At 41.3% G+C, this 72,089-nt stretch overlaps 2 protein-coding genes across 3 annotated transcripts; both read right to left on the bottom strand.

The window, feature by feature from the left end:
* Nucleotides 1-38,011: 38,011 nt before the first annotated feature.
* LOC132634504 (uncharacterized) lies at nt 38,012-51,181 on the bottom strand. Of its 2 annotated transcripts, XM_060350671.1 has the most exons (15): nt 50,976-51,170; nt 49,490-49,594; nt 49,329-49,397; nt 48,129-48,218; nt 47,859-47,942; nt 47,272-47,436; nt 46,331-46,518; nt 45,730-45,802; nt 45,296-45,349; nt 44,804-45,061; nt 39,301-39,507; nt 39,053-39,156; nt 38,695-38,839; nt 38,486-38,620; nt 38,012-38,391 (listed from the first exon to the last, which is right to left on the bottom strand). In XM_060350671.1, exons 1-15 carry the CDS (start codon nt 51,072-51,074, stop codon nt 38,224-38,226), a joined length of 1,944 nt encoding a protein of 647 aa, XP_060206654.1. In that variant the 5' UTR covers nt 51,075-51,170; the 3' UTR covers nt 38,012-38,223. The 2 variants fall into 2 exon arrangements, with proteins under 2 accessions (XP_060206654.1, XP_060206655.1); XM_060350672.1 differs by lacking the exons at nt 38,012-38,391; nt 38,486-38,620 and having other exon boundaries at nt 38,701-38,839; nt 38,953-39,156; nt 50,976-51,181.
* A 5,017-nt stretch (nt 51,182-56,198) lies between these two features.
* On the bottom strand, nt 56,199-68,726 carry LOC132611170 (adenylosuccinate synthetase, chloroplastic). Its single transcript, XM_060325576.1, is given in 8 exon segments — nt 56,199-56,871; nt 57,504-57,799; nt 58,065-58,656; nt 58,658-58,761; nt 66,460-66,535; nt 66,537-66,580; nt 68,362-68,465; nt 68,567-68,726. Coding segments are annotated over 8 exon segments (1,551 nt in total). The 3' UTR covers nt 56,199-56,696.
* Nucleotides 68,727-72,089: the final 3,363 nt, after the last annotated feature.

Below are 72,089 nucleotides of genomic sequence, written 5' to 3'. Positions count from 1 at the left end.
CTTCCGTAGCAGCGTTGATTCCAGCCCCCTTGTTGTCCTCCTTCTTTGGCGCCCTGCAGTTCTTCTTGAAGTGACCTGGTTTTCCACAGTTCCAACAATCAAATGTTCGTCCTGGTCTGGATTGACCCCTGCCATTCCTTGACTTCGATCTGCCCCTATTTCGGTTGTAGTTTCTGTCATAATTTCTGCTTCTGTTTTCAACATTAAAAGCAGAACTCGTCGACGCCTCTCCAGAATCTGTCCTGCGCACCTCCTCAGCAAGGATACGATCCCTAACATCGTTGAACTTTAGTTTGTCACTGCCGACAGAATTACTAACCGCTGCTCTCATTGGCTCCCAGCTATTTGGTAGGGATGCCAACAAAATTAGAGCTTGAACTTCATCATCGAAGTCAATTTTTACCGATGACAATTGATTTACAATGGTATTGAATTCATTTACGTGTGCAGCAACATGAGCATTTTCCATCATCGTTAGATGAAATAGTTTCTTCATGAGAAATACCTTATTATTTGCCGAAGGTTTCTCATACATGTCAGACAATACCTTCATCATATCTGCGGTGGTCTTCTCCTTTGCCACGTTGTGAGCAACGTTCTTCGACAGCGTCAGCCGAATGACTCCCAGAACTTGTCTGTCGAGGAGATTCCAATCTGCTTGCTTCATCTCCTCTGGTTTCAGACTCAGAGGTTCATGAAGCTTTCTGCCATATAAATAATCTTCAATTTGCATTCTCCAGAACGCAAAATCTGTACCATCGAATTTACCGATGCCGTGCGTCGTACCATCTTCGCCTCCCATCGTTTCTAAATCACAACACAACCTGTTGCTCTGATACCAGTTGTTAGGATTTAAATCCCAAATCCGACCTTTGTAAGCAGGTTCCCAGGAAAGATTGGAGGGTCACAGCTGGACCACTTAAATACCAACCTCCTTAGACAGAACCTACTCACGCCGTGATGTAAGCGAAGAATAAATAACACACACAGATTTATAGTGGTTCACCCTCAATGTGAGAGCTACGTCCACGTTGCTGCTGCAGATCTTATTAAAGAAGAAATATTACAAGTGTTTACAACACTCAACCTCATAACCCCAATCCCAATTACACTCAAGAATTTTACCACAGAAAAATTCTCTCAAAGACCTTCTCTTACTTAGGCCTTTCACTAAGAGTATTTCTCTTAGATTTTTCTCTCTCTTTGGGATGTGTTTAGCAAATGATCTTGATGATATCTTACAAATGAACCATAAGCTACCTATTTATAGGAATGAATTTCCTATGATGAGGTAAGCGCTTACATCACGACTATCATGAGGTAAGCGCTTACATCACGACTAAGATGAGGTAAGCGCTTACATCACGACTAAGATGAGGTAAGCGCTTACATCACGACTATGTGAGACCCAACAATTCATTCACCGTGGATTTTAACACCCGATAATGATCTTGTGCTACTTCTTGAATTTATAAACACGTACAAAGTTTTGTATTCCATACTTTGATTAAAGTAGCACCACTTCTTGTGTTTATATAGGCGAAGTCTTAAACCTAGTTCTTAATATGGACTTGGTTTTGAATCTGAATCCTGTTTCTTCATTAAGAGTGTTTGTATATTCACCCTCCTTTGCTAAGTACTATAATTTCCAGTATCCGATTACCATCACAACTATAACTTATTGTTACCTTTTGAACTTTTAGTATTACTAGCAATAAGAAAGGTAACATTTCTGTTACTAGTGACAAGTTTTAAAAATTTACCTTAGACCCATAGCACTAATAGTGCTTATTATGGGAAATCTTAGTAGCTCAGTTGGTTGACTACCTGAATTTTCACCTTGTTGGTGATAGGTTCGATTTCCCATCATGTAAAACCTCTCCTATTTCGCCTTTTTTTTTAATTGTTTTTATTACATAGGGGGTAGGGGAAGGGAAAATGGGGAGGGGATTACAATGTGGGGATTCGAACCCTCATCAACAAGGTGAAAGTTCAGGTAGCCAACCAACTGAACTACTAGATCCTTACTATATTTCGCCTTTCCCTATGCCCATTTTAATTTATTTAAAATAAATAAATTGTAGTGCTTATTAGCATATCCCTCGTGAGTCCTTTAGTAATTTATCTTGAGAATTTGTGAATTCAGGAAGTATGCAAAAAAAAAAAAAAACAATTCACTAAGAGGGTGTTTGGATTGACTTATTTTATGTGCTTTTTGGATTTGAAGCTCTTTTCTACTTTTTGTGATGTTTGGGAAAGATAAAAAGTGTTTTTTAACACCTACTTTTGGGCCAAAAAAGTACCAAAATAAGCATTTTTTTTGCGCGGATTCCCTTCAAAGGCGCTGGTCTTTAATTTTTGCCCCTCAAATTGCTGATCTTTAATTTTCCCTTCGCCTAAAAAGGTGGCCGAAAATACCTCGAGGTTCTTGGTTCGACCCCAGCTCATTAAAAAAAAGAATCGCAAGGCAAGGTTTCGCGAAAGTTTTGCCTTATAAGGCAGAATTTAGTTATAAAAACCAAAAGTTGGATACTCCCAACTTATGGCTTTTGATTTTCGATTTATAAGCTATTTTTAAAAGGTCAATCCAAACACCCTCTAAATATAGAATTAAATTAAAGTGCTAAAATGATTCTCCTATTAAAGAAATTGTAGTCAAACAAGATTCAACAACAACAACAAGCCCAATAGAATCCCACCATGTGGGGTCTAGGGAGGGTAGAGTGTACACAGACCTAACCCCTACCTTTCAAGGTAGGCTGTTTCTGAAAGACCCTCGGCTCAAGAGAGGAAAACAAGAGGAAAGGTCAGATAGGGCCAAGCATATCAAAAACAATATGAAAACGATAAATAACAAAAGCGAGAAAGTCATGGTAGAAAGGAGCATAACTACCATAGATAAATAAGATAATCAAAGTACAAAGGCCCAACAAATATAAGCAGAAATCAAATGGCAATAAACGAATGGATAAAACTACGACTACTATGGTGAAAGGATAAGCAACCTAGCCTTCTATCCTAATATGAGTCCTCCACAACCTCCTATCTAAGGTCATGTCCTCGGTAAGCTGAAGTTGTGTCATATCCTGTCTAATCACCTCTCCCCAATACTTCTTTGGCCTCCCTTTACCTCTCCTGAAACCGACCATAGCCAACCTCTCACACCTCCGCACTGGAGCCTCTGTTCCACTCCTCTTCACATGCCCAAACCATCTCAGCCTCGCTTCCCGCATCTTGTCCTCCACCGATGCCACTCCCACCTTATCCCGGATATCTTCATTCCTAATTCTATCCTTCCTAGTGTGCCCACACATCCATCGCAGCATTCGCATTTCCGCGACTTTCATCTTCTGAACATGAAAGCTCTTGACTGGCCAACACTCCGCCTCGTACAATAAAGTCGATCTAACTACCATTTTGTAGAACTTGCCTTTAAGTTTTGGTGGCACTTTCTTGTCACACAGCACTCCGAAGGCGAGCCTCCATTTCATCCACCTTGCACCAATACGATGTGAAACATCCTCGTCGATATCCCCATCTCCCTGTACAATAGACCCAAGATACTTGAAACTTCCTTTCTTTTGAATGGCCTGGTTACCAAGCCTCTCTTCCTCGTCAGCCTCATGCGGTACGCCACTGAACCTGCACTCCAAGTCTTCTGTCTTGGTCCTACTCAATTTAAATCATTTAGACTCCAACGCCTGTCTCCAGCCCTCCAGCTTATCGTTAACTTCGCTGCGACTCTCGTCAATCAGGACTATGTCATCCGTGAACAACATACACCAAGGCACCTCACCTTGTATTTGTCGCGTCAATTCATCCATCACCAAGGCGAATAGAAACGAGCTAAGAGCTGATCCCTGATGCAACCCCATCAGAACAGGGAAGTGCTCCGAGTCTCCTCCTACCGTCCTTACCCTGGTCTTAGCTCCTTCATACATGTCCTTTATCGCTCTAAATGTACACCACAGGTACACCTTTAGCCTCCAAGCATCTCCACAGGACCTCTCTTGGCACTTTGTCGTAGGCCTTTTCTAGGTCAATGAATACCATGTACAAGTCCCTCTTCCGCTCCCTATATTGCTCCACCAATCTCCTTATAATATGAATAGCTTCTGTAGTTGAGCGCCCCAGTATGAATCCAAACTGGTTCTCTGAAATAGACACACCTCTCTTCACCTTCATTTCCACTACTCTTTCCCATACTTTCATAGTGTGACTTAGCAGCTTGATACCTCTATAGTTGTTGTAGCTTAGAATGTCGCCCTTGTTCTTGTACAAGGGAATCATTTTACTCCACCTCCGTTCTTCCGGCATCATCGCTGTCTTGAAAATGACATTAAACAAGCCAGTCAGCCACTCCAAGCTTACCCTGCCTGCACTTTTCCAAAATTCCCCAGGAATCTCGTCAGGTCTGGTCGCTCTTCCCCTGCACATCCTACGAACCGCTCCCGTAACCTCCTCAACCTTTATACTCCTACAATATCCAAATCTCCCAATATAATGTCTCCGTCCCCTCCTTCGTTCAAGTGTTTATGAAAGTATGACTGCCATCTCTGTCTAATGTGGGCTTCCTGTACCAACACTTGGCCATCCTCGTTGCACTTCACTTGATCCAAGTCGCGTGCCTTCCTCTGTCTCGCCTTGGCCAGCCTAAACAGCTTCTTATCCCCACCTCTATCCTCTAGTTCTGCATAAAGGCGTTCAAAGATTGCCGTTTTCGTCGTCGAAACTGCCAACTTCGCCTCATTTCTTGCCATCTTATACTTTTCCCTGTTCGTCCGCTTCTCTTCATCGTCCTTGCTATCTACAAACTTTACATATGCCTGCTTATTTGCTCCCGCCTTTCCTTGGACTTCTCCATTCCACCACCAATCCCCTCGGTGCCCACCACGGCGGCCTCTTGAGACCCCCAATACCTCTCTAGCTGCTTCCCTAATGCAATTGACCGTCCTATCCCACATACTCCTCGCATCCCCCCTACCCTACTATCCCACGCTCCCATAGCCATCAACTTCTCCCCCATCTCTAGGGCACTAGACAAAGTCAAACTCCCCCACCTAATCCTCGGTCGGTCATCCACGACCCTCTTCTTCTTCTTCCTCCTTATCTCCAAATCCATCACCAATAGATTATGTTGGGTCGTAAGATTCTCACTCAGAATGACGTTGCAATCCTTACAGAGGCCTTTATCATCTTTTCTAAGGAGCAAAAGGTCTATCTGCGTCGCAGCCACTGAGCTACTGAAGGTTACCAAGTACTCCTCCTTCTTCGGAAAACTCGAGTTGGCTACCACCAATCCAAAAGTCTTTGCGAAATCCAGGAGTGAGACTCCTCCACCATTCCTATCCCCGAAGCCAAATCCTCCATGCACCTCGTCATAGCCCCTCGAAACAGACCTAATGTGCCCATTAAAATCTCCTTCTATGAATAACTTCTCAGTAGGCGGTATACTTACCACCACTTAATCCAAGTCCTCCCAAAAGCGCCTTTTGTCCTCCTCATCCAAACCCCCTTGCGGCACGTAAGCACTAATAATGTTCAAGGTGAACCCTCCATTGACCAACTTAATCGCCATCATCCTGTCATTGATCCTCCTAACCTCTACCACTTGATCTCTAAGCTCACTATCTACTAAGATCCCTACCCCATTCCAATACCTCGACTTACCCGAGAACCAAAGCTTGTACCCATCCACATCCTTAGCTTTAGGTCCTACCCATTTAGTCTCTTGGACGCAAGCAATATTAATCATCCTCTTCTTAAGAATCCTAACTAACTCTACGGACTTTCCCGATAACGTCCCAATATTCCAAGACCCTACTCTCAACTTAGAAGCTTCCTCAACCCTCTTTTCCCCCCCAACCCTAGCCCCCGTCCCCAACCGAGAACATGACCCTAGTCTATCATCCCTCACCAAAGCCAGTAAAGCAAATATACGCTAGTGAAAGGTTAATCTAATACAAACAAAGGATCAATACTAAAGCACAAGTTAGCAAGAGTCTATAAGCAGTGAAATAGGTATTCAATTAGGCGGAGCAGGCAAAATTTAAAAGGCTAAAAGACAGGGAATGGGATACTGGAGGTACTGACTCCAAGTAAATAAAACCTGTTCACCACAGAAAAATCTCTGTTTGCCGTCAGAAAACTCTGTTCTCTACCGAAAGTACTGTTCACAGGCCGGAATCACTGTTCACCATCGGAAAACTTGAGTACCTGCGTAGAAATTGACTGGAAACCTACTGGTGAAGGGTTTCCGGTGGCAGGGTAGAAGAGGGAGGAAAAGAGAAAAAAACAAAAAAGGAAGAAGGAAAGAAAAGAGAGAACAGAGGAGAGAGAGAGATCTGGCTACATATACTGTACACAAAATAATAGAAGCCGATAAGGATACATCATCTAACTACTACATACAACTGTCTACAGACCTCTACTGGAATGAAAGCTGTAGAAATGACGGGACAGGGCCCCGTCATACCCATATGCATACACATCTCAAAGGGGGCATACCAAAACTGACTGTAGCTCCGGATCGAATAGAGCGTACTGACCACTGCTAGATCTAGAGGTCCTACTGAGCTAGACCACCTGTCTGTCTCCTTGTACCTGCAGGCATGAACGCAGCCCCCCGAGCAACGGGGAGTCAGTACGGAAAATGTACCGAGTATGTAAGGCATAAGAGCAACACATACATAAATATACATGAGAATCATGGATAAAATCTGAACTCATAAACTGAAATGACTGACTGCATGTACTTGTATGAACTAGTATCTGCCAAAACCTGCATAAATCTACGTAACTAATAATGCCTCTATGGGCACATAATAACGCCTATCAATGATGACCGTGCATCTATATGAGTGCGTATATAACGCCTGATGTATGTGCGTATGTAACGCCTATAAGCCTCTATGGAATCTTGTCATATCATATTGGCTCCTTTGTGGCCATAATCAATATCATCATCATAGTAGTAATGCGTATATAACGCTTGTATCTCTTCTCATACTTTGCATATGTGTAATATTCGCGTGTATAACGCCTGATATGTGTGCGTATATAACGCCTTCTAGTCACGGGTCAATATACATAATACATAATAAATGTAATGCATGAATAGACTATATGCACAGAACTGGCTACATAAGACTGGACCCATGAACCGAAGGATTTCTCATAAATGGGGTGCATGAACATCAAAGACTGAAGTACTCCTAATACTTCTAAGAGTAGAGTAGTATGTAATCTCACTTACTCGCTTGTTGGATCATATCATAGGATCATGCCAAAAGAAGGAAAGGTTAGTTTTATCATACCTTGAAGTATACGCAATCACCCAACTTCTACCTTTTGAACTTGCAAGTCTACAATTAAGATAACATAGGGCGTAATTAGGCTATTTACTTCGCTTACTAGCCATCCTCAAATACGCATAAAGCTCAACGAACTATAGACAATAATTACCTTGTAAGCTTACAACTCTCCAACTTCTCATTCGATTCCACATCACAATGACAACACACACACACACACACACACACACACACACACACACACACACACATATATATATATATATATATATATATATATATATATATATATATATATATATATATATATATATACGTAAACCCATTTCCAGTCATCTCCTAATACAACCTTATATCACTACATTGCCCTTCATCAACTTAACATTTCCACAATTACCTTCTCTTCACTTAACATCACTAAACTCTCGATAACCAACTTAAATATAAGAGTAGAAATAATTTACATACCTTGAGGGGTCAAGAATCCCAAGAATCACTTCCACTTCAACTCCCTAAACTCCACAACTTGAAGAAACCCTATAAGCAACCTTCTTCTTCACCATCTCGGGTTTACGGGGTCCGGGTCTTGTCAAGTCTTCACTAATATGATGGAAAATATTGGGATAGAATATATTAGGGTTTTTCTGATTTTTGGAAGGAGGAAAACATCAAATAGGGTCGTGGACCACCTATTTATACTTAGAAGCCAAAAGGCTACAGCGGTCCGGTTCGACGAGCGGGTCGACGGCCCGTCGACGTGTCGACTTGACCATTGACTTGCGCCTACAGATGCATGGTTGTGGGATCCCATCGACGCCGCACGTCGACGGTCCGTCGAACATGTCGACGACCCGTCGACGATGACTGGTGTCCTGCAGGTTTTTCTGGTTCAGTTCGAATAATGTCGATTCAATTCGTTCAACTTTTAGCTCTATAAATTGTCAGGAATATCTGATGGTACCCTTGTACACAGGGTAAGAAATTTTCTACCTCCAAACTCGGGCTCGGGTCTCTATTCCAAGGGCATACTCGACTAGGTAACCATAGGTTTTACCACTACGAACATGAGGGGTGTAACACTCTCCCCCCCCCCCCCCCTAGGAACATTCGTTCTCGAATGTTCGAACAATCCCGGGTTATAAAATATTCGGCAGAGTTTCCTTTGTACTTATACCACTCGACCCTGCACGCAATAACCCAAAATAATTCCACAGAGGGCCACATACCATGACAAACAATGCCATGGCCTCACACGACCAATCACAACAACTGAAATGAAATAATACCCGGGGGCGATAATGCCTTAGACTGAACCTGTCGTACTGCTGGGGACAAATGCGGGTACTTCGTCTTCATTGCCTCTTCCGCTTCCCAAGTCACTTTACTTCTCCACAAGACTTTAACCGTGGCTACATCCTTGGTCCGTAATCGACGGACCTGTCTGTCCAATATAGCCACTGGAACTTCCTAGTATGATAACTGCTCGGTCACCTGGATGTCATTCACTGGTATCACTCTTGAAGGATCTCCGATACACTTACGAAGCATTGATACATGAAACTCTGGATGTACTGATTCTAACTTAGAAGGCAATTCTAGTTCATATACCACTGTACCTACTATACGAATGATCTTATATGGCCCAATATATCGAGGGCTAAACTTACCCTTCTTACCAAACCTCATCACTCCCTTCATAGGCGAAACTTTCAGGAACACCCAGTCACCCATCTTGAACTCTAACTTACGTCGCTGATTTTCCGCATAGGATTTCTGTCGGCTCTGAGCTGTTAGCAACCTCTCTCTAATCACTTTCACCTTACCAACTGCTTGCTGAATTATGTCTGGGCCTAGTAACTGATTCTCCCCGATATTGAACCATCCTATGGGTGATCTGCATCTCCGCCCATATAAGGCCTCATAAGGAGCCATCTGAATACTGGAATGATAACTGTTGTTGTACGCAAACTCAATAAGAGGCAAATGATCATCCGAACTGCCTTGGAAGTCAAGTACACAAGCTCTAAGCATATCCTCAAGGGTTTTTATAGTACGCTCTGCTTGTCCATCTGTCTGGGGGTGGAACGCAGTACTAAGACTCCTCTGTGTCCCCAATCCTTGCTGAAAAGACTTCCAGAATTTAGCGGTGAACTGTGCTCCCCTATCCAAATAATGGCTGAAGGAACACCATGATGTCATACAATCTCCTTAAGATAAAGCCTTGCATAATCCTCAGCTGCATAAGTAGTTCTGACAGGCACAAAAAGAGTTGACTTTGTGAGCCTATCAACTATGACCCATATTGAGTTACACTTCCGCTGAGTACGGGGAAACCCGGTAATAAGGTCCATATTAATTACCTCCCACTTCCATGTCAGAATATCCATAGCCTGCAATAAACCTCCAGGCTTCTGGTGCTCTATTTTGACCTGCTGACAATTTGGACACTGAGCGACAAATTCTGCTACATCACTCTTCATGCCATCCCACCAATAAACTTCCTTGAGATCATGGTACATCTTCGCTGAGCCTAGATGAATAGAATAGCGGGATTAATGTGCCTCCCCCATAACCTGCTGACGGAGTCCTGCAACACTAGGGACACACAGTTGACCTCGATACCTGAGTACTCCATCACCTGTGATCACAAAGGGTGTCTTTTCTTTCTGAGGGGTTGTATCTCTGTAAAGGACTAGAACAAGAGCCTCATACTGACGCTCCTTTATCTCAACTACTAAGGATGATACCGCTGTGTCTTGAACAGTAACTCCTGCATCACCCGAATCTAGCAATCGAACTCCGAGGCTAGCCAATCGATAAACCTCACGGACCATTTCTCTTCTCTCTGGCGACACGTGAGACAAGCTACCTATATATTTACGACTGAGGGCATCGGCTACTACATTAGCCTTCCCAGGATGATACAGAATATCCACATTATAATCTTTTAACCTCTCCAACCATTGCCTCTGATGCAAGTTCAAATCCTTCTGCTTAAAGATGTACTGGAGACTCTTATAATCAGTGTAGATATCAACATGGACACCGTATAAGTAGTTCCTCCATATCTTCAAGGCAGCCGCTAACTCAAGATCATGGGTGGGATAATTCTTCTCGTGCTTCTTCAACTGTCTGGAAGCATAAGCGACAACCTTACTATCCTGCATCAATACACAGCCCAATCCAACACCTGAAGCATCACAATATACCACATAGCCATCTGCTCCCTCTGGAAGAGTCAGAACTGGTGCTGAAGTTAGCTTATCCTTCAACGTCTAAAAGCTCTGCTCACAAGCATCGGTCCATTAGAACTTAGCTGATTTCTGAGTCAATTTGGTCAATGGGGCTGAAAGAGAGGAAAATCCTTCTACAAACCTTCTATAATAACCTGCCAAGCCCAAGAAACTACGTATCTCCGTTGGTGCCGTGGGCCTTAGCCAATTCTTCACAGCCTCAATCTTCTGGGCATCCACTCTAACGCCTTCCTATGAAATAATATGACCCACAAAATCCATAGAGTTCAACCAGAACTCACACTTAGAAAACTTGGCATACCACTCTTTACCTCGAAGAACTCCAAGCACTGTCTGCAGATGTTCTGCATGATCGGCCTCTGACGGCGAATAAACCAGAATATTATCTATGAACATAATCACGAACAAATCTAGAAAGGGCCTGAATACATGATTCATCAAATCCATGAATACAGCTGGGGAATTAGTTAGCCCGAACGACATAACACGAAACTTACAGTGGCCATATCTAGTTCGGAATGCCGTCTTCGGAATGTCCTCTTCCTTTACCCTGACCTCGTGATATCCGGATCTCAAGTATATCTTCGAGAAATATTTAGTGCCTTGCAACTGATCGAACAAATCATCGATCCTCGGGAGCAGATATTTATTCTTTACAATCACTTTATTCAATTGCCTATAATCGATACACATTCGCAAGGAACCATCCTTCTTTCTTACAAATAACACTAGGGCTCCCCACGGCGATGTACTAGGCCTAATAAAGCCCTTCTCGGGAAAATCTATCAACTATTCCTTCAATTCCTCAACTCTACAGGTGGCATCCTATAAGGAGGAATAGATATTAGTTGAGTGTCTGGCAATAAGTCAATAGCAAAATCAATCTCCCTCTCTGGGGGAATGCCTGGAAGCTCATCTGGAAACACTTCTGGAAACTCATTAACCACAGGAATAGACTTTAGAGTCGGCGACTCTGCTTGCACATCTTGAACTCGAACTAGATGAAAAATATATCCTTTTCTGATCATTTTCTCTGCCTTAAGGTAGGAAATAAACCTACCCCTAGGCGAAGCAGCATTGCCCTCCCACTCTAAGACGGGTTCGCCTAGGAACTGAAATCGAATCATCTTTGCTCTACAGTCAACATTAGCATAACAAGAAGACAATTAGTCCATGCCCATAATAACATCAAAATCAATCATATATAACTCAATCAAATCTGCTACGGTGTGGCGGTCGTAAACTATAACAACACAGTCCCGGTATATTCGCCTAGCTATAACCGGATCACCGACTGGCGTAGACACCTCGAAAGGTCTAATCAACTCGGGCTCTACCCTAAATTTTCTGGCAACAAAGGGCGTAACATATGATAAGGTGGAGCCTGGATCAATCCGTGCATAAACATCATGGGAGGAAACTGATAATATACCTGTAACAACATCAGGAGACGTCTCGCGGTCCTGTCTACCAGCCAATGCATACACGCAGTGCTGAGGACCGCTCAAGCTGGATGCTCCACTCCTCCCGCTACCTCTCCTTGCTGGCGTCTGAAAAACCTGCCCTGGAGGGCGCACTGCAGAAGAAGAGCCAGCCACAGACCCTGTAGGTTGAACCATACATGTACTAATCCTCATCGGGCACTCCCTCACCCTGTGGCCTAGCAGGCCACAAGCATAACAACCATCTGATCCCAGTCGACACTGACCGGCGTGTAACTTGCCACACTGGGCACATCGCGGTAAAAGGGGTCTCATCTGGCCTGACTCCGATCTGTACTGAGAGCCTCATGCTCTAGAACTCTGACCTGCTCTGGAGTAAGGAGACCGGTCAAATCTTGGATCTGGAAACTACGGAGATGCACTCCTTGCTGAATGGAAAGGATATCGAGATTGCTGCTGTCCCTGTCCTCCCCTAAACTCACCCCTAATATCAAAAGATTTGGACCTCTTACCATGGCCCCGGTCACGATCACGATCTGTCCTCCTCTAGCGCTTGCGATCCTCTAAATTCTGCGCATATGCCTGTATATGGTAGATATCCATGCCTGGCTGTAATGCGGCAGTCGTACAAGCATCAATCAAATGGCCCTAGACCAGCCATAAAACGATGAACTCTATCCTCCATCTCAGCCACCATGGCTGGAGCATATCTGGACATAGAATCAAAATACACGCAATACTCCTGGACACTCATACTGCCCTGCTCAATGCGTAGGAATCTATCTGCTCGGGCTCGCCTAACCTCAGGAGGCAAATTATGGTGGATAAAGGCATCTGAGAACTCTCGCCACACAGCTGGAGAGGCATTCTCTCCCCTAGATAACTCCCAAGTCTGATACCACTGTACTGCAATCTCACGCAACCTATACGAAGCCAACTCTACGGACTCTACCTCATCCGCATGCATAACCCTCAAAGTCCTCTGCATACCATCAATGAAATCATGGGGGTCCATATTCTGCTTTACCACGGAATACTCTGGAGGACCTAACCCAAGGAAGGTCTTAACCCTCGAACTACCAGTCCCATCGGCCTGGTCAACACCAACTCCCTGTCGCTGAGCCTGGGCGGTTACTAATCTGGACAACAACCGTACAGCATCCTGCACATCCTGGCCCTCTGCATTCGGCTGAGGAACTGGGGCTGGTGCTAAAGGCGGTGTATGCGATGTCTCAGACGGTCCCTCAGTCTGAATCTCATCCTGGGCTCTCGTGGCCTGCCGAGTGCGGCTAGTGGCCTCACCTGTGGCTTTCTTGCCCTTCTGGGCAGCTGTAGCTTTATTAGGGGGAATCGCTGAAATCATAACAATTCATCAGAAAGCGAACGCCTAACACATGGCTCTATCGCACAATCTAGGAGAGAAAGAATGACATCATCCTAACTGTCCTGTAGCCTCCTGTTTATAAGTGTGGTGTACAACACGCCCAAAAACAAGACTCTACTAGACACGGTTTGTAGACAATCCTAGGACAGAACTGCTCTGATACCAATTCTGTCACGACCCAAACTGATGAGCCGTGACGGGAGTCTGACCTCTAGCGACCAAACACCTCTAATTACTTATCTAAGACATATTGAACATCAAAGGCCTATAAATGGAACAAACTAATCTCATAAAAGGGAAACATCAGAACTCTGTACAATCTGCATATATATACACAACATACGGAAGAACAATGCAAGCCAGCTAGGCTGCTACATATACTGTACACAAAATAATAGAATCCGATAAGGCTATATCATCCGACTACTACATACAACTGTCTACTGACCTCTACTGGAATGAAAGTTGTAGAAATGACGGGACAGGGCCCCATCATACCCATATGCATACACATCTCAAAGGGGGAATACCAAACCTGACTGTAGCTTCGGATCGAATGGAGCGTACTGACCACTGCTAGATCTAGAGGTCCTACTGAGCTGGACCACCTGTCTGTCTCCTTGTACCTGCAGGCATGAACGCAGCCCCCCGAGCAACGGGGAGTCAGTACGGATAATGTACCGAGTATGTAAGGCATAAGAGCAACACATACATAAATATACATGAGAATCATGGATAAAATCTGAACTCATAAACTGAAATGACTGACTGCATGTACTTGTATGAACTAGTATCTGCCTAAACCTGCATAAATCTGCGTAACTGATAATGCCTCTATGGGCACATAATAACGCCTATCAATGATGACCATGCATCTATATGAGTGCATCTATAACGCTTGATGTATGTGCGTATGTAACGCCTATAAGCCTTTATGGCATCTCGTCATATCATATTGGCTCCTCTGTGGCCATAATCAATATCATCATCATAGTAGTAATGTGTATATAACGCTTGTACCTCTTCTCATACTTTGCATATGTCTAATATTCACGTGTATAACGCCTGATATGTGTGTGTATATAATGCCTTCTAGTCACGGGTCAATATACATAATATATAATAAATGTAATGCATGAATAGACTATATGCACAGAACTGGCTACATAAGACTGGACCCATGAACCGAAGGATTTCTCATAAATGGGGTGCATGAACATCAAAGACTGAATTACTCCTAATACTTCTAAGAGTAGAGTAGTATGTAATCTCACTTACTCGCTTGTTGGATCATATCATAGGATCATGCCAAAAGAAGGAAAGGTTAGTTTTATCATACCTTGAAGTATACGCAATCACCCAACTTCTACCTTTTGAACATGCAAGTCTACAATTAAGATAACATAGGGCGTAATTAGGCAATTTACTTCGCTTACTAGCCATCCTCAAATGCGCATAAAGCTCAACGAACTATAGACAATAATTTCCTTGTAAGCTTACAACTCTCCAACTTCTCATTCGATTCCACATCAACAATGACAACACACACACACACACACAATTACCTATATACGTAAACCCGTTTCCAGTCATCTCCTAAAACAACCCTATATCACTACATTGCCCTTCATCAACTTAACACTTCCACAATTACCTTCTCTTCACTTAACATCACTAAACTCTCGATAAACAACTTAAATATAAGAGTAGAAATCATTTACATACCTTGAGGGGTCAAGAATCCCAAGAATCACTTCCACTTTAACTCCCTAAACTCCACAACTTGAAGAAACCCTAGAAGCAACCTTCTTCTTCACCATCTCGGGTTTACAGGGTCCGGGTCTTGTCAAGTCTTCACTAATATGATGGAAAATATTGGGAGAGAATATATTAGGGTTTTTCAGATTTTTGGAAGGAGGAAAATATCAAATAGCGTTGTGGACCACCTATTTATACTTAGAAGCCAAAAGGCTACAGCGGTCCGGTTCGACGAGCGGGTCGATGGCCCGACGACGTGTCGACTTGACCGTTGACCTGCGCCTGCAGATACGTGGCTGCGGGATCCCATCGACACCGCACGTCGATGGTCCGTCGAACATGTCGACGACCCGTCGACGATGACTGGTGTCCTGCAGGTTTTTCTGGTTCAGTTCGGATGACGTCGATTTGATTCGTTCAACTTTTAACTCTATAAATTGCCAGGAATATCTGTTGGTACCCTTGTACACGGGGTAAGACATTTTCTTACCTCCAAACTCGGGCTCGGGTCTCTATTCCAAGGGCATACCCGACTAGGAAACCATAGGTTCTACCACTACCAACACGAGGGGTGTAACACTCCCTACCCCTTAGGAACATTCGTCCTCGAATGTTCGAACTATCCCGGGTTATAAAATTTTCGGCAGAGTTTCCCCTGTACTTATACCACTCCACCCTGCACGCAACAACCTAAAATAATGCCACAGAGGGCCACATACTATAACAAACAATGCCATGGCCTCACACGACCAATCATAACAACTTATCATGTCGGTTTAATCATCAAAGGAGGAATTCGAACTAGCTATTTATAGAGTTCGTGTGCTTTTTCCCCCTTTTAATCTTTATAATTTTCTTGAACACAACATGGATATCTGGTTGAGAAGTCGAAATGGCCTGGGAGACCCTTGTACTTGTTCCGTTTTGTCATCCTTGACTCGATACTCCTGACTTTGCCAACTGAACACTTAAACTTCTTAGAACTCAGCATTTTAAACCTTTTTTCATCCGGTCAGTGGTGTGTGTAATACAACTGACTATGAATCGAATTTCACGTCATTTTTGAATGCCACATAGGAATCGAAAATTAAAAAAAAAAGATTAAAATTTAAAAGAAACAAAAACCAGCGACCATTGCAGGAGCTGGCCAAGAACCACCATGGCCGACGATCACCTTTATTCTTTATTTCATTTTGTTTATTTTAGCCATTCTTAAAATTAAAATCATCAACTCACACACCAAATGTACGTGTAAATCAGGTGTTTCGTCCACTTTAGTCATATCTATATCACATAAGCTCAGTCAACGGTCAGAGGTGTTTAAAAGTCTTGAATTGATCAACCTGAGGTGTCTGAATGAAACTCCATGAAGTGCAGGTTGGGATGACAAACCAGAACAAGTACAAAGGTCTCCCAAGCCCTTCCGCCTAAAAAGAAAGAACAAAAGTTATGTCAAAGTTGAGAGGGTTGGACTATAACCCATTATTTAGTCCATCTTGACCCAACCCATCTTAGTTGAATACTCCCTCCATTTTAAAATATTTATCTGATTTTGACTTGACACACAAGTTTAAGAAAGTACAGAAAACTTTTGAATCTTATAGTCTTAAATTAAAAATGTATAGAATGTACCAAAATATTCTTTAGAGACTGTTTGGATGGGCTTAAAATAAGCAGCTTATAAGTTGGAAACAGCTTATAAACCAAAAAAAAAAATAAGTTGGGGTAGGCTAACTTATTTTTTTTGGCTTATAAACTGTTTTCAGCTTATAAGATGCTTTAGATAAGCTAAACTAAACAGGCCCAATTATTTTTTTGGTTTTATTTTATGCACAAAATGACTTTAAGCTGACCAGTCAAACACTCAAAAAGCTGAAAACAGCTTATAAGCAACTTATAAGCCAATCCAAACAGGCTGTTAATCTTGTGGTCATATCAAATGGAAAGTTGCCATCCTTAGTGTATACGGTAAAAACCGGTTACGTGTTAAACCGGTGGGACCGAAGGCCGAGGGAAGAAAGGGACAAGAGCGTGCATGAAGGCTCCCGTTCTGAACCGGGGAAACACTTGGACGGGAACAAAGGAGGGGCATCATTTGGTCCGGATTCTTTCATGACCGGTTGTTCGAGGCCGTATGTCCGTTTGGTCATGGCCGGTGGTCCGGGGGATCCGTTGCGCGGTTGCCACGCGTCGATGACGTCCTGCTATGTTCAACTGCCAATCGTACGGGTGTCAAACCGTACGGTCTACCTAATCCAACCTAACCCAACTCAGAGCTTTTTCATCATTATTTTATTATTCATGTTGTGTGAAGCCCATGGGGCACTACTATAAATAAGAGGCATTGTCCTCCTCTTAGGGGGTTGGCTTCTACATTTCCAAGAACTCTTGTAATAGCAATATATATACAAAATCTCCCTCTCATACATCAGATTCGATCCGTATTTGTTGTGCTTATTTCTTATGTTTCTCAAATCAAATAACGCTCATGTACTAGTAGATACACGAGTCTATAGCTAACTATTGAGTGCAGCCCCAAAATTAATCCCGAAGAGGTTTAATGTTACACCTCGGAAATTTTTCCGTACTTGTGTGATGAGTAGAACAATGAAGGACTTGAGTGTATGGGGTTTTACTAAGTCGAGAATGGCTAATTTTGCATTTTTGGAAATAATAAAGTTGCAGAAAAGTTTTCACTCAGTGGTCGTATATGGCACTATACGGCCCGTAAAGTGATTTACGGACCGTATAGTGCAATCGTCTTTCATTGCGTCAAAAATCTCAAGTTTCTGTTAAGTGTTGAAATGGTTAAAGACGACCCAGAATACGGCCGGTAAACTGGTTTACGGACCGTAAACCAGGTCGTAAACCACCAGGTCCCTCAGCCAAGACTTTCTGTAAATGGTGAAAATGATTAGAAACGACTTGGAGGACGGCCCGTAAACTGGTTTACGGACCGTAAACCCCAGTCGTAAAGTGCCATGTCCACCAGCCAAACTCTCTGTTTTTGGAATGCTTAAATACGACCACAGTGGACGACCCGTAAATCAAAATACGGTCCGTAAACTGCAATTTACGACCACTGTTCACCCGACGAGAATTCATTAAAGATCAAATCTTGGGATTTTTAAAAGGGGCTTGGACTACAATTCAGTCCATTATTCATCAACACAACCCAAGAAGCCTCTAGAACATTCCAAATTATTCCTCCACAAGAATTCAAGAGAATCAAAGGGAATATCAAGATCATCACCAGTAAATTCATGAAAATAAGTGTAAGAACACATCAAAGGATCTTCTAAATCAAGAAATTCTAAAGAAGGGTGGAACTAGGGTTTTGTCTAAGTGAAGCAATTCAACTTAAGGATTGTTCAACCACTATCCAAGGTAAGTTTCATGATTATTCCATGTTGTTTGAAGTATTGGGAAGCTTAGACACTTGAGATGTAGAAGAACATAGAAATAGGTCATTATTGAATGAATAGTGATATGAATGAATGATAGTGGAATTGAACTACGAATATTGGAGTGTTGTGAGTACAAATACGTTATAAATGATGTTTATATCATGAAACAAGCATTAAATGCAAGGATGAGCTAAAATCATTAAATAAGGGCAAATTGGAAGAAAATGGTGGATTTTGCTAAATGTACGTAAACGACGATTGTTGATTACGATATTGTGAATAATGTTATGAATGTTGGGAGTTAAAATACGACATGGAAGGTAGTATGAGCAAAGGAAGCGCTGTCCGACTTCTCCTAGAATTAGCGACACGTTCTTGTAGTTAGTATGCTAATGTTGATATGAATTCTTTATGAAGGTAACGACGCGATATTCAAGGAGAACGAGTGAGCGATATCTTAGCTAAACGACCAAGGTATGTGAGGCTAGTCCCTTCTTTCTGATGGCATGAATCTTGTAGCACGAAATTCCTATTCTCTTCATGAGTTCCTATAGCCCGAAAGGCTAAGAGTCTAACTCCTTAATGTCTATATAAGATGAGAAATACGATATGATGATGCTAGTATAATGATGATATTAATTATCGCTTACACTCACCTTATGTACTAGTTCCTTCAAGGTGAGGCAGAGTATCAATAGTTGTTCCATAATGGAATCGGGGGATCACGACCTTACGTCACCCCGATAGAGTAAAGTTGATCTTGAGCCTTATGCATGTAATACAATGAGATAAGTATTTTATGATGAGTATATTATTATTATGAGCATTTTATGATAAGCATGACATGAGCATTTCACACCGTGCCTAGTTGGCCGGGCAGTCACCGCCAAGGCGGGCAGCTATACGGATACACCATGACCCTTTGGCATGGGCAGACACCACTAGTGGGCGGCATGAGATGGTACCCCGGACGCGGGAGGCCTGGACGCGGGCTAATATTATTGATTATCACACCGTTCCGACATGGACGGATAGCTTGCATATGATGCATAGATGTTATGAGGATGAGTATGAGTAAGAGGCTCGTAGATACGCAGTGTGGGTTAGATGGTCTCACAAGACGTTTTCATATGCGTGTATATTATTTTGATGACCGAAAGGCAATTGTATATAAAGTATTTATGTTTGTTTAATTATGATTTTCCTACAACTGGTATGTAAATTGATAAAAGAATATTAAATGAGCAAGATAAGTAGTAGAGTGAGCGGTGCTCGGAACTAGCTCCAGGTACCCGTCGCGGCCCCTAGCTGGGTCGTGATAGAAGTGGTATCAGAGCAGTTCGTCCTAGGAAGTGTCTACGAGCCGTGTCTAGTAGAGTCTTGTTTATGGTGAGTTGCGCGCCACGCTAATAAACAAGAGGCTACGGGGCATTTAGGAAAAAGACCATCCTTCTTCTCATGAAATAGTGCGATAGAGCCATGCTTAGGATTATGTTATTCCTAAAAGTGCGTTATGGTTTCAGAAAATGCCGCCAAAAGGAAAAGCTACAGCTGCCCAAAAAGGCAAAGCTACGACAAAGAGGCAGGCGGAAAGAGAGCCTTCTGCAAATGTAGAGGAAAGCGAATCGCAAGGTGAGGCCGCGCCCAATGTAGAAGAGCAGGGAGGAGCCTCAGCTCCGATTCCTCCACCGGGTGCTTCGGGTCAACAAGTGTCCGAAGCCATCCATTTATTGACACAATTGGTTGCCGCTCAGGCACAACGACAGGATGCGGGTCCAAGGGATCGTTCAGCTAGTACGAGAGCCCGTGACTTTATGGCCTTAAATCCTCCAGAATTCTTTGGGTCAAAGCCAGATGAAGATCCACAAAATTTTATTGATGAGATGTTGAGGACTTTAGAGATTATCCATGCTTCCGAGACCGAATCTGTGGAGTTGGCTTCTTATAGACTCCGCGATGTGGCGGTGTTATGGTATAATAATTGGGTGATAACAAGAGGAGAAAATGTTCCACCTCCCGTGTGGCAAGAGTTTGTAGATGCCTTTATTCGTCACTACTTGCCACCCGAAGTTCGCCGAGCTAGAGCGGACAAGTTCCTGAATTTAAAGCAAAGGGGTATGAGTGCCCGAGAGTATAGCATGCAATTCAACTCATTGACTCGATATGCTCCGACTATGGTGGCCGACATGGGAGACAGAATCTATAGATTTGTGAGTGGTCTGGGGCCACATTTGTACAGAGATTGTTTGACGGCCTCCTTGCAAGACGGGATGGATATTTCCCGGATACAGGCCCATGCTCAGAATCTCGAGGAACGACAACGACAGCAAAGAAGTGATCGTGATGGTGACAGAAGACAAAGTAAGAGGGCTAGATCTATGGGAGAGAGCAGTGAGTATAGAGAGGGATCGAGATAGACACATCCCAGGCACTCAGGTCAGTCCGCGACTAGTGCGCCTCTCAGATTCTCAGACGGAAGGTTTGATCGCTCTTTCCAGTCAGGGCAGGGTCAGAGTTCGAGGGCCCCAAGTTCTCAGTATCAGGGAGATTTTAGTCAGAGGAGACCTCCAGTACCGCGGTGTAGCCAGTGTGGAAAATTACATTCTGGACGGTGTCGTCAGGGTTCGAATGCTTGTTATGCTTGCGGGCAAGTTGGTCACATGATGAGAGATTTCCCCTTAGCGAGGGATAGAGCTAGGACTCAGCCTACAGGTTCAGCAGCGGGTTCTTATTCAGCACGCCCGACAGCACAGACTCCTCAGACTACAGCAGGTAGAGGCAGAGGTAGAGGGGGAGCATCTACTTCAGGTGTTGTTCAGCCCCGTGTGTATGCTTTAGCTGGGCGACAGGATCTCGAGTCTTCCCCAGATGTTGTCACAGGTACCCTGACTATATTTTCCCGTGACATATATGCTCTGATTGATCCAGGTTCTACCTTCTCATATATTACTCCGTATATGGCTGATTGTGTTGGGGTGAGACCCGATCCAATTAAACCTTTCGAAGTATTCACTCCGGTTGGTGATCCTGTAATAGCGAGGCAAGTATATAAGAACTGTGTAGTCATTATACGTGATCGTCAGACAAAGGCTGATTTGATTGAACTTGAGATGATAGATTTTGACGTAATTATGGGTATGGACTGGTTGGCGTCATGCTATGCTAATGTTTGTTGCCGAACAAAGGTAGTTCGATTCAAATTTCTGGGAGAACCCATACTCGAGTGGAAGGGTAATACAGTTTCCCCAAAGGGTAGGTTTATTTCCTACCTTAAGGCGAGAAAGATGATAGCCAAGGGTTATATTTGTCATCTAGTTCGGGTTCATGACACGGAAGCGGAAGTGCCAACTTTCCAGTCTGTCCCGGTAGCGAATGAATTCCCAGATGTGTTTCCCGACGAGTTACCAGGCCTTCCTCCAGAAAGGGAAATCGACTTTGCTATTGATGTAGTACCCAACACCGAGCCTATTTCTATTCCTCCCTATCGAATGGCTCCAGCAGAGTTGAAAGAGCTAAAGGCACAGTTGAAAGACTTACTCGAGAAGGGTTTTATTAGACCCAGTTCATCACCATGGGGAGCACCGGTCTTGTTCGTGCGAAAGAAAGATGGGTCGCTACGAATGTGTATCGATTATAGACAGTTGAACAAGGTGACTGTGAAGAACAGATATCCCCTTCCCAGAATCGACGACTTGTTCGATCAATTACAAGGTGCTAAGTGGTTTTCTAAGATAGACCTAAGATCGGGTTATCATCAAGTGAGGATCAGAGAAGAAGACATTCCCAAGACAGCCTTCAGAACGAGGTACGGCCATTACGAGTTCCGAGTGATGTCGTTTGGGTTGACAAACGCCCCGGCGGTGTTCATGAATTTAATGAATAATGTGTTCAGGCCGTTCTTGGATCTTTTTGTGATAGTGTTTATCAACGATATCCTGGTATATTCTCGCACAGAGTCAGAACATGCAAATCATCTAAGAATTGTTCTTGGCGTTCTTCGAGATCGGGAATTGTATGCAAAGTTTTCGAAGTGCGAGTTTTGGCTAAAATCCGTGGCATTTCTAGGTCATGTTATTTCAGATGATGGTATCCGAGTCGACACTCAGAAAATAGAAGCTGTGAAGACTTGTCCAAGGCCTACGACACCTACAGAAGTTCGTAGTTTTCTTGGGTTAGCAGGGTATTACAAGAGATTTGTAGAGGGCTTCTCATCTATTTCAGCCCCATTGATGAAGTTAACTCAGAAGTTGGCTAAATTCCAGTGGAATGATGCCTGTGAGCGTAGTTTCCAAGAGTTGAAAAACAGGTTAACCTCAGCGCCAGTGCTAACACTTCCAGAAGGGTCCGATGGCTATGTCGTATATTGTGATGCCTTCGGTGTGGGAATAGGGTGCGTATTAATGCAGCATGGGAGAGTCATTGCATATGCCTCGAGACAGTTGCGAAGGCATGAACAGAATTATCCGACTCATGATCTCGAATTGGCCGCGGTTATCCATGCCTTAAAAATATGGAGGCACTACTTGTATGGTGTACGTGTTGACATCTATACGGATCACAAAAGCCTCCAATATATTTTCAAACAGAAGGAGTTGAACCTGCGGCAAAGGCGATGGTTAGAATTACTAAAGGATTACGATGCGAACATTCTATATCATCCAGGGAAGGCGAATGTAGTGGCAGATGCACTTAGCCGCCGATCGATGGGTAGTTTAGGTGGAGTTCCTTCGGAAAAGCAGGAAATGGTTCGTGAACTCCATCAACTAGCAAGTCTCGGCGTACGTGCGACTGATTCAGGAGATGCAAGTATTAGCATCAATGACCCCACAGTTTCATCATTGAATCTAGAAGTGACGGAACGGCAATATGAGGATTCCCAGCTAAACCATTATCGAGATCTATCTCACGAAAAAGAAAAGTCTCCATTCGAAGTTTCCATAGAAGGGGTCCTTAGATATCGGGGCAGGTTATGTGTACCGGATGTGGCAAACTTACGCCAACGGATTTTAGAGGAAGCACATTATTCCCGGTATTCTATTCATCCAGGTGCAACCAAGATGTACCACGACCTTAAGTTGCTATATTGGTGGGATGGCATGAAGCGAGACATAGCATGGTTTGTAGCCCAATGTCCAAATTGTCAGCAAGTGAAAGCCGAACATCAAAATCCAGGAGGTTTATTGCAAGCAATGGAAATTCCTACGTGGAAATGGGAAGAAATTAATATGGATTTTGTGGTAGGATTACCCCGTACGCGAGGGAAGTATGATTCTATATGGGCGATCGTGGACAGGCTCACAAAAGCAGCTCATTTTCTCCCCATCAGGACTACGTATTCAGCGGAAGACTATGCTAAATTGTATCTCAAGGAGATTGTACGACTTCATGGTATTCCTTTGGCTATTATCACGGATAGAGGGGCGCAGTTCACAGCCAAGTTCTGGAAGTCCTTTCAAGAAGGTCTAGGTACTCGAGTTAAGCTCAGCACGGCGTTCCACCCACAGACCGACGGGCAAGCCGAGCGCACTATTCAGACCTTAGAAGATATGCTACGAGCATGTGTGCTGGACTTCGGTGGTAGTTGGGACGATCATTTGCCTCTTATTGAATTTTCCTATAATAACAACTATCATTCCAGTATCCAAATGGCCCCGTATGAAGCCTTATATGGAAGAAAATGCAGATCTCCAATTGGATGGTCTGAAACCGGAGAAGTACAATTGATAGGCCCCGACTTGGTCCAACAAGCAGTTGAAAAGGTTAAAGTGATTCGAGACCGACTGTTAACAGCTCAAAGTCGCCAAAAGTCTTATGCGGACAACCGCCGACGGGATTTAGAATTTCAAGCTAATGATTGGGTATTCCTGAAGGTTTCACCAATGAAGGGAGTAATGAGGTTCGGCAAAAAGGGGAAATTGAGTCCAAGATACATTGGACCTTATCGAATCATCCGCAAGGTGGGAAGAGTAGCCTATGAGTTGGACTTGCCTTCAGAGCTCGAATCTGTACACCCAGTATTCCATGTTTCGATGCTCCGCAAGTGTATTGGAGACCCCACGAGGATTGTTCCGATTGATGATGTACAAGTGACAGAGAAGTTGGCATACGAAGAAGTGCCCATTGCTATTTTGGATAGACAAGTGCGAAGGCTTCAGAATAAAAAGGTTGCTTCAGTCAAAGTTCTGTGGCGGAACGATAATCGGGAAGAAATGACTTGGGAAGCGGAGGAGAAGATGAAATCTATGTACCCCCATTTGTTCCAATCCCCAGAAGATATTCAAGATGAGACATCGACGATATGAGGTATGAATGTTTTAATTTTATGTTTTTGGTCGTGTGTGGCCATAATGTGTTGATATTGTGATATAGCCCTGTGAGGCGATGATATTATGGGTCGTTGTGGTAAATTGGTAGTGCCAAATTACAAAGGGAACTCTGGCAAAATTTTCCTAGAATCCCCGAGTGTCGAACATTCGAGGACGAATGTTCCAAAAGGGGGGAAGAATGTTACACCTCGGAAATTTTTCCATACTTGTGTGATGTGTAGAACAATGAAGGACTTGAGTGTATGGGGTTTTACTAAGTCGAGAATGGCTAATTTTGCATTTTTGGAAATAATAAAGTTGCAGAAAAATTTTCACTCAGTGATCGTATATGGCACTATGCGGCCCGTAAAGTGATTTACGGACCGTATAGTGCAATCGTCTTTCATTGCGTCAAAAATCTCAAGTTTCTATTAAGTGTTGAAATGGTTAAAGACGACCCAGAATACGGCCAGTAAACTGGTTTACGGACCCGTAAACCAGGTCGTAAACCACCAGGTCCCTCAGCCAAGACTTTCTGTAAATGGTGAAAATGATTAAAAATGACTTAGAGGACGGCCCGTAAACTGGTTTACGGACCGTAAACCCCAGTCGTAAAGTGCCATGTCCACCAGCCAAACTCTCTCTTTTTGGAATGCTTAAATACGACCACAGTGGACGACCCGTAAATCAAAATACGGTCCGTAAACTGCAATTTACGACCACTGTTCACCCGACGAGAATTCATTAAAGATCAAATCTTGGGATTTTTAAAAGGGGCTTGGACTACAATTCAGTCCATTATTCATCAACACAACCCAAGAAGCCTCTAGAACATTCCAAATTATTCCTCCACAAGAATTCAAGAGAATCAAAGGGAATATCAAGATCATCACCAGTAAATTCATGAAAATAAGTGTAAGAACACATCAAAGGATCTTCTAAATCAAGAAATTCTAAAGAAGGGTGGAACTAGGGTTTTGTCTAAGTGAAGCAATTCAACTTAAGGATTGTTCAACCACTATCCAAGGTAAGTTTCATGATTATTCCATGTTGTTTGAAGTATTGGGAAGCTTAGACACTTGAGATGTAGAAGAACATAGAAATAGGTCATTATTGAATGAATAGTGACATGAATGAATGATAGTGGAATTGAACTACGAATATTGGAGTGTTGTGAGTACAAATACGTTATAAATGATGTTTATATCGTGAAACAAGAGTTAAATGCAAGGATGAGCTAAAATCATTAAATAAGGGCAAATTGGAAGAAAATGGTGGATTTTGCTAAATGTACGTAAACGACGATTGTTGATTGCGATATTGTGAATAATGTTATGAATGTTGGGAGTTAAAATACGACATGGAAGGTAGTATGAGCAAAGGAAGCGTTGTCCGACTTCTCCTAGAATTAGCGACACGTTCTTGTAGTTAATATGCTAATGTTGATATGAATTCTTTATGAAGGTAACGACGCGATATTGAAGGAGAGCGAGTGAGAGATATCTTAGCTAAACGACCAAGGTATGTGGGGCTAGTCCCTTCTTTCTGATGGCATGAATCTTGTAGCACGAAATTCCTATTCTCTTCATGAGTTCCTATAGCTCGAAAGGCTAAGCGTCTAACTCCTTAATGTCTATATAAGATGAGGAATACGATATGATGATGCTAGTATAATGATGATGTTAATTATCGCTTACACTCACCTTATGTACTAGTTCCTTCAAGGTGAGGCAGAGTATCAATAGTTGTTCCATAATGGAATCGGTGGATCACGACCTTACGTCACCCCGATAGAGTAAAGTTGATATTGAGCCTTATGCATGTATTACAATGAGATAAGTATTTTATGATGAGTATATTATTATTATGATCATTTTATGATAAGCATGACATGAGCATTTCACACCATGCCTAGTTGGCCGGGCAGTCACCGCCAAGGTGGGCAGCTATACGGATACACCATGACCCTTTGGCATGGGCAGACACCACTAGTGGGCGGCATGAGATGGTACCCCGGACGCGGGAGGCCTGGACGCGGGCTAATATTATTGATTATCACACCGTTCCGACATGGACGGGCATCTTGCATATGATGCATAGATGTTATGAGGATGAGTATGAGTAAGATGGCACGCATGATTTCCTTTATGATTATCAGACAGATCCAGATATTTCACGTTGATGTTATCACTATATTGTTGATGTTTTCTTTCATTGTTTATGCTTCTCATACTCAGTACAACATTCGTACTGACGTCCTTTCTTCGGACGCTGTGTTCATGCCCACAGGTAGACAGAGAGGAGAGCTTGGCCCAGATCCTCAGTAGCAGTCAGCTGGTTGAAAGTACTCCATCGTCCGGAGGTGCTTAGGATTATCCTTTTGGTATATATGTATATTTTGGGCACGACGGAGTCTTGTTCCGTCCATGTATATATAGTATGTTAGTAGAGGCTCGTAGATACGCAGTGTGGGTTAGATGGTCTCACAAGACGTTTTCATATGCGTGTATATTATTTTGATGGCCGAAAGGCAATTGTATATAAAGTATTTATGTTTGTTTAATTATGATTTTCCTACAACTGGTATGTAAATTGATAAAAGAATATTAAATGAGCAAGATAAGTAGTAGAGTGAGCGGTGCTCGGAACTAGCTCCGGGTACCCGTCGCGGCCCCTAGCTGGGTCGTGATATTTAAAATGCTGGATTTCCAGAAATATGACGGCACAACGGACCCACACGAACACGTGACCTCATAGACATGCACCATAAAAGGCAATGATATGAAAGAGGACGAAATTGAATCGGTGTTGCTGAAAACATTCGGGGAAACTTTGTCAAAAGGAGCATTGACATGGTACGACCATCTACCTGAACATTCGATCACCTCTTTCGAAATGCTCGCCGATGCCTTCATCAAAGTTCACGGCGGTGCCAAAAAGGTGCAGGCCCGTAAGGCCGACATTTTCCGTATAACCCAAAGAGACGACGAGTTACTGCTTGAATTCGTCAACCGATTCCAAAGGGAAACTCCCCCCGGTTCCAGAAGAATGGGCTGCACAAGCTTTCACAAAGGGGCTCAATGTTCAGAGTTCAACAGCTTCGTTCAAATTAAAAGAAAGCTTGCTGGAATACGAGGTTGTGACATGGGCTGATGTCCATAACCGATACGAGTCGAAGATCGGGTGGAGGATGATCAATTCGAGCTCCCCCCGGGGCCAATAAATGTGAATAAAAGTTTTGAGAGACCAAGAAAGGTATCGGCCATACTCCCATTCGGAGAATCAAAGTTTTAGGTCAGAAAAATCAAGGGTGAGCCCAAGCCGTTTCTCCGATCGGGGTAGTAAACGGGTCGAGCGCCCATCGAACAGTCGGGGTCTCTCATTCAGGAGCGATGCCGGAAGCTCTGCCGGCAACAAGGAGTCACCAAAGATATCACAGTACAACTTCAACATCAGTACCTCGAGTCTTATCTCGGCCATCGGTCGTGTCCCGGATGTAAGATGGCCGAGACCTCTAAGGTCGGATCCGGACCAACGGGACCCGAGCATGGTATGTGAATACCATGGAACCCATGGTCACAGAACCGAGGATTTTTGCCAGTTGAGAGAGGAGGTAGCCCGGTTACTGAAGAATAGTCATCTCCGAGAACTGCTGAGTGAACGAGCCAAAAGTCACTACAAGGAAAGGGAAGCTCATCGAAGGGCCGAGCCAGTAGAACCCCAGCATATAATCAACATGATAGTTGGGGGTATCGATGCCCCTCGGGGGCCTGTGATGAAACGGGCCAAGGTTTCTGTTGTTCGCGAAAAGCGCAGCCGGGATCATTTACCCGAGGGTTCTATCTCTTTTAGTAACGAGGACGCAGAGGGCATCATTCAACCGCACAATGATGCATTGGTAATTTCTGTACTTATCTTTAAAACTAAGGTTACACGTATTTTGATTGACCCATGTAGCTCGGCCAACATCATCCGGTGGAGAGTGGTCGAACAGCTAGGGCTGCTTGATCAGATCGTACCGGTAGCTCGGGTACTTAGTGGGTTTAACATGGCGAGCGAAACCACAAAAGGGGAGATCTCATTGCATGTGAACATCGATGGCACTATCCAGCAAACGGTGTTCTATGTAATTGAAGGGGACATGAAGTATAATGCATTGCTGGGTAGACCCTGGATACATAGCATGAGGGTCGTGCCCTCAACACTGCATCAGCTGCTGAAATTCCCCACCCCAAAAGGGATAAAAACCATCCGAGGTGAACAACCCGTTGCAAGGGAGATGTTCGCAGTTGAGGAAGCAACACCTCAGCCCAAAGAATCGGTTCAGAAGGAAGAAGATCTAACCGGAGGAGAGGACACCAAATAGCAATCAAAGCACACCGGGTCGGATCCGGGGTGTGAAGGAGAGGATTTCGATGTACCCAGATCGTTTGTCATGCCGGATGACTCGGATGCAACCAAGTCGACTGTAGAGGAGCTGGAGCAAATCATCATGTTCGAGTACCTACCAGACAGAAAGGTATACCTGGGCACAGGGCTAACCCCGGAGCTCAGGAACGGGTTAATTGAATTTCTTCGAGCTAACACAGATTGCTTCGCATGGTCCCATATAGATATGACAGGTATATCACCAGAAGTAGCAGCTCACAATCTTAGCTTGGACGGGAAGTTTCCCCCGGTAAAGCAGAAGAAAAGGCCCATGGCGGAAGCAAAACACGCCTTCGTAAAAGACGAGGTAACAAAGCTTTTAAAAATAGGTTCTATCCGGGAGGTAAAGTACCCGGATTGGCTAGCTAATGTGGTAGTGGTGTCCAAGAAAGGTAATAAATTTCGAATGTGTGTTGATTACAAGGATTTAAATAAAGCATGCCCGAAGGATTCATTTTCGTTGCCTCACATAGACAGAATGATCGATGCAACGGCCGGGCATGAGATGTTAAGTTTTCTCGATGCTTACTCCGGGTATAACAAAATTCGGATGCACCCGGAGAATCAAGAGAAAACATCCTTCATTACCCGGTATGGGACTTACTGTTACAATGTCATGCCGTTTGGATTAAAAAATGCCGGTGCAACTTATCAACGCCTAGTTAATGAGATGTTCGAAGAACAAATAGGAAAAACAATAGAAGTTTATATTGACGACATGGTAGTCAAGTCCCTGGAAACAGAGGACCATTTAAAACATTTGCAGGAAACCTTCGACGTGCTCCGCAAGTATAACATGAAGCTCAACCCGGAAAAATGTGCCTTCGGGGTAAGGTCCGGCAAATTTTTGGGTTTCATGGTGTCAAACCGGGAGATTGAAATCAACCCGGACAAGATCAAGGCCATCGAGGATATCGAGGTGGTGAATAGCGTCAAAGGAGTACAGAGGCTCACCGGAAGGATAGCGGCGTTGAGTCATTTCATATCGAGGTCCTCGGACAAGAGTCGTCGTTTCTTCTCCTTACTAAGGAAGAAGAACGACTTCGCTTGGACACCGGAGTACCAAAAAGCTTTACAAGAATTGAAGAGGTACTTGTCTAGCCCCCCGCTGCTGCACACACCGAAGGCGGACGAGCCGCTTTTTCTCTACCTTGCTATCTCTGAAGTAGTGGTAAGTGGCGTTTTGGTCCGAGAAGAATCAGGTACACAATTCCCTATCTATTACGTGAGTAGAACTTTGGGGGATGCGGAGACCCGTTATCCCCACTTGGAAAAATTGGCATTGGCATTGGTAAGCGCTTCTAGAAAGCTCAAGCCCTACTTTCAATGTCATCCGATATGTGTAGTAACTACTTACCCCGTAAAAAACATCATACATAAACTGGAATTATCGGGTAGACTAACTAAATGGGCTGTAGAAATTAGCAGGTATGATATCGAGTACAAACCTCGAACGACCATCAAGTCCCAGATCTTGGCCGACTTCGTGGCAGATTTCGCCCCGGCTATGGTCCCCGAGGTCGAGAAAGAACTTCTGCTGACCCCGGGAAAGGCCTCGGGTATTTGGTCGTTACATACGGATGGGGCCTCGAACCTCAAAGGTTCCGGGCTGGGAATCGTCCTTAGAACCCCGGCCGGGGATGCCGTTCGACAGTCCATTAGAACTGCTAAATTTACTAACAATGAAGCCGAGTATGAGGCTATGATTGCAGGTTTGGAACTGGCCCGAGGTATAGGGGCCGAAATAATCGAGGCAAAGTGTGATTCGCTTTTGGTCGTAAACCAGGTGAACGGCGTCTTCGAGGTCAAGGACGAACGGATGCAGAGGTATCTTGAAAAAATCCAAGTGATACTACATCGATTTAAAGAATGGACCATACAGCACATACCGAGGGAGCAGAACAGCGAAGCTGATGCATTAGCAAATTTGGGATCCTCTGTCGAAGGGGAGGAAATCAACCCCGGGACAACGGTACACTTGTTAAAAACGGCGATAGAAAACGGACACGCCGAAATAAACACAATGGGTTTAACTTGGGATTGGCGCAACAAGTACATCGACTACTTGCGTGATGGGAAGCTCCCGAATGACCCAAAAGAATCACGGTCATTAAGGACCAAAGCTGCGCGTTTTTGCTTGGTAGACGGCCAATTGTATCGACGGTCTTTCTTCGGACCCCTGGCCAAGTGTTTGGGTCCCGGAGAGACGGAGTATGTGATGAGAGAGGTGCACGAAGGAACCTGCGGCAATCACTCCGGTGCCGATGCTCTGGTCTGAAAGATTATCAGGGCCGGTTATTACTGGAACTGGATGGAGGAAGACTCGAAGAATTTTGTCCGTAAATGCGACGGGTGTCAGAGACATGCTCCGATGATTCATCAGCCCGGGGAGTTGTTGCATTCGGTGGTGTCGCCCGGGACTTTCATGAAGTGGGGAATGGACATCGTCGGTCCATTACCATGGGCACCAGGTAAAGCCCGTTTTATTCTGTTTATGACTGATTATTTCTCCAAATGGGTTAAAGCGCAGACCTTTAAAAAAATCAGAGAGAAGGAAGTCATTGACTTCATATGGGATCACATCATCTGTCATTTCGGCATCCACGCTGAGATAACTTGTGATAACGGGCCCTAGTTCGTGGGTGGCAAAGTCAACAAATTCCTCGAAGGGTTGAAAATCAAGAAAATTGTATCAACTCTGTATCACCCGTGTGCGAACGGACAGGCGGAATCCACGAACAAGACAATAATCCAAAATTTGAGGAAAAGACTTGAAGCATCAAAGCATCATTGGAGAGAAATATTACCGGAGATATTATGGGCTTACAGAACCACATCGAAATCAAGCACGGGGGAAACTCCTTTCTCGTTGGTCTACGGGGCCGAAGCCCTTATTCCCATGGAAGTCGGAGAACCGACCCTCCGGTTCCGATATACAACCGAGGAGTCAAATGAGGAGGCCATGGCCATAAGACTCGACCTCACGGATGAACTTCGCGAAAGCGCGTCGGTCCGTATTGCAGCCCAGAAACAGAGGGTGGAAAGGTACTACAATCGGAGAACCACTTTTCGTCATTTCCAGGTTGGGGACTTGGTGCTTCGAAAAGTTACCTTGAACACCAAGAATCCCAACGAAGGAAAACTGGGTCCGAACTGGAAGGACCGTACAAGATAACCGAGGTAACGGGTAAAGGATCATACTAGCTGGAGTCTATGGACGGGCAACGGTTGCGCAATAATTGGAATGTGGCTCATCTGAAAAGATACTACTGCTGAGGTATGAACTCCCCATGCTTTTCTATTTTTGACCTTTCTTTTTTGCAGGAGACCGAGCACCGGGCAAAGAAAAGAACCTAATTCTGAAAACACGTGTTGCACTCTTTTCCTTAGTGCGGTTTTGTCCCAAAATGGGTTTTCCGACAAGGTTTTTAATGATGCAACAAGTACAACGTGTTACTTGACAAAGATAAAGGACAAACGTACGGATTCTCGGGGTCACACCCAATGAATGGGGACTTGATAGCACTCATCCGATCTTGCAGCTCGACTAAGGGCTAGGGGACTATCACACCCACTCTGGAGTTTGCCCCGGTTAGCCAAAACCGGACCAAAAATGTCAGGTCCCGATGTAAGGACCAAACGATCAAAATGAATTGTGTCCACACAATATTTGCTACGGCAAAACAAAGAACCGGACCTTCTGCATTAGGTTCCAATGTAAGGACCAAACGATCAGAATGAATCGTGTCCATTTAGTACTTGCTACGGCAAAGGCAGGAGGAAAAAGTTTGTTCTCATGTATACAAATACTTGCAATACAAAACTTATCGAAAGTTCGGATAATATTCTCGAAATGTCTTTCTGGTAAAACACTTTACCCCGAGGATTACTACCGTATTTCGGCACTACCTCATTCATATATACCCGATACCAGGCGCTACGGTCGAAATTCGGCAAAGGCAACAAGGTCATAGTTAACCGAGCCAAAATTGGTAGCCCCACAGACAGGGACTTCTACATCAAAATCCAGCTAAGGCTGAGATTCAGGTGTCCGAAAAATACCGGCCCTAAAAGGTAAAAATAGCCGAAAAATTCCGGCCCTAATAATGCCCGTTGTGATTCGGAGACGTCCTTATTCACAAAGCATAAGATAAGTCCCACGGGCAAAAACTCAATAAAATTCTCGGACAAAATGTACCGGATGAGGCAAAATGCCGATATATAGGCACAGTCAGAAATAATGACTCCTTAAAAATGAAACCGACAATTCGGGCAGAAACCATAACAAAACATTCAAGCAAAGTGAAGAGTCAAGGAAAATACATGTTCCATTTATAACGAAGGATTTTTACATTGAAAACTCCTACAGATGCAAAAAATAACAAAAGGCTAAGTACAAGCCCTAATCTATCTGGAATGGCTGGAGCCGGAGTGCTCGGACACTGTCCGCTCGGAGTCATCAGAGTCGGTCCCGAGGGCACCCTTTGCCTCTTCCTCGATTCTTTTAGCCTCGAGAATAAGGGTCGGCGGATCCGTAAAACCATGCTCGGCTTGCTCAAGGGTGATCCTCCGAGACTTCCATTTTTCGTATTCAGCGGCGATGGTAGCATGAGCCTCGGCGGCCTCGACGCTCTTCAAATCTTCGTCCAAATCGGCCTCGGCCTGGGCTAACTTCGCCGCTAGAGCATCCCGAGCCTCTCCAAGAAAATTCTGCATTTGGATGGCCGATTGAAGCTCGGCCTGGAGAGTGTCATTTGCATCAGCTGTCTCCTTAAGCTCATTTTTCTGATCATCACACATCTGGGCCCTCATCTCCGCCTTCTTCTCGAACACACTTGCACGCTCTTGATATCGGGCACTCTCAGATTCGAGCAGCCGATTCCTCTCGGCCAAGCTCGCAGCATCCGACTTCACCAAATCCAGCTCCTCCCGGAGTTGGGAGAAGGTGGTTTCGAGCTCACCAAGCCTCGAGGAAATTTGAGCGTTGTCTCGGCTAAGGCCGATCTTGTCAGCTTCGAGACTCCGATTGTATTCGGCCATCGCGGCCAGCTCACTCCTTAACTGACGGTTTTCGGCCTTCGCTGCGTCAAGCTCGGGTCGGAGATTGGAAAGAGCGACTGCTCGGTTCAACTCCTCCTCCTTCTCCTGAAGAAGGTGCAAATATTTCTCCGTTTCCCGGCCCTGGGCATCCAATTGGCCTTTAAGATCGTCCATCTCTTGCTAGGCCCAAATGAAGGCTTCGTTGACGAGCACCACACTCTGCAAATAAAGCAAGTTAACAACTTGAACAAAACAAGGCTAAGATTCGCAGTAAAGTTATGCAAGGACGGCTAAAAGTCTTATCCGGTTACCTGCATGCATACCCTCGTTAATGAGGCACTGCCAAGAGACCCCGGTCATCTTCCGCTTGTCCGAGTCCGAGACAAGAGGCCTCAGATAGCTCGCCACACCCACCAGGCGAGAAAGAAAGCTGCAGTCCTCGGTCCCAGATTCGGAGGTCCGGCTGGCCGACCTCGTGGCCCGAGGGATCGGAAGATGCCCGATTCCTGCAGCTTCGCCGGTAGCGGGAGGAGTGCCCGAGAACATATCCTCAAATTCGTCAGGCCTCGGAGCCGAGGTTGAAGAACTTGGAGCAACCTCAGCAGCTTCAGCAATGAAAGAGGGCTTCATAGTTGCAGCGTTCTCATAATCGGGCAACGGGCCAATGACTGGTGGAGCTTCGCTCTCGGGGGCCGGCTCTGTTCTTTGAGCAGCTTCGGCAGCAGCCGCCCCCCCCCCCCCCCAAGATCTACTTGCCCGTTGCAGGGGGGTCTCTTCGGAGGAAGCCTCACCTGAAATGTCGACGAAATCAATCGACCTTAGAGGAGCCGGGTGAAGAACTTCTTCCGCACCTGTGGGTAGCACCGGGACTAAAGGCCCTTCACCGGCCGAAGGAGGTGGAGAAGCGGTGACATCCTCCTCCAGAACAGGAGCCACGGCAGGGGCCGCACCGATACTACGGACTAGAAGCTCGGGCTCTGCTTCGTCCCGGAGAGTCCTAACGACGCTCATCGCCCTTTTCTTCATTTTTTGCCCTTTGTCTGAGGGCCTTTTTATTTTGGCAGCAGCAAGGATGCGGGATGCACCTGCTGAATCAAACTCGGGTGCCGAGGTTGTAGGTTCGGCTGTCGTCTCCGGTCTGGGATCCACCGAGCCCTTGGGCAAACCTGAAAATCAAAGACACAATGAATACGGGTAGTAGAAGATGCAGTGAACACGGGTAAGGGCAAAGTATTATCGTGGTTCTGGGCGACCCATAGGCCGCCTGACAGGTGGCCCAACGTCCGGTCGTCGTGAATATGTTGGCTTAGGAGTGCAGTGACCCATTCGCTCAGGTTCCGGACTACCGGAGGAATATATCCATTGGTTGATATAAAGAAGAAAAACGGTGAGAAAGTGGGATCAAAGTTTGATGAAGCATACAAAAGCAATTACTTGAAGATTCATACTTATGCTTGTTGTTCCACTTCTCCGGGAAGGGCATGTAATTGGCCGGAATAATGTCCTCGGTCCTCACCTGGACATATCGCTCCAGCCAGCCCCTGTCTCTGTCTTCGTCCATTTTCGAGAAAAACGGATTCCGGCTATGCTTGGCGAGTTTTATTACGCCACCCCGGAACAGCCTCGGGGAGTATAAACGTATCAGGTGGGCCAGTGTGAGCTCCTTCCCAGCATTGTTGGCCAACAACCGGAGGCATGCTACGACCCTCCAAACGATCGGGCCGATCTGGGCCAAGGTCACGTAGTAGGTCCGGCACATGTCCAGGATGACCTGATCGACCGGAGGGTCGAGCTTGAGAGTGAAAGGATAAGTATACACATACAAAAAACCTTCCCGGTGGTCAGTGACTGATTCACTTGGCCCAGGGGCAAAAACCCGAACCGGACGGGTGTCCCACCCGCAGTCAGCCCGGACTATGTCGAGTCTCTCCTCAGTAATGGATGAGGGGTATCGCCTCACATCATACCCCCTATCGGATACCAAAGAAGGTTTTTCGACCTCGAGGTCTTTGTTGAAATTGGGTTTGGCCGGTATAATGTCCGAGGCAGTAGGCTCGAAGGAGCTCTTTGCTTTAGCCGGGGATGCAGGCTCGGTTCCTTGAGATGAAACCGAGGGAATATCGTAGGAAGTGGTTTCAGACATTTGGAAATATGAAAAGAAGAAGTTGAATGGATTCAAAAAGGAAGGTAAAAGAGCAAAGGAAACAGTCAAAGAGTTCAAAAATGGCAAAAGCAACAGGAGGAAGCAGCAACAGACGAGAATGACGAGTGGAGAAGGTGGCGGTATCGATTCTTTTCACGTAGTACAAGCAGCAGTACAACAAGAACTGAGTTTTTCAGATGATTATGAGTAGAGATATAGAATTGTAAGAGGCAGAAAACTTGAAGCAGAAAGATTAATCGAAGAGGTAAAATGTTCAAATGAAGAGATGAAAGAGCCTTATATAGGCATGGGACTGTGACGATTACAATTCCCCGGCCAATCCAGGAGCGCCACGTGCCCCATAATTAATGAGGAATGACTTGAAACGACGTGCGTGCGGCGGTTGTCAGAGCGGACCATCCGGGATAAGACACGTGGCCGATGGCAGAAGATCGTGGCGCAACTGTTCCCGCCAAAAACGAAAAGGTAACGACGGACAAAGGGAGTCACCGATTTAGTGATTCATCCACTCCCCGTCACTCCGACAAATCTACGATCCAGGAAGTGTGGGGACTATCTGTATACGGTAAAAACCGGGTACGTGTTAAACCGGTGGGACCGAAGGCCGAGGGAAGAAAGGGACAAGAGCGTACATGAAGGCTCCCGTTCTGAACCGGGGAAACGCAAAGGAGGGGCATCATTTGGTCCAGATTCTTTCATGACCGGTTGTTCGAGGCCATATGTCCGTTTGGTCGTGGCCGGTGGTCTGGGGGATCCGCGCATCCGTTGCGCGGTTGCCACGCGTCGATGACGTCCTGCTATGTTCAACTGCCAATCGATGACGTCCTGCTATGTTCAAACCGTACGATCTACCTAATCCAACCTAACCCAACTCAGAGCTTTTTCATCATTATTTTATTATTCATGTTGTGTGAAGCCCATGGGGCACTGCTATAAATAAGAGGCATTGTCCTCCTCTTAGGGGGTTGGCTTCTACATTTCCAAGAACTCTTATAATAGCAATATATATACAAAATCTCCCTCTCATACATCAAATTCGATCCGTATTTGTTGTGCTTATTTCTTATGTTTCTCAAATCAAATAACGCTCATGTACTAATAGATACACGAGTCTATAGCTAACCATTGATCATCAGTTGCTCCTTTATAGCATATTCTTATATTTCTTCTCTCTATCAAATAAGTACAAGATATAGCCACATATCCTATACCTCACTACAATTTTAATTGATTATCCAAATCCGGAGTAAACACTTAGTACCACTTTACAATATTCCCATGTGTTCTGAGACATCTGATGACGGTTGTAGTTAGTAGTCTCACAATGTGTCAATATGCAAAACAGAACCACAATCGAAGAGCTTCCAATTTTCACGTTAGCTTCTTCACGACATGCATTGACATCCCCCCTGTTATTCAAGATTAAACACTCAAAACTGATCAATAGATGAAAATAAAATCATCACTTCCCTCCGACAATAAAACTACATCAACGGATGTACAATAACATAGTACATCAAGTCAAAATTTGCCTTTGATAAATAGTTGAGATTTCAAAGCATGATATTGCACTGCATAGACAGAGTACAAGAAAGGTGATTTAGTACATTTTATGACCGATCGCCTGCTCCCAAATGATCACCTACACCAATAAACTATAACAGTTTGCTGCACTGAAAACAGGCAACTAATAGTGATGCTTCCTTCTAACCAAGAACCCTATTCATTTCAGTACTCTGAAGCACTCAAATATTCACCGTGCTCCTCAAAGTACTCAATCAACCTCTTCAAGAATTTATCACCACTGACTGTCTCAGTATCACATACAAGGCAGCACTCTCTCCTTGCTCGTGTCACAGCAACATTCATTCTCCTTTTGTCACTAAGAAATCCCACCTGATCATGAAATGTTTCACATTGGATTCACCGTGTTATTACCCAAATGAGCAGTTCAGCTATACATGAGAGTTCCTACAATTGTGAAGAGTACCTCCTTCTTTGAGTTTGACCGGACCATAGAAATAATAATAGCTTCTTTTTCTCGGCCCTGGAAACCATCAACAGTTGAAATCTCCATTTCTTTTAATTTGTCTTCTTTGCTTTTGAGCGTTTTCAAGTAAACGACCTGCACAAGCATTTGTAGTATAGTACTCAAAACTTGAAACCAGTTTGGTCTTTTTATTATTAAATCACACTTGCCTGTGCCGCATAAGGAGTGATTAGTCCAATATCAGAAGCTCGGACTCCGCTTTCGACTAGTCTCTTTGCATGGGCAATGGCAACCTCAGCTTCACCTTCATTTAATGTGCTATCTTCCTCATCCTTTTTTTCTTCCATGTCACACCTGCAATGTGTAGTGTTAAGACTTGGCAGTAACAACAAAAGGAGGTTACAGGTAGAATTTCTACTTGGTACACAAACAAAATTATTCCATTTTCGTTCTGGTATCCAAAACACCTTGACTTTCAACTTTAGAATTTTCTTTTAAGAAGTTATTTGAAATGGGAGAGAAGAATGACGCCAAAAAATGAGAGAGGAGAGACAGTGAGTAGCATGCCCAGCTGTGTCTACGAGCAGAAGCGCTGATTCTGTAGAAGGTGATTTCTTCACATCCTCAAGGTGATATAGCATATGGCTAGCAACACTTGAATGGGCTTCAATCTACAATCATAAATGCAGCTGAAAGGTTTAGATCAAATTAGATGCCAGTATGTTTCACTGATATTATCTTAAGAGTATACTGGAATTTAAGGAAGATGAAGAAAAAATTCAGTTTTCGACCGACAGTTACAAATGACCTAACACCTTATTATCATACAGTTCTCCAGATGACCAGTTCATAATCAGTTCATGCATGCGGTACTGAACAGTGAGCATAGACGTGATTTCATCTCCATATAAATCTGCTAAACGCTCGAAAAGTGTCTTTCCCAGTCCTTTCTTCTCAGCTTCTACACTTTGAATGGTTGGAGGGAGCTGGAGATGATCTCCAGCCAATATACACCTTGAACCCTGTAAGCAAGGAACCACACCATTAGCTTGCAGTTTTCTCTAGATTTAATATGATCACTCTTTCATCGGATTTTTATTTCTTCTATTTCTTTTTCAGAAATAAGGAACAGTAAAAGCACATGTAACTGCTACATTTATTTGAAACATGGTCCACGATGACCCAAAGTGCAACTCACACAGCCACAAACATAAGCGAGAAACACAAAATTTTGAAATTGTTTTGATAAATAATGCAAATATAGAATACCAATATTATCAGGAGAATTTAACCCATGAGGGCTTTAGACTAGCCAGTTAAGCTACTTCCGATTAGCTTCTTTATCCTCTTCTCTTGATTCATTAAGGAATCCATACATCTAAACCTCCTCCTCCAGAAAGATAGAGAGAAGAGAGTGTGGATGGGAAGACCATAACATAAAAAGTTTAAAAGTGATTCCAACCAGTAAAACTGAGAAAAAAATTCTTAATGCTGTCAGTCACTCTATGTACAAGGCCGAAATAAAGTTTGGTCTTTGACTTGATACATCATTCCACAAGGATATTAATGGCTTATATCACATCAGGCTTGTCCAATTAATTTTATCATAGCATTGAAATCAGATGAATAAGTCTTGAGCACAATGCAAACTGTCTAATTACTTGTCCTTGAAAAATGGCAAGATCTGGCCACACTGCCGAAAACCACTTGTTTCCAATGAGCCATTTTTTGGTATACCTCTTGTGGCAACACCAAAGGTCCGTCCAGTTATGCAGGCTGCCTTCCAGTTATGCAGGCTGAGTTTTGAATTTATAGCACTCATAGGTCATAACCCAGAAAATAGAATGGCAAGTTCAAAACTTACCCAAGGTTCTTTTCTTTTCTTTTTTTCAATTTTTGTTCTATTCGTTATAGCACTCACATGGATTGACTACTCCTATTTTGTAAGAGAACTCTTTTTTTAAAAAGTAAAATGTTTAAACAAAACTTTACAACCAGAATTCTCACACTCCTGCATCAGTTCATACAGTTCATATATTGTTGATTTGGTATTAATGACTAAGATTGAGATGTTGATTTGATATTGATGATTAAGATTGATAGCTTAATTTTAGGAATATATTGTATTGATGTGAATGATTAGGAATTGATTGTGTAATATTGTCTTTCCTTATTTAGTCTTAGAACTCATGTATAAGTACTCATTCTTATGGATTGTATATTCATTTAGAAATACAAGAAGCCCTTTCTTCTTGCTAAAAATCTTCATGGTATCAGAGTCATTGCTGCCTTTTTGAGGTGAGTTTTCTCCCTCGCAGCACTAGGGTTCCGTGTTTTATCAAAGAGGTCGAGTTTTTCTCTCTCTTTGTGGCTGTCCGCACAAAAAACTCCTCCCGTTCAGTTCGTTTCTGGATTATTTTTCTCTGTTGGGTCGCTGGAACATTCTGAGCCTATCCCTATCAGTTTTGATTTTTTTCCGATACCGGAATTAGGATTCCGGCGTGGCAGCCAACTTTCCGGCGATTTTTTTCTGGATTTTTTTTTTTCAGTTCTCGGGTCATAGGCCTATTCTAACCCTTCCCATCCAGATAATATGGGTGACACTACTTCTGGAGAGACTTTGTCTCAAGATGAAGTTCAATATCTTCGCCGTCTTCTGAACAAACTTGGCTCTTCTAATGTTGCTAGCCCCAATTATGTGCAGTCAGGTATTGCTTTTAATGCTCAGCTTAATTGTTGGATTATTGATTCTGGTGCGAATAGACACATGACAGGCTCTTCTAAAGGCCTTCAAAATTACTCTCCTAGTCCCAAAGGAGATTATGTCAGAATAGCCAATGGCTCCCTAACCCCTGTCTCTGGAACAGGTTCAATCTTTTGTACTCCTGATATTACCTTATCATCCATTCTTCATGTGCTTGATTTTCCTATTAACCTATTATCTGTTAGCGCTATCACCAAAGAACTAAACTGTAGTGTCAGATTCTTTCCTGATTATTGTGTTTTTGAAGACCTTCATACAGGGAAGAAGATTGGCAGTGGTAGATTGCATGATGGCTTATATTTGATCGATGGAACTCGAGACTCTGGTCAGGCCTTTTTTGTAGGAAATAAGGATGTCAACCGAGAAATAATACAGTGGCATAGACGGTTGGGACACCCATCTTTTTTTGCTTTAAAAAAGTTATACCCTGGTTTATTTTCTAGAACTGAGTTTGAATCTTTGTCTTGTGATGCATGTGAATATGCCAAGCACACTAAAAACTCTTATCCTCTGAGTGACAATAAAAGCACAATTCCCTTTTCGACTATTCATTCTGATGTCTGGGGTCCTACTCAAACACTTTCTTTGTCTGGTAGTCGATGGTTTGTTACTTTTATCGATTGTTGCACTAGAATGACATGGGTATATCTGTTAAAAGCCAAAAGTGAAGTTTTCTCCTGTTTTAAGTCATTTCATAAGATGATTTGTACTCAGTTTGAGGCTAAGATAAAGATATTTCGAACTGACAATGGCACAGAATACATGGATAAAACTTTTGGAGCTTACTTGGAGTCTTTTGGGATAATGCATCAAACTAGTTGTCCTTATACTAGTGCACAAAATGGGGTTGCTGAAAGAAAAAATAGGCATTTGTTAGAAGTAGCAAGATCCCTTTTGTTTACTATGAATCTGCCGAAGCCTTACTGGGGGGATGCCATTCTAGTAGCTGCCTACCTTATCAATAGAATGCCACTTAAAACTCTTAATTTCCGGAGTCCTTTAGAAGCTTTAAAGGGTAAAAATGACTATACTGTTCCTCCAAAGATATTTGGGTGTGTTTGCTTTGTTCACGCTAGGAACTCTGGGAAACTTGAACCTAGAGCTCTTAAATGTGTTTTTATTGGGTATTCTCCAACACAGAAAGGGTACAAATGTTATCACCCTCCTTCTAGGAGATTCTTTGTCAGTATGGATGTTACCTTTCGGGAATCTGAGCCCTATTTCAGTATTACACCATCTACTCTTCAGGGGGAGAATTATAAGGAAGAAGAGATGGTTTTTCGTAGTTCTATTGTTGAAACTACTGCCACAAGGGAAAGTGAAATTGGAGAAAGAATTCAAGGGGAGACTATTGAAACTACTGCCATAAGAGAAAGTGAAAGAATTCAGGGGGAGACTGTTGGGCGTTTGGCTAGGCCTGATTTGATTACTTACTCAAGGAGAAATAGAGCAGAAGAAGCCATCATGCAACCTGCCGAAGCCGAACCTTCTTCTTCTGGTGAATTACTATACTTCCTAATGAGTTAGATTTGCCTATTGCTCACAGGAAAGGAGTCAGATCTTGCACTCAACACCCTTTATCTAACTTTGTTTCCTATAATTCTTTATCGCCCTCCTATAGAGCCTTTTCCTTGTCTATTTCTTCTGTGTCTATTCCCCAGAATTGGAGGGAAGCTTTTGCAGATTCTAAGTGGAAGCAAGCTATGATGGAAGAAATGAAGGCCTTATCAAAGAATGAGACTTGGGAACTTGTCGCACCACCACCAGACAAGAAGTTGGTTGGTTGCAAATGGATCTTCACTGTAAAACATAAAGTTGATGGTTCCATTGAAAGATTCAAAGCAAGATTGGTGGCTAAAGGATTCACTCAGACTTTTGGAGTGGATTATCAAGAGACATTTGCTCCTGTTGCAAAAATGAATACTATTAGAATTCTTCTATCTTGTGCAGCTAATCTTGACTGGGACTTGCAACAGTTTGATGTGAAGAATGCATTTCTTCATGGAGACTTAGAAGAAGAGGTGTACATGGAGATTCCTCCTGGTTTTGGTACTGAACAAAGTCAAGGAAAGGTATGCAGACTGAAGAAAGCCTTGTACGGATTGAAGCAATCTCCTAGAGCTTGGTTTGACAGATTCTATAAAGCAATGATCTCCTTTGGTTACCAACAAAGCAATGCGGATCACACCCTCTTTATACAACATTTAAAGGGTAAACTCACTCTTCTCATAGTTTATGTTGATGACATAGTAATGACAGGAGATGACAAAGAGGAGATGACCCGATTGAAGAAGTTGTTGGCACAGGAATTTGAGATCAAGGATCTAGGAAAATTGCAGTACTTCTTGGGAATTGAAGTTGCTAGATTAAAAAGATGAATCTTTATTTCTCAAAGAAAGTATATTCTGGATCTCTTGAAAGAAACAGGTATGACAGGTTGCAAACCAGCAGAATCACCCATTGAAAGCAATCACAAACTACAAAGCGGAGTTGGAAAGTCAGTTGATAAAGAGAGATATCAGAGGCTAGTTGGAAGACTCATTTATCTCTCTCACACTAGACCAGACATAGCCTATTCAGTCAGCCTAGTGAGTCAATTTATGCATGATCCTCGAGATCCTCATATGCAAGCTGTCTTTCACATCTTGCGGTATCTGAAGTCTGCTCCAGGAAAAGGTCTACTTTACTCCAGACATGGTCACCTCCAAATAGAAGCCTTTACCGATGCAGATTGGGCTGGGTCTTTAGATGACAGAAGGTCTACATCCGGTTACTGTACACTCGTAGGAGGAAACTTGGTCACTTGGAGAAGCAAGAAGCAAAGTGTAGTTGCTAGATCAAGTGCGGAGGCAGAATATAGAGCTATGGCCCAGGGTGTTTGCGAACTTTTGTGGTTACAAAAGTTACTAGAAGAATTGAGATTGTCTGAAAAAAGGAAACTTTCCTTGTATTGTGACAACAAGGCTGCAATCAGTATAGCTCGAAATCCAGTCCAGCATGACCGAACAAAGCACGTTGAAATTGATCGACACTTCATCAAAGAAAAAGTCACAGGTGGTGTCTTGAGTTTATTCCACGTGTCATCAGAAAAACAACTAGCTGATGTGTTTACTAAAGGCCTCAACAAACGGACTTTTCATTCACTGGTTTGCAAGTTGGGCATGTGCGACATCTTTGCACCAACTTGAGGGGGAGTGTTGATTTGGTATTAATGACTAAGATTGAGATGTTGATTTGATATTATGATTAAGATTGATAGCTTAATTTTAGGAATATATTGTATTGATGTGAATGATTAGGAATTGATTGTGTAATATTGTCTTTCCTTATTTAGTCTTAGAACTCATGTATAAGTACCCATTCTTATGGATTGTATATTCATTCAGAAATACAAGAAGCCCTTTCTTCTTGCTAAAAATCTTCATATATAGAGAGAGAGTGTTCATGTTAGACTGCTAAAGAGCTGATTGACAGTTTTCTTGACATAAACAAAAAATCTAGCAAAAAACGATCCATAGATTGGATAGTTTAAGCATCACTGATAACATGTTTACCTTCAATAAAGCAATCCAGCATGCTATTTCCAGCGCCTGAGCAGCTTCATCAATAATAACCACATCAAATGATAAGCCATCCAACTTTTTGGTCAGTGCCCCAGTCAATGTTGTCAGCACTACATCTGCATTCTTAAGAACATCTGTTACTGCTAGCTGCTGCCTTTTATGCTCTTCTTTGGAAAGAGACTTGAGCTCCCTCCTGATGTCCCTCTTTGCATTTCTATCTTTAGCTTTTAATAATCTCCCATTCAATGCCTGCAGAATTCATCAGGAAGCAAATGGGAAAACGCAACAGTTAAACAGAGAATTATCCCGGTACACATAAAAAAAAAAGTCAAAAGTTACTGAACTGCAGAAGAGGAGAAAGGGTATCAAATAGACCTATTTTGAAATTTCAATTGCCAAAGGAAATCCTTATACTTAGAATTAACTTCCTTTAAAATCTTGGACAAGCTAAAGATTAAGTGGCAATAAGTGAGTACACCATACCTTCATCTCCTTGCGGATGTCATTTGCAAGACCACTGTTATCACCGCGCAGAACCTGTTGAGAAAGAAGACATTACAAAATGTATCCCTTAGTCACTAAAAAAGAACATTACGAAACAATAGGTGCATGAAAAAGCAACTTATAAAGAAGCACATTATTCTTTCCAGGGAGAGAACTAGTGTAAAAAGGCGGGGAAAAGCTGAGTATGAATGCTGGCCCACCCTAACTGGGGAATCCTCCCAACAAAAAATAGTGATATGAAACTGGTGTGGTTTAGTCTATTTTTAACTACAGTGCACTTAGAGAACAAGAAGGACATGTAATTTTTATGTTCCTATGTACTAAAAGAAACTTACAACGTACAAGAAAACAGCATGACACCATAACATTCCATGAGACAAGATACTTGACAAATGAAAATGGTAATATCTCACCTGAGCATCAAGAGCGCTATCTAATATTTGTGGGAGCATACGTGCAGGATGTCCCACTCTCACCAATTTCACTCTGACAAAACATGGATAATACAAATCCTTTAAAATCCAAAATAACATCACAAAAATATGATAATTAAAAAGAACCATTGCATGTAGCTCGTAGCTAGGACATAAAAATCCTGCAGAAAAGATGGTATAATCATGTGTCTACTAGTAGGAATTGCATCTATCAAACTTACAACTAACACATTATCTTAAATGGAAACGAATAATACAGGTGTGCCGGAAAACAGTCTGTAAGCCACCACAACACTCAACTTAAAAACTCATCCAACAGCAGATCAGATCTTCTAGCATTTATATTTTACCAAAATTATGAAAGGTAAAGCACGTCTGACCATTTTAAGTTGAGCATTTGAGATCCATTCGAACTGAGATAATGAAAAATTATTTCACCTTTTTAGTTGGAACTTTAGGCGGTTCTCGAGAAACTATGGCCAAAAAACAAAACAAAAAACTCATTCCAATAGGACATAATGTTTCACATTGAGGAGAAAGGTGTCAGCTAGAAGTTATCAACCAAGACATATCATTTTACCCATGTGGAACAAGTCTCTCAACAATGTTATCAACGGCAATATTTGAAGCAGCGCAAGCGAGAATCTTTGAACCACGTTTGACTTCCTGCAAAATTATCTCAACAACAGTGGTCGTTTTCCCAGTTCCAGGAGGCCCGTGCAGCAAAAATACATCCTTGGATGAAAGTGCCTTCGAAATGGCATCTTTCTTAAAAGATTAAGAGACAAAGTATCAGTTTATAGTGTCCGGCATATACATCTGCAATCATCAATTCTGCTTAATGCCCTATCATCAAACTTTTAAGATGAAAATTCTTCTCAAATGTTGATCATTTTATGAGAAAGCAATTGCTAAAAGTGTACTATTTTGTTTGACGGTTGAAAATTTGTGCAACTCAATAGTTTAAACTCTCCAGTGCCTAAAGTGGAACTGATTTAATAAGGCAGTCAAAAACACCTGACACGAGAAGTCATAGTACAGATGGAAATTGCAGAAAGCAAGCCATTTGAACATCCAATTGCAAGAAGCTAGAAGGTTGTATGTAGCTTCCAGTAAGTAAAGGTTAGGCATTAAACATGGACATTCCTGTCTGTCCCTACAGATTTGTCAAAGCACAAGTATACAGTTATTTTTTGTAGTACCTAAACTATCTCTGTGGTACAGATTAAGGACAATAACAGGAATCTTTCGTTTCTATAATCAAACATAATGCATTAATTATTTTAATTTTGTCGAGGCTTCTCTAAAGACTGGCATAAGTCAAGATGGTATACATGTGAAGACGGTCAAATATAAAAAGCAACGTACTTTTTGCCTCTCTACAAAGAAACAGACTAGTCTGAATACTGGTATGAAAGAATGCACCAGTAAAACACGTAAAAAGCAGGGGAAAAATGATTAAGTAGGAGCAGGGGCGTGCGGAAGAAAAAATAATTAATACAAAATTGATGCATTCACAACCTGCGAGTGATCAAGGTTGCGATTTAAAGGAGAGAAATTGACATCCTTCTTCGACATTGTTGGTGGTCTCTCCCCAAAAAGAACAGGAACTAAGTCAGAGGCAGGGCCCTTCAGCACACCTTTACTCAATTGTATCAATGTGTCCTTCAGCCGACGGTAGGTCACCTACAAAAGCAACTCCAATAGAAAGACTCTTTGAATTTAGAATTCCATAAACTTTTCTCCACTAGTAGAACTTCTAGAATTTCTAGAGCGTGAATTTCCCTTTTTCCTGAACTCCAAACCGTTAAAATGTACAACAATAGCATGCATAGAACTACTAACTTTGACACCTTCGAAAGGTAAAGGAAAAACCTTCCTTGTGATTTAGTTTAGGCACTACCTTAAATGTATTTAGAAAATAGGTGATCCTTAAAAATTCAAGTCATATCAAATTGTATCATATGTACTAATCAACTACACCAGAAACAGTGTTTGAATGCTTTTATTTGTTATATCAAGACTGTGTCGGTACTCGTTCGGATCTATCAAATGTATTGGATACCTAGGCAATAAACATGACCGTTTTTAGATCAAGAATCATGTACCTCATTTGCCAGTTTCTCAAGGCGTAACGGATTATTCAGACCCTCTTCCGGGACATCATCAAAAGCAACAGTAATAGATGAGTCCTGCTCCATGAAAAACAACCTTTTAAAGATCCAACCAAAAAGCATTACTAATAACCTACACTTCAGTAAAAAAAATAAAAAATACAAAATCAGATCAAATTACATTCACTTCACATCCTTTTTTTTAATTATTTTTTGGTTCTCTCTCCACTTTGTATACCAGTAAATGCTTTACAGCTACATTACCTTTAGTCTGTAGACAACTCCCTGTCCAAGTGCAGGAGAGCCTAAATCAGCTTTGTTTGGTTTCAGAACAACAACGTCATGAGTGCCAAACTGCATGAGAGGAAACTATCTTCAGAAAAAATAGTAACTACTAATTAACAAGAAAATTAAAGGGGCAAGCGCAAGGGAAGTATAAGAACTCAAAAGCAGTAAGCGGCCTAGTTACGACAAGAATTGGATAGTGTTAGGAAGTACAATTTTTTCTAAATATTTAGTCTCATCAACCTCTGTGAGCCCGGTTGAGGCAGGCTTAAAACCTGAAGCTAGATAAAGTGCAGGTTGTGTGGTTCGTTTCTATTAGGTGATGTTTTAGTGCAGGCACCAAGATATCAAGGTGTGCAACTCAACAGCCTCTAACTTTGTGTTAAACAGGGCAGCACTAAGGGATATATACAGAGGCGAATCTAGGATTTCAAGTGGATGAGTTCACCTTAGAATTTTTTTAAAAAAAAGACGCAAAAAGTGCATTTAGTAGGTTTCGATCCCACAACCTTAAGGGATTAAACCCAGCACTTAACCAGTGCTCCACTCAGTCTAGTTTGACCATGTGTTCCTTCAGTTAATATTAGATACCATAATTTAAGGATTATATACATAATATACCGAGTTTAGTCGGGTGACCATGGGTTCACGTGACCCATATTTTATACATAGCTTCGCCCCTGGATATACATAGCTGGAAAAGCGACAAGTATTTGTTAATGAAACGTTACAAGTAAATATGTTAGTGATTATGAATAGAAAACTAAAAGTTAAACATAACTTAGTCACCAAATTCAATTGAATACTCAAAAGTACGTCTATGCATTTGAGTTAAAAATTAGATTGGTTTTTGAATTGGATTGACAAGGTTTTTACTCCATAAATTTCATTCAGTTGCAATTTTTTCAATCCCGTGGTCCGGTAATCTTTCTTTGTGATTATAATAGTATTTTTATTTAGGTCTACATATTTATTTTATTTTTCTCTTCTTCTACTTTTTCAATGAGAGAAGTGCTTTAATTTTGCTTTGCACTTGATGCCCAGCAGACATTAGCCACATTTTTACGCTTTTCGCCTTTGACAGCATTGATCTCTAACCGAGAAAATATCTTTTATAGTTGCAATAAAATGCCTAGAACTTGAAAGCATCAGAGAGCAATCCCCTTATCAAAAATTCACCTTGTGAGGCGGAAGGATGTCCCCTTTGTTTGATTGAAACTCCAGAAGTGTCTTGCCCATTAACCCTGTCTGTCCATAAAACCCCAAACTAGTAAAAAGATCCTGCAAAATCTATCTTAATCTGACCAAATTAGCATAAGGAAGCAGCAGGAAGAGAATACCTGGATATCAACACACTTCAAATTAAGAATAGTGGAGCCCTTCTTCTGAGCAGATTCCAAACTCCTCGTCTCAGCAGAGCTCATGGAAACTGATATTTCAGCATCCTAAAGACACCATTCAGGTAACACAGCACAATATCAGCATCAACAACAACAACAACATACCCAGTGAGATCCCACAAGTGGGGTCTAGGGAGGGTGGGGTGCATGCAGACCTTGCCCCTACCTTGTGTGAGATATTTCCAATAGACCCTCAGCTCAAGAAAAGCGTTTCCAAAAACAGATTTGACAAATACAAGAGTAAAAGCTATGGTGAACATACTGAGAAAAGAAAGTACTGACGGCAAAAATAGTAAAGATAACTCAAGTAAAAGAAACAACAGTAGTAATACAATTGGAGAATAAGATAATAATAGAATAATAATAATGATACTGATAAGTGGGAAAAGGAACAGACAATGTGCTCTAAGCTAGAACCATGCTCTCCCACAGGAAAGGGAGAAATCGCTCGACTACTTACTAACCATCTACCCTAATCCTCGACCTTCATGTTTTTCTATCTAGGATCATATCCTCGGGGAGCTGAAGTCTGAAGATATGTAATGTCATGTCTAATCACCTCTCCCAGTTCTTACTTGGTCTATCTCTACCTCTCCTTAGACCTATTACTGCCAACCTCAACACAGCACAATATCAGCATTTGGTGGAAAAAGAGAGAAAAAAAATCTCTAGCTATAACAAGTCCTTCCTCTATCCCACTTTAGGTGTCCAACCGATCCATCAACCACATCCTGTTCACAACCTTGTTAGGGCCAACTATAAAAACACTTTATATCCATTCCTCTCTATTTAAGCCTGTCAATGAAGCCCCAACTAGTTCAGTATTCAGAAGATCCATTCTAATAGCGGTCAATCTGCCACAATCCTTCTCCCTTATACAGACTTGGTGTCGAGCTGGGTGAAAGGTACTAAGTTTATAGTGCCTTTGTTTTGTAACCTAAAAATGCTTGTGTTAGTGAAGTTTTTGGGGCAAATCCTAATGAAGTAGGTCGTGTTTTTTCACTCCTTTGAGTAAGGAGATTTCCACGGTAAAATTCCTTGTGATTTACATTCCGAAGTTTTACTTGTTGTTAAGTGACTGAAGTACCGTTCAGTACTCGGGTATGGTTGCGAAGCTCACATAGGCCAAATTTCCCACTTATGGTGTCAGCATTTTAGTGTAATTTCTATCTTAACTCCAATTTACTTATTGAAGTAGGAGTATTTTCAAAGGACAGAATACATTGATAGTCGAATTTCCTACTTTTCCACTGCCAAAAAGTCTCAAACAGGGGATAGAGGGAGTATTTATGCAGCTATAAATACCCTGTTCACCTCTATCATATACATTTCTAACGAAAAAACAAACTTTAATCGAAACAAAACATATACTCTGGAATCCAAAAATTGCTGAAACATGCATGTATCTGAATTGGAGTTATTGTACCTTTTCCAAATCAATTAAAGGGGCCATGGTGGAAATGAATTGGTCGAGTGTTATAGGGGTACTTGAGGAGGACTTGCTCTTGCTTTTCCCTTTCTCCATGGCTGACAATGATGATGATTGTTGGAAACCAACTATACTACTTTCTTTTTTGGGCTACTTCAAAACCCTCTTTTTTTATTTTAATTTAATTTGGGGAGTAAAGGTTGTAGATTTTTATTTTATTTTTTTCAAATGAGCCGTTTGGCCATGGAATATTCACTTTATTCGAAATAATTTTTTACTTTATTTTGAAATTATACTTTGGATATAAAAAATTCAAATTCAATTTGGAGTTGGATTTCAAATAGAAAAAAATGCTCCAAACTTGTTTACCAGCTCCATCTTCATAAATTTCAAATAAAGTGTTATCTTCTCCTCTTTTCAAAAAGTATACACAATTTTATTGTCAAATTCAATATCATAAATTCTAAATAAAGTGAAAAATATGTGAACACTTACTAGAGGCTTTATAAGGAAACAAAATGAATGAACTTAATGGGCTGAATCTGAATGATTAAGATTTAGAAGTTCATTAAATACAAACAAATGAGGCCTAACAAATACACAATGAATCAGGGTAGAGCTTCCAAATACATTATGATTCACCTTTAAATTTATGATTTTAATCTCCTCAAATGCTTTTCTATTGTGTTTCTCTTTCTCATTGTTCCCTTAATTTTTACCATAAAAGATAAAATAATAATTATTATCTCTATCAACCATCAAAACAAAGTATATAAATGTAAATAGAGAAAAAGATTAACCATGACATTTTACTATAATACTTATCAATAAAAATTAGGAAAAGGTTGTCTAAACATGAATAGACGTTCATCAAGTTCTTGTTCTTTTTTCTTGTTTCGCTTAGAAAGTTAATGGTTTAGAGCCTATTTGGCTTAGCTTATAAGCTTTTTTGAGTGTTTGGCTGGCTAGCTTATAAGTCATTTTGTGCTTAAAAAACTAGCTTATAAGCTGCTTTTTTTAAGCCCATCCAACGAGGCTCTTAGCCTATAAATTAAGTGACATAATTTTATAATTTTGTATTTAGTACTTGAAGACTTCACCAAAAAGTTTCATGACACGGGTAGGAGGATAGTATTCAAAAGATTACATAATCGATCTTTACTTAGTATTTGTCGTGATTTAAAATCTCACTTAGACCGTGATGGCACCTAACGGACGAATCAGTTTAAAAGTAACCACAAAACCCAAGTCATTAATATGGAAAGAAAATTCAACAATTAGTATAAATCGATTTTCTCCCAAATATACAATGTGAAACTCTACAACTCCAAGAATTAGTGTCACAAGTCATAAGCCACTAAAAATAGAATATACAATTCGAATACGAAGATACAATATTTATTAAGAAGACAACTAAAATAATAGACTCTGGCTACCAAGGACTAGATGGCAGCTCTACTTTGGATAACTAGTATAATCTCGAGTTTTGGGCTAAAATTATCCCTTATTTATGAGAGTGGTTTATTTTGGTCCCTCAAATATAACCCTAAGCATATATAATTCCTTAACTATGCTAAAGTGGAGCAGTTTTGGTCTCCCTAACAGAACCCGTTTAAAAAGTAACAGTGCTAAACCCTTGTGACACTCACGTGACTCGTAAGAGACTAAATCCATCGGACAAAATGCAAAGCAGAGTAATGGCATTTTTCTAAAAAAAAGCCTAACTCGTATGAGATTTTAGCAAAGCAACTCGTAATATTTGGACCATATAGTTGGTAATCAACTCTTAAATGGTAATCTGGCAGCACAATGGAACCGTTCCACTTATTTTGGAAGCATGTGAATATGACTTTTTTTTAAAAAAAAATCATTTAAAAAAAAATAAAAAAATCATTTTTTTAACAACTGCTATAAACTGTCTTAATTGGTGGAACTGCTCCAATTTTTTTCGGAAATGTGAATGGAAATTTCGATATATTAGATAAAGTTTCTGCTTGTTTTAAAAAATCAGCTTCTTCTTGTTCCAGCCAATTAAAGCTTTCTACAGAGAGGCTAGGGCTTTTTCCGGTAAAGTGTTTCTTCATATGAAGTTGGGGGGAAGGCGAATGAGTTTCTTCATATGAAGTTGGAGGGGGGGGGGGGGGGGGGAGGCGAATGAGTTTAGTATTTTTGTCCGATGGATTTAGCCTCTTGCAAGTCACGTGAGTGTCACATGACTTTAGCACCGTTACTTTTTAAACGGATTTTGTTAGGGAGACCAAAAGTGCTCCAGTTTAGCATAGTTAAGGAATTATATATGCTTAGGGTTATATTTGAAGGACCAAAATGAACCTACTCTCATAAATAAGGGATAATTTTAGCTCAAAACCCTATAATCTCTGTTACTCTCTCACAAATCCGCAACAAAGCCAACTCAACCTGCACGCAAAAGGTGCAGCAAGTGTAGCATGAGTACAAAGGCAACGTGTACTCAACAAGTATCATTGACCGATCCTAACAAGTCACTTGAGCCCCTGGGGATGCAAACCAAATATGCAAACCACTCTATAATTATCCTAGGAACCTGTTGGAACTCTCAAATCAAAATCCATGGGCCGTCTAGGCACATATTTGACTGTGGTCAACTCTTAATCTTCAAAATCACTAGTTTCCAACTTAAACGTCTGAATTACTCCTGAGCCCCTCGAGACTCGTCCAAACCATCCAACTAAATTCTAAATCATCATACGTACCTATAGGACCTTTCCAACGATTCTAAGCTCGTTAAAAATTTAATTTCACGTTTTGCGTTAAAAGCCCGAGCGAGACTTATTGTTACACTTTTATGCTCAAAACAACAGCGAAACACCAAACACGTTCAGAACCCATCCGAAACTCATCAGAATTAAACCAAAAATTGTATATCACATTTAAATATCGTTGCGAACTTCTTTCAAAAATCAGATTCTCATTAGGACCTCACATGCAAATTACAGCATGAACAGAAGTGATACATCAAGGAATTGAAGCTGCAGGCAGATGTCAAATTCCAGTTGCAATGCTACATCAATTTTTAGCTACTTGCATTCTTGAGTACTATGATTTTTCTTTCTTGTGGTTTCTTTTTTTTCTTAACTTTTGCCTTTTTTGCCTTTTTTGGATTTTTCTGTACATTGCTTTTGATTATCAATAAAACACATCAATAGACAGGTCCTATTGATATATTTGATTAAAAAGAAAAAAAAACCAACCAAATCTCAACTGCTACAAAATCTTGACTAGAGGATATCGGTTTCCAATGAAACTTTATAGACAAGTTAAAATGTATCATATGGACCTATCAAAATCTTTAAATCATGAAACTAAGCTAGTTTACTCAAATTGTTGACTTTGGCCAACTCTATGAACTTAGTTCAGGTTAGATGCTCCAAATCGCTCCCGAATTCCTCGAGACCTGTGTCACCCATGCTCACAAGTCATAAATCACCATATAAACCTATGCAAAGTCTCAGATAAAGAACGTGAGTTCTAAAACTCAAAATAATAGGACCGGTCTTACGGTATTTAGTGGTTCATTTGTTATAGACTAATAAACCACAAACAAGATAGACTTAACTCTTGTCCATTTGCAAGTATTTATAGACATATTTAAGTTTCTAATAAGGATTTGGTCTTCTTTATATTTTCTATTTTATCGTTAGAGAAATAGATATAGAAACATTATTTATATTCAATTACCCAGATTAAGGTCTGAGCGGTGTTGTATTAGCAAAAAGGATCAGAGCGAGGCTTGGCCTGACCTCAATACAACACAGAGATTAACCCACAAAGATGATATTATCACCTTAAAATCAGAAGGCATCAAAAAACCTTAGGGCCTTCTGATAGAAACTATGTACAAATAGATATAGAAATATATTGCAAAAAAAGTGCTACAATGATAAACTAAAGCAACAAAAATATTGCTATTGGAGATCACTCCTCCCTTTGTTGCTCGACGAAGCTTTTCCTTCACTCATCTCGCTTGTCGGTCTCTCTTCTCTTGTTGTTTTCAAACTCGAGAGGAGAGAGGCTCTTCCCACTAAAGCAAAAAAGAGGAAGAGAGTTGATCTTCTTTCAACTGAGAGAGATGCTAGCATTGAATGAAGACCAGGTTTCATTCTATTGTTGCTTGTGATTAGACGAGTCGGATTTGTGCTCGGCTGGATTTGTCGGACCATTTGGGAAGTTGGTCAGTCTGGTTCAAATCACGGATTTCTTGCAGAAAGACCCACTTTATTCGCCAAGCGAATGATCTTCACTTCGTGGGAACAACAAAAATCACCATCTCGCTCTTTTGTTTCTTCGATGCTATCTTTTTTTTCTTCAAAAGAATGGGGTTGGGGCTTATAATAACCTTTTTTTAGGATGCCCGGGGACAAGAATTAATGATCAAATTCAATTGCTACATGAATGGCCAAGAGAGGTTACAAATGCATATTCAAGGGTTATAACACTCCCCCTTAGATGCCCATAGATAATGTACTCATTAGAATCTTACTAGAAAAAACATTTCGGGAAAAAATCTAGTAAAGAAAAAAGAGTATACATGTCTTGTAATATGCATTTTGTGCTGTCTCATTAAAAACCTTATCAAGAAAACTCAATTGAAACAAAATCTTAGTAAAGTTAAACCCAACCAATATTTTAACTTAACGCAAATTTGAAAAAAATCTTTGTCGCTACACAAGTAACCAGCCGGAACCCTGCTTATGTATCCAAATTTAAGACCAGCTATGCTTTGGGCGGAACGCAGGTGGAGTCTATATCTTCAGATAAATAAAGATGAACTAATGATGTTAATGTTTCTATGTTCTTTACTAAAATGTTTCCATGTGCATTTGCCATTAAAGTCATGGTAGGATTGTGCATACATTTGCTTCAAAGGTCTGGTTATGAAACAATAACAAAAGGGACCACTGTTACGTACAAGAATAAGATAACAGGTCAATTGGTTTTGTAGTCCTTTACAAATTTATTTTTAGTTTTATGTTTTTTTATAAGAGATCTTCACTTTTACCATAAGAGATATGAAAATAACACATGAGATCAAAAAAGGTCAATTTTCTTCTATTCAAATTTTAAGTTGTCATAGAAGACCATTTCCTCAAATCTCACTCTAGTAAGGGAACATGAGAGTACACTGCAAAATAACTGGGCAACCATGAAGGAGAAATAGTAGGGAACTACTTCAATAAATAGGAAAATTCAAGAATGCGAAGGATGAAAACTGGAACACCATTTGTGTGGACGAATAAGGCGCCATTTTAAACATCTCTTCTGCAAATCTATAGTACAGACCAAATGTAAATTTCACTTGAATAAGTTACAGTGCTGGATTCAGAGGAGAGTAAACTAAAGACTAAATAGAAGATCATCCAAAGCACTATAGTCATGGCACCAAATTGAGGCGGAAGCCAAGATAGCGATGCAGTCAAAGCTTTTTATTAGAGGAGATATGAACCCAAGGCAAGCAGGTGGCAAATTTTAAGCCGCATATCCCTTTGGGAGCACCACATACAAGGAGGGGAGGGGAGGGGGAGGGGGGATGAGATCTAGCTTTGGAGATGAAAAATACATCATTGAGGTCATTTTAAATTGATAATCCTGAGGTTACCAAGAGTTTAACCACGCAAAGGGCATTACTTCTACCAGCACGATGAAGAATGAGATCATGGCAATATGACCAATTCCCTGAGATCACTTGTAGATGAGGGCATCACGACCAGGCCCAATACCAATGTAATGGATAGGTACTCCAACAAGTTCTTCTATCCTTTCTACATACTCACGTGCAGCCTTCGGTAAGTCTGAATATTTTCTGATGGAAGAAATATCAGTCTGCCAGCCAGGCAAGACTTCGTATTCCACCCGGTTGAATGAAATTCGAAGTGAAGATATTAACAGAAGATACAGGGTGAGACAAAGTAAAACGGTAACAGGAATTAAGAGACCATCATGCTTATGCTATATAAAGGATGTGCGAACAAACAAGATCAAAATTATATGTATATAAATAGCAAAGATTGTCAACAGATCATGATAAAATGGAGAGGACGACAAAGAAAAAGTGGATAAAATAGAATAAAGATCTGGATGCCTCATGTCGTTCCTTTTTCACAGTAGAGTCTGGCAAAGAAACCTTAATAGTATAGTCAGGTGAGAAACATATTATATGAGTAAACTAAGTTTCTGTCATCACAGAAAGGACCCAAAAAAGAAAAACAGAACTAAATTCTGTCATTGATATTTAATTCTTCGCTGATAAATAAATATGTAAATTTGTTCCACCACAACATTCATGTTAAAGTTAAATGAATAAACTTGGTTTCAAAAGACTCGGAAATAGAGGGAAAAGAGCTGAGATATTCCACTAAGCCTGTATGTAATTGAAATCTTCAGCCACACAAAAACTAATAACATTAAGATCATTAACATCTTCTAAGAAGTGGATACCATGTTCATGCAAAAGGCTGGTGCAGAATAAAAGAAAACAAGCTCACCCTGATTTAATCAAGTAGACGAAGATCAGAAGGAAATGATTCAACTGGTGTGCCATCTGGCAGTCTGTAGGAAACATCCAACTGAATTTCTGAAAGATCTGACAACACGTCAAGCTTTGTTAGGTTCAGAGAAGCAAATCCATTAATCTGACAGCAAAATCTCAGTGCAACTATGTCTAGCCAGCCACAATAACGGAGGCGAACAGTCGTCGTGCCCGGCAATCGCAGAAGGTCACCACCTTTACCCAAGATTTCTGTTGGGAAACGACCAGAACCAACTCTAGTAGTGTATGCTTTAACCTGCAAGCAATATATCAGTTAAGTACAGTGTCTTAATACTCAAATTGCAATAGAATGGTTAACTGTTTCCAAAGTCCAATGTATGGTATATCTGTAGTACAATATTCAGTCTCTTGCTCTGCATGTTAGATCCATTTATAACCTTTTACAGAAAACTAGAGTTCTTTTTATTTAAAAATATTAGCTAGACTTTCTGGAAAAAAAAAAAGAGCAACACCAAATGCTCCGTTCTTTGATACTAGAGAAATAGAGTAAGTTCACTTACCACACCGATGAGATCACCAACCACTCGGGGAGCAATGCCAAGACAATTGCAGATTCCACCAGCTGATGGACTGGAGGATGTCACAAAAGGGTACGTTCCAAAATCTATGTCCAACATAGTTGCCTGACCACCTTCAACCAAAATCTTCTTTTTCTGAGATATAGCATCATTCACGAAGTGTACAGTATCTTTAATAAAGGGTTCCAACCTCTCAGCAAATTTCTTGTAGTGTTCCACCTCTTCCCTGAGCATATCAGGGCTATAATTAAAACCTTTGAACCTTGAAGCAGCATCTGATAGCAAAAGATCAAGTTTCTGGGGGAAGGTATCCATATGCCTTAAATCACTTACTCTTATGCCATTTCAAATGACCTTGCTTGAATAGCAAGGCCCAATGCCTCTCTTGGTGGCGCCAATAAAGGATTTAGCCAGCTCAGCTTCTCTAAGCCCATCTATTACTCGGTGAAAATCAAATAATAAGTGAGCACGATCACATACCAAGATCCTTCCTCGAATACAGACTCCATTAGATTCAAGATCATCAATTTCTTTAAATAATCCTGGTAGATGCACCACAACTCCATTACCAATAACATACCGTTTCCTCATTGAGAATACCCGAAGGAACAAGGTGCAAAGCAAATTTCTTTCCCTCTGAATTGTAAATAGTGTGCCCAGCATTGGCTCCACCTCCACCCTGCCATAAATCAACATTGAAGGGCCGAGAGTAGAAAGAAAAAATGTATTGACCATTTATTCTTTACTGCCGGTGAGGGCCGGGGGGGGGGGGGGGGGGGATCATCGCATCTTGGACCCCGAGCAACCATAAACTAGATTATCATAGGAATCTATTCCTTTTGATCACTAACTGAAGAAGAAAAATACAGTGAAACAAACTAATTTTTTCTTTTTTGGTGCCGAAAAAACTTCTATATTTCCCAAGCAAGAGCAAATAAGAATAAATGATAGCACAAAAAGAATGTACTGAAAAGTTTCAAACCAAAATAGATGATTACCTGTGCTTTACGCAGTTATTCAATAAATCTAACAGTAACAAAAGGCAAACCCTCAATATAGAATTCAATGAAGTATCCAACAAAAATTATCAGTATTTTCCTTCATAATGTAGAAAAACGAGGTGTTTGCATGATATATTGCAATATAACAGGCAGCACAAGATAGAAGTTTAACTGCTCCACCAATGTCCAGAAAAGGTCAATTTCCATCAGAATTTGCAGGATCCAATCAAGAAAACCTATTACGGTAAAACATCTCAATGATCATTCAAACATACAATTCTCCGAAAGCTCCAAAACCAAAAACATTGTGCATGAAGTGGATAGACGAAACCGGACTAAAAGTAACATTGAGCAATTGTTTACAACTGACTATACACAGAGCTAAGGCATCAATAACCCTATGAAACAAAACCCATTTACACATAAGCAAATACAGAATTTTAAGTCAGCAGGTGGTGAAGGCAAACTTAGTATAAGCATATCTTTTCTTTTACAAAAAAAAATTCAACTAAATATAAAGCTCAAGGACAGTGACAGAGCCGGCTGTCCTCACACTACATCTGCCGTGCATTCGCAGACGACAACCGAATCATCCATCTCACTTTCCAAATTAAAATAAATTAACTATTTAGCTAGAAGTTCCACAAAACCAAGACTATTGGGGTGTGTTCGGTAGGGAGGAAAATGTTTTCTAATTTTCCCGTTGGTCAAAATTTTGGAAAACAATTTCTCTAGAAAAACAAGTTCCTTAAAAATGAGGAAAATGACTTCCCTAATGGAAGTAGGACAAACAAGTTCCACAAGTGAAGTTGCCGAGTAAAAAGAGGGCCAAGGCACTCTCCCCAAGAAAGAAATAGAAATGCTCCCAGGCACTCTCCCCAAGAAAGTTCTCTCTCCTACTTCTTAGGAGGGGAACTAACCCTTTTCCGGTGACTTTCTTCCGGAATTTCTTTCTATCTCTCCCATCTATTCTCAAGTTATTACCTTTTGTGATATCTTATCCTTCTCTTTCAGTTCGACAACTTAGATTCTCTTCTCAAACATGGGTGACAATAGAATTTACTTCAATGCAGGGTTTAAATCCTTTGACATTACTAGATGGTCTTCTGGAAACTCTGACTGGTATGAATGGGTAGAAAGAAGTAGAAAGATGATGAGGAGGACATCCATAAGTAGAAAAATCATGGAGTGGATCATTTTCACTTTGAAAGAAGCCTCAACAGATCAGAAGAAGGTGGTGAGGAGATGGAAAACTTCTGAACGAGAAGCAGAGCACTTTTGCACCAGGAAACACAATGAGCATGGGAGATATATGAGCATCCTATCTTTAAATGGTAGTGGCAGATCAGTCCTCATTATTCCAGAGCTTGTATTGAATGCTGGATGGGTTGACTTAGCATTTAAGATTGAAAGGTTCATTAAGTGCCACTCAAAGCAGGAACAAGCAGCCCCTCCTAGAATTAATGAAACCAACTACCCTTTCTCAAAGGTAGTACAAGAGAGTAAATGGAAGTCGAGAAATCTCCGTACAGCAGAGGTTAAAAGCAAGAAGGGAAGCATTGAAATATCAGAATCATCTGCAAATCAGGAAAATGGGCTCTTGAAGAGATGTTTAGTTGGATATTGTGGAGAAAAGTCAAAGGAAAAACCTACCCTAGCAAATATAAGGAGATGGTCTTCATCCAACTGGAAAAAGGCTATTGGGTTAAACATCTATGAGCTTTACAATGATATGTTCCTATTTGAATTCCCAAATAGACATATGGCTGAACAAACTCTCCAAGGACAATGGAGGTGGAAGAACATCTGTTTTAACCTCGAATGGTGGAGCCCATTATCAGGAAGTGTCTCAAACTCCATTGAAGTAAAGGAGACTTGGATCAGAGCAGTGGGCATTCCACTTCATTTGTGGTCACAGAAAATTTTCCAAGAAATAGGTGAAATCTGTGGGGGATGGGTGGCTACAGAGGAGGAGACAGAACTCAAGAACCATATGAAATGGGCAAGAATCTTGGTGTCCAATGATGGTAGATTTATTCCAAGGGAGGTGTCGATCAATCGTAATGGAATCACGTATTACTTCCCAATCTGGGTGGAAAGTAAAACGAGATTCGAAATCACACCGGAAAAGGAAGGAAGAACCATCAGAGATGATGCTGTGAAAGATCCAGGTAAAGCTATTGCATGCTGGGTAAAAGGAGATGACCTCTGCAAAGAAGTACAAGAATCCCATCCTCATAGGGATTCTAGAGATATGCATCACATGGGACTGTCAGATACAATAGTTGACTTCCCATCAGAGGTATCATGTGATGGGCAAGTGAACAATTTAAATGAAATTTCAGGATTGGGCCGGGTATGTGAGCCCATACCTCAGAAACCTCTGAAAGTGATAAATGGGCCTGATTTTGCTGGACAAGTTATCTTTAATGACTTAACTTGTGATTATTACTTGCCCTCAACATTGTACAACAACAATTGGCACTGCATGACCATGGCTGAGCTCTCAAAACAAAAAGAAAAGCATGCATGCACAAAAACTGCAAAGGAAGTGAACACTTTTGCAGAAGTGGTGATGAACTTATCTAGGGAGGTGATTGGGGAAACTTCAAAAGGGGTGGAAAAAGATGATTGGCAGATGGTGGCTGGGGAAAGTGGTGGAAAGAGGGTGGCAGAGGACCTATCTGAGATAGCAGATCTGAATCCTTTCAATGCTATTGAAAACTGGGAAGTTGAGGAGGCAGAGCCTATCCAAATTCAGCAACAACAAACAATCATGGATAAAGAGCAAGAAGCTTCGGTATGGGTACAGCAAAATATGAGCAAATTCAACAAAATTTTTGGGGTAGATTTCCAGGGGCACGAGGAAGAGGCTATGGAACTATTACTGCAAATTGACAGCAGTAGACAAACAAGAAGAATGGTGCAGGATTCTGAATGCAGAAAAACAAGGTTTAAGGGCGCACAAGAGCTGAAAGGTCTTGTTTCTTTTGATGTTAAATACAAGAGCAATGGGAATAGGTACAAGGGGAGAAGTATCATCCCTGTTTCTTAATGCAGTTCAAACTAGTAACATGGAATGTTAGGGGATTAAACAATAGGGACAAAAGGAGACTGGTGAGCAGTTTAGTTTTTGACTGGAGAGCAGATATCATCTGTTTTCAGGAAACTAAAATTGAGGGTGACATTACAGTACTGGTGAAACAAATCTGAGGGGGAAGATTGATTAATTTTGCTTGTTTGGAAGCTAGTGGAACAAGAGGGGGGATTCTGTTGATGTGGGATAAAAGCGTATGGAGGGGGGATATTCTTGAAATAGGTGCTTACACTCTAACCTGCAAGTTTGAAGCACAATTACAAAACTTCTCATGCCATATCACAGGAGTGTATGCTCCAAACTCTTATAAAGAAAGGAGACTGGTGTGGGAAGAATTAGGTTCTGTGAGGGGCTTAATGGAAGGGCCATGGGCTGTTTGTGGAGATTATAATGTCACCAGGTTTATCTCAGAGAAGAAAAACTGTACTCAAAGAACCAGGGGGATGAAGGAATTTTCTGATTTCATTGAAGACATGAACCTAATTGACCTACAGCTTGAGGATGCTACTTATACTTGGTTCAAAGGTGACAATCTAGAGATAGCTTCTAGAATTGACAGGATATTAATCTCAAAAGAGTTTGATGATAGTTTCAACAATTTGAAACAGATTCCTCTTCAAAGACTGGTTTCAGACCATATTCCTGTTGCTTTACAAGGTGGTTCATGGAATAGGAGTAAAAGTTATTTTAAATTTGAAAACTGGTGGCTAGGCTCCGAGGGTTTTGTGGATAGAGTTAGGGGTTGGTGGAATTCTTTCACCTTCACAGGCAAACCAGACTACATACTTGCTTGTAAATTAAAAGCTCTAAAGTCTAATCTCAAGACTTGGAGCAGAAGTGAGGATGGAAACTTGGGCTCTAAAAGAAGAAGTTTGCTAGGACAGATGGCTGAAATGGATGTAGTGCTGGAAGAAAGAGCCCTAACAGAAGAGGAATCAATCAAGAAGGCAACTTTGCTTATGGAGTATGAGGAGTTGGTCAAGAATGAAGAAATATCTTGGAGACAGAAATCAAGATCACTCTGGTTAAAAGAAGGGGACAAGAACACTAAATTCTTTCACAAAATGGCAAATGCTCACAAAAGATATAACAATATTGATCAGCTTGTGATTCAGGGAGAAACAATTGAGGAGCCAGCTAGAATTGAAGAAGAGATAATTGATTACTATCAAAAGCTGTATTCCGAGACTACACAATGGAGGCCAGCCTGTAACTTCACAAATTGCCTTACTATATCAGAGGAGGAAAAGGAGTCTTTACAAGGCAGTTTTGAAGAAAATGAAGTATTGAGATGTCTAAAATTGTGTGCAGTTGACAAAGCTCCAGGCCCTGATGGATTCACCATGGGTTTCTTTATCAAATGTTGGGAAGTAGTGAAGCATGACATAATAAACACTTTTCACAACTTCCATGAGCAAGGAGTTTTTGAGGAAAGTTTTAATGCAACTTTCATTACTCTCATTCCTAAGAAGAAAGGTGCTAAGGAACTAAGGGACTTTAGGCCTATCAGTTTGATAGGTAGTATTTATAAAATCTTTTCCAAAGTGTTGATTGAAAGAATGAAAGGGGTCATTGCAAAACTAGTGGACTCCCAGCAGATGGCCTTCATTAAGGGCAGACAAATTATGGATGCTGTGCTAATAGCTAATGAAGCAGTAGATTCCAGGTTTAAGCAGAAGAAACCTGGAATCCTTTGCAAGTTAGATATTGAAAAAGCATATGATCATGTAAACTGGAGGTACTTACTCCAGGTTTTGGAGATGATGGGTTTTGGACAGAAATGGATCCAATGGATCAAATTCTGCATATCAACTGCTAGTTTCTCAGTTCTGATTAATGGTTCCCCAACAGGTTTTTTTAAAGCACAAAGAGGTCTCAGGCAAGGTGACCCCTTGTCACCTTTCCTATTTTTGATTGTAATGGAAGGTCTAAACAATATGATCAAGACAACAAAGGTGAATGGGTGGATAAATGGTTTTGAGGTGGCTAGAGCTGGTAATGAAAGTCTGGAGGTGACACATCTCCAATATGCAGATGATACACTGATCTTTGTGATGCTGAAAAGGAGCAACTAAGGTTTTTAAGGATGATACTAGTCCTATTTGAAGGAATCTCTGGGCTGCACATTAATTGGAGGAAGAGTTTTTTGTATCCTATCAATGAAGTCCCAAACATGAACTTGTTGGCTGCAAATCTAGGTGGTGAAGTAGGTACTCTGCCAACTATCTATCTGGGAATGCCTCTGGGAGCCAAATCTAATTCAACAGAGATTTGGAACAATGTGATTGAAAAATGTGAGAGGAAACTAGCCAGATGGAAAAGCCAATATTTGTCCTTGGGGGGGTAGAGAGACACTCATCAACTCAGTCCTTGATGCCCTACCAACATATATGATGTCCCTGTTTCCAATTCCAACAGGGATTATCAAGAGGTTGGATAGCATCAGGAGGAAATTCATGTGGCAAGGAAATAAATAAATAAAAGAATTTCACTTGGTGAAGTGGAAAGTAGTGATCACTGGCAAGAAGAGTGGGGGACTGGGAATAAAAGATATGAAAATGCAGAGCAAAGCACTCAGAATGAAGTGGCTATGGAAGTATGCCAATGAAAATCAACTTTTATGGATGAAAGTTATCAATGCAAAATATGAAGAGGAAGATAGCTGGATGACAAAGGAGGTTACCACACCATATGGGGTTAGTCTGTGGAGATCCATAAGAGCCTTATGGAATGAAGTTAAGTGCAACTCCAAGATCAAAGTAGTGAATGGGGTCAAAACCAGATTCTGGAAGGATAATTGGCTTGAGGCTGGTCATCTGGAAACACTATTTCCAGATATATACAACATTGTCTTAGATCATCAAAGGACTGTGGCTGATTTGTGGACACCTCAAGGATGGAATTTCACTTTAAGAAGGCAAATCAATGATTGGGAGATACAAAGAGTGGCTGATTTTCTTAACATATTGCAACAATTTAAGGGACTTCAGCTAGGAGAGGATGTTTTTTGGTGGTTGGGGAATAAAAAAGGAGTGTTCAAAGTTAGTTCAGCCTACAGGATGATGAATCAATCAATTCAACAGATTACCAACTAGCCCTAGAAACACATTTGGAGATCCATAAATCCCACATAAAGTTAGCTGCTTTGTGTGGATTTTAGCTAAAGAAGCAGTTCTTACACAGGATAATTTGATGAAAAGGGGGATAATTTTATGCTCTAGATGTTTCCTATGTGGAGAAACAGCAGAGACAGTTAACCATCTGTTTCTACACTGTAAGTTTACACAACAGCTTTGGAGAATATTTTTAAATCTCAAAGGTATAGCCTGGACTATGCCTAGCAAGGTTTCAGAGGCTCTAAAAAGTTGGGAAGAGGCAGGATTGCAGGCAAAGAACAGAAATAGATGGAGAATGGTCCCTGCCAGCATATGGTGGGCAATATGGAAGGAGAGAAACTCCAGATGTTTTGAGAGTATAGAGAATGGAGTGCAGAAGGTCAAGTTGAATTGTATTTTATTGCTTTGTTTTTGGTGTAATCAAGCCTACTCAGATGATACTATTTCCATTATTGATGTATTAGATTCAATATAGGATTAGAATAGTAGAGTCTTGGAGAACTTTTGTAGATATGGTTTCAGTACAACCTATGTACTGTTTTGTTCATATGGAATACAATCCAGTTACCAGTTTCAAAAAACGTTCCACAAGTGGCACTCCACATTGATTGTGTCTTCCCCACCCTCCAACACATATCATCTTCACCCCTAACCCCTAGCCCCCATCCCCACCACCCACACCCCTACCCCCGCCCCCCACCTCCCATAGTATTTGACTAGATTATGTGCAAATGCTTTTAGGATAATATTGTTTTGCTTACGTACCGAGCACAAGAAAATAAGTAAGAAACCTACTTATTTTCCAAGAAAACATTTTCCGTCATATCGAACACACCCTTAGGGGTCGTTTTGGTATGCTGGACAAGCATAAATAGTCCTGGGATAAAACCAAACAGTCAATAAGAAATAATATCAGGATAACTAATCCCTGCATAACTAAGCCCAACATAACTTGTCTTAAAACCAAACAACCCCTTAAAGATGGTCGTTAGTATTGTACTGTATTAATGAATACAACGGGTTTATAACACTATATAATATAATTTTAAGAACAATGGAAACAAACATGGTATCAATAATGAACCATGGGAAACAACCATCCAAACAGGGGGTTAGTGTTAAGAATAAGACAAGAAATTAGCTTTATGGATATATCAAAGTACCTGGCAACGAGCAACAATTTCGAAATGTTTAGCCAAGATATGAACGCGTTTTCCTTTACCTTCATCACCCCAAGGAACCAGAGACCTGACTCAGTGATTCAATCCTGCTCACTCCAGATATCTGGTGTCTTGGGTTGCCAATGGTGTCTTAGGTCCCATTCAATCTCGGGTAACAAGAAGAGATTGGGGGTTGACAGATTCATGGTGCTCATCGATGGCCAAAAGGAGGAGAAGAGAGCGACAACATATTACTCCCTTGGGAAACTAATTATCAAACGGGAAAATTAAAGATTTAAAATGTATGTGAAGGGACTAATATTATTAGGAACAAGTTGTTCTTTTAGGAGTCGACTAATTTGAATAGGGGTGTCCCAATTTCAGTTTAACCAATAAACTCAATTGGAAAAAAATATGAGTATCGTATTAACGGTTTTCAAATGATTTTATATTTTTTTACATTGGCCTATCAGTTCTTTGAGTTTACTTAACTTAAACCAATAATCCAATAATAATGACATTAAGTCTTTGTTATATATTATTCAGATCTATCACAAATCATTGAGTGGTTGTAAAATTATAAAAAACAAACTCATCACAAATCATTGAGTGGTTGTAAAATTATAAAAAACAAACTCACTTAATAACTAAGACCTGAATAATTAAAATTTAATCCTAAGAAATTAACAAACTTAATAACTGAGATATAAATGGTTAAGATCAAAACTTTCATTATGTGCAAATAAATGAGGCCTTGGTCTCATAATCTCAAACTATGATTGTTGTGCCTCCCTCGCTATTCCCTAGTCCCTTTCCAAGTTCCAACTGCTTCTAATTAGATAACAATTTTTTTTTACCAAAATGGTGTCCTTTGAGGGACAAATCCAACAAATGAGTTTGTCAGAATTTTGTTAACCAAAATGGTAAAAACGCATCCTTGGTTGAGCACCTTCAATGTGCGGTTTTCACGTCTAAACAGACGACCCGTTGAATATATTTACACATAAGGTGCTTTTCTATCCATGAGCCTTCAGTGGATATTTCAAACTTTGGAGAAAGGCTCATCTATTGTAAAGAACCTTCAATGTAAATTTGAAAAATCAAAAAATCTAAAAAAGTAAATTTTTCTGTAGTGATGTGACATAGCATGGCAGCATTTCCAGACCTAAAGGCTCATATAATCCAAGGCACCTTTAGTGAACTTACAAAAACGCCTTGCCCAAGAGAGTCTTCCCTTAGAGAGCCTTCAACATTATTTTCCTGTTCCTCTATATTTGGAGCCGAATACATTGTCATGTACATTGCCCTTGAATGCACACTTCAATCTGAATTTGGAGAAAAAAGGTTAGTGATTTTTTTCATAGTGTATTGCTCTTCCCATTGAGTAAATAACTTACTGATAGCAGACGTATTTTTGCACCCAAACTCATCCCGATAGTACTTCACATGTCTAAACTGCCATATTTATACTTATTTAACACATCCACATCTATTCTGAATTTACAGAGTGTTACATTGACGCGTGGCCAACGCGCATGGCTTGCTGCTCTGAGCATTTTTGTGACGCACATAACTTCTTGCTCCGATCTCCTTTTGGCCTGATCTTTATATGATGGAAAGGTATTTCCACGCACTACAACTTTCATTAAGGGAACTTATACAATTTCCCAACTAATCAAGGAGTTATGACTGCCCGAAGTAGGCCCCTTGGCCACTTTTGCAAAAACGTGAAACCTTCTAAATTTCATTTAACTCTCTAAATATAAGTCGTACCTTAGTCTGAGGACCTGAGATGTTACACAAATGACAAATGTACCTGATGCTCTAGGAGTAAATCTAGCTAATCAAAAAATAAATGTAATAGGTGAGGTGCTTTGTATCGTGTCGTAGCCTATTAGACCATACACGAGCACACGGTGGTCCTGGTAGGTTAGGAATGACCCACTTGACAGCTTGCAGATCAGGATCCCTCGGTGGCCTAAGAGGCAGAATCCTCTCGTATATCCATACTTTCATTATATAATATAAAATACAATAAATAAATATTAGAACACGTTAATTTAAGCAAATAAATTGAAATACCTGTCTTGAATTAAAGGTAAGAAACTACCAATGACTCTAATCCCTCTTTGCGATGCACGACAAAGATATCTGTAAAGTATCTCAAGTGTAGCTGCACAACAAGCATATTGTCCAACTTTGGACAAGTCCTCAAGCAAATGTAGATGCATCAACTTGACCTTATTACCTGATGTATTAGCCACAAACATGCCTCAAGTGATCCGCAACATGTACAAGCGCACCCGCTGCTACACGACATCCTTAGGAGTGGCATCAGTAATCAGAGGAACTGATCGTGATGTACTATGATGGATCAAAGATGTCATTAGCAATCTATCGCCTTGAAATTCTCGATCAACCTCTGCTGGTGCCTAGCCTAGAAGATTTCCCATGCGCGTCTGCCACTCTACAGGATCTAGGGTAAGATCTGTCCCAGTCAATTGTAATCCATCGACTGGCAGTCGATATAATATAGCCACGTCAATGTTATGGTGGCCCCCCCAGACCCAAGATGGAACGTGTGTGTCTCTGGTCTCCATCTTTCAACCAAAGCAATGATCATAACATGATCAGGGGTTATGTGTCCGGCTGCATATATACCATAAAATCCAGAATCGAGCAAGTAACGACACATACGCTCATGCAGTGGATGTCTACTTATGTAGTGTCACGCCCTGAACAATGTCCTGAGCGTAACACTGCACTCGGTGCCTGATTGCATGCAACTATAGTTTGAATGATTACAACTATAGTCTATGAAGCCTCTAAGAATAATAAAGTCTGATTGTTTACCGGGACAAGGCCCCCGGTATACCTGTCTGACTAGAAATACTGAAAAGACTGTAAAGTGTGATAACGCCCCGAAGAACTGGGGCTCACTAAATAGCTTGTACGAGAATCCTAGCGCTCTGAGTTGTCAACCTATAAATCATTACCTACATCGTGAGATGCAGGCCCTGGGCAAAATGGGACATCAGTACATTTGAATTGCACTAGTATGTAAAACAACTGAAAGAACAAATAGGTAATAAATGTTAAACTGGAACTGAACATAAGTACTCTTTGTTTTGAATGAGAAACCACCTATTTATCTGAGTAAATAAGCTGCGACCTCAGGCCCAATATATATGTGCACAAGCTGCGGCCTCGGGCCCAAGTATACGTATACATAACTGCGGCCTTAGGCCTAGAGATGCATAAAGCATAAACTATATCCTCAGGCCCAAATACAGGTGTTCAATATTCAGGGATTTAAAATTAGGAACTGAGAATCACACTGTGATACATGATGCTGAAATACTGTATCATACTGAGTTATATGATACTGGAATACTGAATAGAACTAGACTGAGACATGTATTAATAATAAACTGATTTGTCATAACTGAGGCTCCTGGGATATTGACACAAGTCTATACTGATTACGTAATGAGTTCACGGTGTTTGGAATGATAATCATGAATGGATTATGAAACTATGTCATCTAGAGAATAGAAGTTCTACAACGATTCATAGAACTAAGGCATAACTACTTTCCGAGGCAAATTGTTAATAGTCATAAATAATGAGATGTAGGGAGAATCATAAGCATTCCCAACGTAGAGAGTTAGCCTCACATACATTGACTCTGGCCTTCTAAGCGTATCACAATATTCGTCACCACCTTCAACGATAATCTATGGCAATATATATCAAGAGAAACCAATATCAACACTAATGCTCATATTTTAATCACTTAGGCATTTTATCAAACACCTTATGGGCGTAAAGCTTCATAGCCCTTAATAATGGTGTTTTCTTCACCCAATTTTAATTCTACTACTTCTAGATGATTCTATAATCCTAAATAGATATAACTAACACCATTTTTCCATCACCCATATGATTACGACAATCGTAAGTCAACAATCCAAAACCCGAGCATAGTTCATATGATTCTCTTTATTAAACCTATTTACTATTCTCCCAAGAGCTCATTAATTCACAACTATAAATGATTAGGGAGTAGAAGCATTACCTTTTTGAAGTTCAATCCTCTTGAATTCTAGTTCTAGGGTTTCTTCGCTCAATAATGATGTTCTAATCACAACTCTATCTATTAGAAGGGTTACTCCAGTTAGAAAGGGATTAGAGACTTGAAATCAACTTAGAATCATCATAGAGCTTACCTTGGAGGGTTCTTGAGGCTTGGGACTTGTTCTTTCTTGCCTTGGGATAAGGTTTAGTGAATAGGGGTGTTAGGGAATGAACCCCAAACTTAAATATAAGTTAAAACGTGAAAACTCAAAATCTGACCCGACAATCCGACCCACGCGCATTGGGCCCACGATGCACGCCCAATGCGGGGCCTCACTCAGACTTTTGCCAGAGAGCAGGTTGACTTGCTATGGGCCTGCGATGTGTTTCCAAAGCGCACGCAACAACGCGGGTGGCCTGCCACTCTAAGCGTTTTTTGTGACGCTCATAACTTCTTTCTCTAATCTCTGTTCGGTCTGGTATTTATATGGATGGAAAGGTATTTCCACATACTACAACTTTTGTTAAGGAACCTTTTCCAAGTTCTCAACTAATCAATAGGTCATGGGTGCTCGAATTAGGCCTGTCGACCATTCTCGCAGAACTTCCAAACCTTCAAATTTTCTACTAAAACTCTAATGATACGCGTCCAACCGTAGTTCTACGTTACGGGGTGTAACATTATCTCCCCCTTGGAATAACTCATCCTAAAATGATGGTATGGGTTCTCTTAGACTCTATGGAAAATACGTGAACACAAAATACTAAACTGAATGACTACTGAATTAACTGAATACTGAACTTGACTGAATACTTAAATATAGGAGGGTTATAACATAAGATCTGAACGTAAAGGTTAATTACCTTCAACACTTTCGGCTTGCTCTTCAAATAGATAAGGGTACTTGGACTTCATGTCCTCTTCGGCTTCCCACGTAGCCTCTTCAACTTTTTGATTCCTCCAAAACACTTTCACTGAAGCAATCTCCTTAGTTCTCAGCTTGCGACTTTGACAATCAAGAATAGCTATTGTAATATCTTCGTAAGGCAGGCTATCTTTAACCCCTGTAATCTACATAGGAACTACAAAAGACGGATCTCCCATTAATTTCTTCAACATAGACACATGAAACACTGGGTGTACACTAGCTAATTCTTGTGGCAATTCTAACTCATAAGCCACTTGCCCGATCCTTCGCAGGATTCTATATGGCCAATATAGCGGGGACAAAGTTTCCCCTTCTTCCCAAATCTCATAACGCCTTTCATAGGCGAAATTTTTAGAAACACCCAACCATCAACTTGGAACTCTAGATCTCTACGCTGCACGTTTGAACAAGACTTTTAGCACTGAGCAGTCTTCAAACGCTCTTGGATCAACTTGAATTTCTCCATAACCTGATGACCAAATCTGGTCCCAACAACTCTGCTTCGCTAACTTTGAACCAACCAATTGGCAATCTACACCTCCGCCCATACGAAGCTTCGTACAGTGCCATCTTGATACTAGAGTGGTAGCGATTATTATAAGAAAACTCAATGAGGGGTAGATGATC

Source organism: Lycium barbarum, chromosome 1 (genome assembly GCF_019175385.1).
Source record: "Lycium barbarum isolate Lr01 chromosome 1, ASM1917538v2, whole genome shotgun sequence".
NCBI classification, from domain to species: domain Eukaryota; kingdom Viridiplantae; phylum Streptophyta; class Magnoliopsida; order Solanales; family Solanaceae; genus Lycium; species Lycium barbarum.
The sequence above is the reverse complement of the archived record's forward strand: the minus strand, read 5'-3'. Positions and strand labels throughout refer to the sequence as shown.

Coding starts and splice junctions, on each gene's coding strand:
- LOC132634504 (XM_060350671.1), bottom strand. CDS start 51,074: ATGGAGAAAGGGAAAAGCAAGAGCAAGTCCTCCTCAAGTACCCCTATA. Junction 48,219..49,328: donor ACATCCTTCCGCCTCACAAG/GTGAATTTTTGA, acceptor CCTCTCATGCAG/TTTGGCACTCATGACGTTGT. Junction 47,943..48,128: donor GAGTTGTCTACAGACTAAAG/GTAATGTAGCTG, acceptor TTCATGGAGCAG/GACTCATCTATTACTGTTGC.